The sequence below is a fragment of the Lactuca sativa genome, chromosome 1 (genome assembly GCF_002870075.4).
Source record: "Lactuca sativa cultivar Salinas chromosome 1, Lsat_Salinas_v11, whole genome shotgun sequence".
Classification (NCBI taxonomy): Eukaryota; Viridiplantae; Streptophyta; class Magnoliopsida; order Asterales; family Asteraceae; genus Lactuca; species Lactuca sativa.
Window position 1 is genome coordinate 151,976,247 of NC_056623.2, and position 72,089 is coordinate 152,048,335.

At 39.9% G+C, this 72,089-nt stretch overlaps 1 protein-coding gene and 1 long non-coding RNA gene across 2 annotated transcripts; both read left to right on the top strand.

Annotated features, from left to right (window-relative positions):
* Positions 1-20,982: 20,982 nt before the first annotated feature.
* LOC111916518 (disease resistance protein RUN1) lies at positions 20,983-27,828 on the top strand. Its single transcript, XM_042895402.2, has 7 exons — positions 20,983-21,623; positions 21,728-22,856; positions 23,321-23,644; positions 23,726-24,640; positions 24,730-25,321; positions 25,672-25,737; positions 27,660-27,828. The coding sequence occupies exons 1-6, from the start codon at positions 21,085-21,087 to the stop codon at positions 25,734-25,736; spliced, it is 3,564 nt and encodes a 1,187-aa protein (XP_042751336.1). The 5' UTR covers positions 20,983-21,084; the 3' UTR covers position 25,737; positions 27,660-27,828.
* An 8-nt stretch (positions 27,829-27,836) lies between these two features.
* On the top strand, positions 27,837-34,042 carry LOC122194493 (uncharacterized). The gene is made up of 4 exons (XR_006183168.2): positions 27,837-28,200; positions 31,503-31,637; positions 32,143-32,215; positions 32,304-34,042. It is a non-coding gene; the product is annotated as an uncharacterized LOC122194493 (long non-coding RNA).
* Positions 34,043-72,089: the final 38,047 nt, after the last annotated feature.

Here is a 72,089-nt window from a genome sequence, read left to right on the forward strand (position 1 = left end):
GTACAAGAAGAAAGAATATGTTCTGGATGAGGAAGTCCCTGGGGAATTGAAGAAGATGCTACTGGCGAAGAGAGAGATGATTATGAAAAACATTGTAATCACTCAATTGAAGTCGCTTTGTCTCATGTTTGAGACCATGGTTTCGGAGCTCCAAAAAGAATTTGAGAATCTTAGGGTGTTCAACATAAATGTCCAGCTTAAGGAAATGTTCAAATAGCAAGCTAGGTAAGAGTGATTCAGCGTCATCAAATCTCTTTTAGGATGCAAGCTTCAAAAGGGATCTTCTATTAGTACACATTTTTAAAAAAATTAAGTCACACATTGACATGCTAGAGCAATTTGGTGTTCCATTCCCTTATGAGTTGGCTACTAACATAGTACTTAACTCGCCAACTAGTTCGTATCATCAGTTCATCATGAACTATATTATGAACAACTTGGAATAGATCTTAATGCAGATACATATCATATTGAAAACTACCAAGGAAATCATGGTCAATCCTTATAGCGTCAACTCTATAGGTCCCGTTCTAGCCACTAGGAGGGTGCTGTCAAGAGAAAAAGACTTCTTATCCCACATGTAAGGGAAAATGTAAGGTTTTACAGTCCAACTTGAATCCTAAGAAGGTCAAATTTTTCATAGCAACCACTAGCGATCCTAATGAGGCCATCTATCCAAATTATCCATAGGACTTCAAGAAGAACAAAGACAAAAGATTGGCGCCTCAAGTATTTATATGATTGAACTCAAGAGTGCTTCAACTAACGATTCTAGTATCCTTAACATAGGATCTAGTATTCATATTTTTTTTAATGTGTAGGGACAAACACAAAGTAGAAAGCTAAGGTATGAGGAGCTCAAACAATCATGGGTAATATAAACAAAGTTGTTGTTACTAGGATTAGGGATTATGAGCTTGTGTTATCTAGTGCTCTTTAGTTACATTGTTAGATTATTGGTATTTTCCTAGTATAGAAAGGAACATTATTTCTTCTCATACGTTTGTTGGGTTAGGTGTCTAAGCCCATAACTACAATCTGTATGTACTTGAATTGATAACAGCATAGTCCTTTTAGGTTGCCCACAAGCCTAACAACTGGACAAGGAAATTATGAAAGGAAAGATATTAATTTATTATAAGATTAATAAATTAATATAAATGATATATTAATATGTTAAAAGATTAATATATTAATAAGAAATCATAATTTTTAATTAATAGTTAGCCATAAATTAATTAGAATTGATTTTGGGGTTAACTGTATTAATTATAAGGTGTAGGGACTAGTTTTCAATTATCTAATAGTTGAGTGGAAGGTTCCAGAACCTCCTTGGAAGGGGGTGGACGAAATCTATAGGGGAAATCCTAATGTTTTCATCCAAGCGACTTAGATAAGGCCTTTAGATAAGCTTAGGCCCTAAGCAAAGAAACATTAAGGTTTTCCCTAAACCCTAGCCACCTCAGGTATATAAGGAGGCCTCTTGCTCCCGAAATCAGCCACTCCTTCTTTTGAATAAACCCTAGGACAAAAATTGCATACCCTAGCCTCTCTCCTCATAAGTTTCCTTCTTGCTAGCTCTTGGGTGCGATTCTATTAGAGGCATTGCATTTGTATTGCTAAGCTTCCAATAAGATCAAGATCAAAAGGATTACCAATTGTTTACTACAACAATTGAAATGTATGTAACTCTAAAACCATAATTGGTTAAATTTGAAAATAGCCTACTTTCTTAGGGTTCTTGTTTTGCAATTCAAAGTTATATGTTCAATAGTTAAAACATAGATCCAAAGTAGGTTGCATGTGAACTTAGGAATTGTCTTCTAGTTTATTTGCTTTACCCAAAACCTATTAGTGGTATCAAATCCATTGGTTTTGTTTTAAATTGACTTGTTATAATAGTTGAATTGCAAATTAGGGTTTATAGTTATTAAACCCTAAAGGCCAAGGTTTTCGTTTTTAGGGTTTTGACTTGAAGGGTTTTCGAAAACCCTAGCCTCCATAAACCCTAATAGAAAATTAGGGTTAGGGTTTTGAAAAACTAGCCACCTCCCTTGAATTTTGAAATATCCTTATGTTTTTAGGGTTTCTTCTTTGGATAATTGTTACTTAATTGAATTAATTGGATAATTATCCTTTACCCTAGATTTTCGAAATTTAGAGGGTTTAGGATTAGGATTAAATTAATTGTTTAATGTAATTAGATAATCCTCCCAAGATTTAATAAATTGATTAAAAGTTAATTAATAGATAATTATTTTAACACCTGCAGATCTGAACTGGTTAATTTAGAGACAATGAGCGTCAAAAGTGACTTTTTCATAGAAGAGTGTTTAAAATAAATAATCTTAACCAAGTTGTAGTATATGTCACAAGGTTTCCGTGCATATAAAGAACGCCGAAATCCGAGTTATAACGAAGAGGTTATGAACTGTCAAAGTTTCGCGATAGAAGTGGCACCACACATCGCGACGTAAATAGTGAATTTACAATCGAGCGATATTCAGCCTAAGTGATCTGAAAGTCGTAGAATATATTAAACCGAGAGTGTGCATAAAAAGAACGTCTAAATCTGACTTTGTATGAGGAAGTTATGATTTTTCGAAGTTTCGACTTAGCGGTATGTAACCCAAAGTTCGAATATGAGTTCGACGGATTTCTAGCCGAAACAATCTAAACGAGAATCGAAGATCTCGTCGATAGTAGTTCAACGGTAAAAAGACAGACGAAAACGGACGTCAGATGAAGAAGTTATGAGTTTATAACGGAGTTTTCCTGTCCCGGCCTACTAAAAATAATATAATAAAAATTAAATTCAAAATTAGCCGACGAAGTCTAAACAAAACTTGTAGATCTTGTTTTTACTTACGCGTGGAAAAAAAGAACGTCGAAAACGGAGCTCGTATGCAAAAGTTATGAATTTCTGAAGTTCGGGGTGCGAACCCTAACACTGTGTCAGAGTTCACGACGTGAACACAGTGTTCACGACGTGAACTCAGTATTTATGACTTCTAGATCCTGACAGACGCAACTTGCGATGACACATGAAGTGACAATCAAGCACATGACGTGAAAATACTGTTCACGACGTGAAAATCGAGAAATCAGCCCTATAAACAGATTTGAAGGAGCAACCGGCCAAGGTTGCTAATTCACCCTTCTCTCACCATATTACCTCGATTTACGTGCAAAGAAGTACCCCCAAAGCCACAATATCATCCCGAGACCCGAAGTGAGTCTCGACGCTCCGAAGATCCCGAGAAGAAAAGAGTTTTCTATCTAAAACTCTGTCCGCGAGAAGTCCAGTGTGTGAAGATATCTCAGTTTCACCGAAGAGTTACTACTTGGAGAGCCGTAGTGCTACCCGATAATCGTCTTATCAAGTGAGTGTATAGTCCATTTCATAAACACGATTTTACAAGTATTGGTTGAATGTATTACATCTATGTTATGAGTGAGTGTGTAGTTACTTTCTTCTAACACATAGATATGAAGTATTTGCTATGAAATACGTGTTATGTGTTCATATATTGTTTGTTTATTTGAGATGGATGTTGGATGAATGTTTTATAAAGGTTTGTATATGATTTAAACTATATATGTAATTTATATCTACAAATATGTTGGGTAGAACATGGGTAGATGAAATAGTTGGTGTGTGATGAAAGATTAGTTTAAGGATGAGACAAAAGATGATATAGATCATTAGATGAGGGTGACATGTGAAAAATGAGTGAAACCTTAACCCAAATGATGGCTTCGTCATTCAGCAGAGTAGGGATGACAATCATAGACTATTCTAGATAGTCCTGTGGAACACTAGCAAGCTCACAACTTGTAGGTGTTGTGGAATTGATGTTCACCTGTGTACTCTAAAAACCCTGGCAGCTATAGATTAAGTGCCTTATAATAATACGATGGTAGCTATGGATTTAATACAGTGTAGATGAACCTTGGTAGCTATGAATTTAGTATTGTGTAGATGACCCTTGGTAGCTATGGATTTAGTACTGTGTAAATGAACCTTGGTTTGTTAGTGAATAGAGAGCTCATTGGAGCGAAAGGACATCTTATTGAGTCATAATCGAGCTCTAGAAGCTCAGATCCACTGCCTTTATTGAGTCAAATTCGTATGCAAGCCTAGATCTACACTTTTAATCCATTTAGAGCCCTTTAAACTCTTGTATATGTATGCATGCACGTAAAGTTGGAAACTCTACGTGTAAAAACCACCCTAGGAACCCAGATCTATGAGTTGAAGGCGTTGGAATCGATCAAAATCGTCTGTATGATGTTTGCATGCAAGCGACTCGGCGAGTTGTTCATCAGACTCGACGAGTCGAGTCGCGAGTCCCCGATTTCCCCCTGGCCTTTTTGATTTATTTGAGTGGAACCAGTGAGTTAGAGGTGGACTCAGTGAGTCGGGAGCCGGACTCAGTAATGGAAAGACTCGGCGAGTCCAAGGCAATCTTCTTGCCTCAAGAACAGACTCGACGAGTTGTTCATACAACTCGGCGAGTCTCAAACCAGAGTGTTCTTATGATGAAAGAGAACTCGACAAGTTGTTCATACAACTCGGCGAGTCAGATGAAGATAGACTGATTATTCGCATCGAAGAGGAACTCGTCGAGTCTATGCCAAACTCGACGAGTAGTAGCGGACAAGAATTAGAAATGAGAGCAGCGACTCGACGAGTTGGCGGCCCAACTCGGCGAGTCAGGTCAACTGTATGTTGACTTTGACCATAGTGTTGACTTTGTCCAGGGGTAAGATATTCATTTCGCTCTCAAATTAGTTATCAGTATTTGATTGAGTGTGTTTATGGGAATTATAGCCAGGGAGATACCGGAGCAGCAGCAGGGAGTTCCCGAGTAGATTTTCAGCAGCCAACTTTCAAGGTGAGTTTCCTTCCAATAGGAACGGGTCTACGGGCACAATGCCCGTCCATTTAGTTAGCAGTGGTTCCGGACTTCGGTCCGATGCAGTAGTTCAGGGTGCTTGATGTCTTTGTGATTCAAGCATGTCTTTGTGTTATGTGTTCTGGACTCCGGTCCGATGCAGTATGCAGTATATGTGTTTATGCTATGATATGTTCAGTCAGTTTCAGACTTCGGTCCGATGCAAGAGACAAGGTCCCAGTCAGTTTTGGACCTCGTTCTGATGCAGTTAGTTCCGGACTTCGGTCCGATGCAGTTAGTTCCGGACTTCGGTCCGATGCATGGGACAAGGTCCCAGTTAGTTCCGGACTCCGGTCCGATGTAGTTTCCAGACTTTGGTCCGATGCAGTGGTCAAGGCCCAGTATGTGCTTTATATGTTATTGTATGGTATGTGGTAGTTTGGGGGGAGCTCACTAAGCTTTGTGCTTACAGTTTTCAGTTTTGGTTTCAAGTACTTCAGCTAGTAAAGGGAAGAGCTCAGGATGATGGTATTATACACACCACAACCTCAGTTTTATCCTGGGAGTTTTATTTTGAAGAAGTTATGATTGATACAGTTTTTGTTTAGACACAGTTATTATGACATTTGAGTTAATCATTTTATGGTTTTATTATTTATGATAACTGATGATGTGATTTTTAGTAATATTAAAACAAAAATTTTTGGGTCGTATTTTGGGTCGTTATAGTTGCCCTCAAACCTAGCAACTGGACAAGGAAATTATGAAATGAGAGATATTAATTTATTATAAGATTAAAAAATTAATATAAATGATTTATTAATATGTTAAAAGATTAATATATTAATAAAAAATCATAATGTTTAATTAATAATTAGCCAGAAATTAATTAGAATTGATTTCGGGGTTAATTGTATTAATTATAAAGTGTAGGGACTAGTTTGCAATTATCTAATAGTTGAGTGGAAGGTTCCAAAACCTCCTTGGAAGGGGTGGACGAAATCTATAGGGTAAACCCTAATGATTTCGTCCAAGGGGCTTGGATAAGGCATTTGGATAAGCTTAGGCCTACGCAAAGGAACATTAGGGTTTTCCCTAAACCCTAGCCACCTCAGCTATATAAGGAGGCCTCTAGCTCCCGAAATCGGCCACTCCTTCTTTTAAAGAAACCCTAGGCCGAAATTTGCATACCCTAGCCTTTCTCTTCATAAGTTTCCTTCTTGTTAGCTCTTGGGTGTGATTCCATTAGAGGCATTGCATTTGTGGTGCTAAGCTTCCAAGAAGATCAAGATAAAAGGATTACCAATTGTTTACTGCAACAATTGAAAGGTATGTAACTCTAAAACTCTAATTTGTTAATTTCAAAAATAGCCTCCTCTCTTAGGTTTCTTGTTTTGCAATTCAAAGTTATATGTTCAATAGTTAAAACATATATCCAAAGTAGGTTGCATGTGAACTTAGGAATTGTTTTCTAGTTTATTTGTTTTACCCAAAAGCTATCAACGTTATACCGTGATGGATTTCAGTTTGGATTTGATAATAGAAGTATTATTGTTTTAAAAAATGATAATATTTAATTTAAAGCTAATTCATGCAATGAGATTTATGAGACCATTATTTTTTAAGTGTTGATTCTTGCAAAGATAGTTTAGATAAATCATGTATGTGGCATTATCGAATTGACCTTATAAACAAGAAGTGAATTGTCAAGCTCCATTCAGATGAGATATTGGAATCATTTGACTTAGAGTCAAATGATGTATGTGAATTTTGTTTACATATAAATATGAAAAGGTGCCATTTACGGGTACTATGAAAGAGGCAAAGATCTTTTCAACCTCATCCATACAAATGTATGCAGACCTTTCATATCTACCACAAGACATTGTCATAGATGTAGATTAAAAGGTGCAATCCAAGATCAATTAAACATACTTACATGAAGAATATGATACATTATTATTATTTTTGTTGAGTTTTTATTTACTATTGTATTATTATACTTATATATATATATATATATATATATATATATATATATATATATATTAACAACATTGGTCCACAAATAAGTAGAAAAGGAATTCAAGAATCGCTCAGCAGAACCGCAACACCGGAGATTCTAATGGGTCAACATCAAGGGTTCAAAGCGCACTGCGAGTAGTATATGATTTGACTAGTACCGTATCAACTTAGTAAGTATCATAATTATTAGTTTTATTATTCTTATTTTCTTTTAACACTAACTACATCAATTGTACTTTCTATTTTTTGTAGGAAAAATTAATGGGTAAACCACCTAAACATTATGATGTTTTCATGAAGACGCATGACACTGCTGAGTCGAAGAAAATATATTTTGAGGGAAATCATGAAAACCTCAAATATTTCTCACAAACGGCCAAAGAAGAACAAGAAGCTTATCTTTATCATTTATGTATATTGATTGCCTCAATTTTTTTTTTTTGTATATGACAATGGTGTTGTTTTGGTAATTTGTAGGACGCATATCTACAGGGGTTGGTTAACAAATATGGTGAAGATCTTGCAAACCATAAGGATGATGTAGAGGTATGGGAGGAAAACAAACTTAGGAGAAAAGGAAAGAAGAAGGGTGCTACATATGGGATAAGAGCATTAGATATACATATTTTGGTTTCCTAGTCGGACAGTACACAACAAGAGGTATGTTGATAATATTAATTAGTTTAATAATAAACAAAAGTACATTGCTATTATGGTAAAAAGTTGCGTAGTATGTTAATAATATTGACTAAATTGATAATAAACAAAAGTACATTGCTATTATGGTTAAAAGTTAGGTAGCTTGTTGATAATATTGGTTAAATTGATAATAAACAAAAGTACGTTGCTATTATGGTTAAAAGTTAGGTATTTTGTTGATAATATTGACTAAATTGATAATAAACAAAAGTATGTTACTATTATGGTTAAAAGTTAGGTAGTTTGTTGATAATATTGATTAAATTGATAATAAACAAAAGTATGTTGCTATTATGGTTAAAAGTTAGGTAGCTTATTGGTAATATTGACTAAATTGATAATAAACAGACATAAGTTGCTATTATAGTTCAATGTTAGGTAGTTTGTTGATAATATTGATTAAATCGATAATAAACAAAAGTACGTTGCCATTATGGTTAAAAGTTAGATAGTTTGTTGATAATATTGATTAAATTAATAATAAATAAAAGTATGTTGCTATTATGGTTTAAAAGTTAAGTGTATTGCTATAATTATAAACTAAGATGCATTGTTATAATATACTAAAGTACATTGCTATTATTCTTTAAGTATTGAATTGTGTTACCATTTTTAGGTTGATAGGTTGCGTGCACAGGTTTCTATCATGGAGCAATAATAACAACAAATGAAAGAACAAATGGAAATGGTTATGAGGATGATGGATATTTTTGGAAATCAACCCTATGGTCCCCCTAATAATCCACCCGAGGACAATTGATAAGTATATTGGAACAATTGAATTTGTTAACACTTTGTATAGTTTGTTTGTTTTGTTAGTTCTTAGTTTGTTTGGTATTTAGGGCAATGGAATGGAATGTATCAAAGTTGGTATTAGGAACATTTTTGGTGTATTTTTTATGGTATTTGGGACAATTGGAAATGATATATGCTATTTGACAAAAAAGGAAAATTTTAAAATTTTATTTTTTAATAAAATGAAAGTAGCTATGGAAATGTGACGGGAATCGTCACTAAATATGTTCATAGGTATTCCGCAGGAAAAAATCAATTTTAGTCAAAGTTGAACTCCGTAGCTAATTTGTAGGAAATCTGTAGCTATTCCATAGGAAAAAGTCTATTTTAGTAAAACTTGACTCTCGTCTGTAATACGTAAGAAATCCATAGCTATATACTTTCGTAGCTATTTCAACTTTAGTCAAACTTGACTCCTATCAGTAATCCGTAGGTATTCCGTGGCTATTGGTGTCTGTAGCTATTCCGTATGTATTATACCCGAAGAAACCGTAGGTATTCCGTAGCTAGTCCGTCGCAAATCCATAGGTATAAGTTTCCCACGGGTGCTTATGCTACAAGCTTTTTCAGTAGCAATTGCGTAGGTATGCCTTATACCTACCGAATACCTATGGATTGTGTCATAGGTATTTCCCAAGTTTTCTAGTAGTGTTTATCTGTTTCACAATATTTATCGATGATGTTTTGATCTCTTGACTCACTAGATTTGACAAAATGTGTTTATAGCCTTGAACAAGTTCTTGAGAATCAAAATGTATTCTACATACATACATATGTTATTATAGATAAAAATAAGTCTAGTGACAAAATGTGTTTATAGCCTTACAGATAAAAATAAAGTGGATTGCCCATATTCACATTGAAAATAATTAATTTAAGCAGTTAAAAAGAATTGGAGAAATCATACTAAACATAAATGATTAACTTATTTGGTAGAATTTTGCCAACTGCTCGAAATAACTTTAAAATTTTCACAACACAATAAAAAAGTTAGAGATATCAACAATCAAATTAAGATGGTCCCAACACACTCAAGTTGCAAATTAAGGAGCTTCCCTGTTCTACAGAATTTTGTTCTCCATTTCAATCAAGCTACAAAAGTAGATGATTGTAGGATGTGGCGCAACAATTTGCAGTGCCATCAATTGTATTGCTAAAATAAAGGAAAGATGTGGAAATGGTTATTAGGCCAAATGGTATACATTGCACGAGACGGTCCGTGGTCTAGGTGGCCACAAACCACGACCGTGCACACCACCCTGGTGGTTCGTGGTCGTGGCCTTCCGTGCTCCGGAAAACGAATCCAAACGCCCAATAGTTTCATTTCTTGCCTTAAATCGCGTTTGACTTTTCTTCCCCCTTCCTAACGGCTATTTTTCAATTTCTTCAATATTTACCTATAAATACTACCAAACATCTTATTTTCCATACAATTCTACTCCATTTAGATATATTTTTGTTGTTTGATCCTTTAAAAATCATGCCTCCCAAAAATAAGGAATGGTCAGATGAAGAAGAAGAGAAATTAGCACAAGCTTGGGTGACAGTTTCGGAAGAAGACGTTGGTCAAACTTCCGGTTCTTTTTGGAGAAATGTTGAAAATGTTTTCCATGGTTTAATGGGTGGTGCAATTCGAGATGTTGATGAAATGTGCTTGAAGTGGCGCGATATGAGGGTCAAATGTTTTGAGTTCAATGGAATTTACAACTTTGTTATAAACAACGTTTATGAAGCCGATATCGATCCGGTTAATGTGGCCATGGAGCAATATGAAAACACAAATCAGCAACGTTTTAGACATGTCAAAGCTTGGCAAAAATTGAAGAATTTCCCAAAATGGAATAATCTTGCTTAAAAAACACAAATTAAAAGTTTGGTATTTTTAGCTTTTTAATTATTAATGTATTTTTTATTGTTTTTTTTATTTTACTTAATGTAATTTTTAGTTTTATCGTTATTTTTTTCGTTTCAGTTAATGTAATTTTTAATTAATGTAATTTAGTATTTTAAATTAATGAAAATTAGTATTTAAAAAAACAATTATACGAATTTTGAATTAAATTTAATTAAAATAATGAGGTGGAGTGATGTGTTAGTGGTAGGTATCCCATGTTAGTGGTAGTGGAATGTGGTGGTGATGTGGCATCCACCACATATGTGGTATGTGGTGGGTATAACGGATGGTCTTAGTGCCAAAGATAAACCGGAGCAGAAAATTTTTCTAAATAGAGAAACTCCTATATTTGTAGCTTGATTGTGTTGGGATCTTCTTAATTTTCTTATTGATATCTCTAATGTTTGATTGTGTTGTGAAAATTTTAATGTTATTTTGGGCCGTTGGTATCATAATTGTACCAAATAAGTTAAACATTTGTGTTTATATGATTTCTCCAACGTTTTTTAACTACATAAAATAATTATTTAGTGAATCGGTGCAATATAGACGATGCATTTTACTTTTATCCATAATAGCAATGTGTCCGGATGTAGGAAATCAAAATAATTTGCTATTTATGTTTGAGGAAAATACATGATTAATCAAAACTTAAACAATAAAAGCTATGATCATTTTATATAAATCAGTATTATTTGCAAAAAAAACTTATCAAGTAATGTCTTACATATGTTGTTTAAAATAAGCAATTTCAAACAATTTATATAAAATATTTCATATATTATTGAGTAAATTACTGAAATCGTCCCTACGGTTTGGTCAAAATTTCACGTTTGGTCCCTAACTTTTTTTTTTTGCACTCAGATTGTCCCAATGGTTTAATTTTATTACGTTTTTCATCCCTTACATATATAGAGTTAGAGATCAAACGTGCAATTTTGACCCGACCATAGGAAAGAATAACACAACAAAATCAAAACACAAGGACGATCCAAGTGAAAAAAGAAAAAAAAAAGTTAGGAACCAAACGTATAATTTTAATAAAACCATAGGACGATATTTTACTCTATATTATTTAATTTAAAAAAAGATATTTAAAGTGATCATGTATATATTTATATATTGGTACATGTATTTGATGCTTTGTTGTTTTTAAATGGGAGCTGATCCGTACACAACAAATTTTTTCAATACACAACAATTGATGCTTTAAAATGTTGTATTATACAACTATATAATGCATTAATTGTTGTGTATGACAAAAAGCTGATGTTTTTTAAATCGTACCTATGTTTTGAGTAAAATATACGGACCGTATCCCTTCCTCAAAAGTCAAAAAGGTGAAAAGACCATACTCTCTTCCTCGTTAACTGCCCGGAAAACTCGGCTGTTCCCTCTCTACTTTTCACTCGTTTTCCTTCTCTCTCTATTCGTTTGTGGTTCGTCTTCAATCCTCTCCCCTTCAGGTAAGCACATTGTTACGAATTTGTTTCACATGTTAAAAATTCATCTTTGTAAATCAGAAATCGCATCATAAATCATTTGTTCTTCGGTTATCACGTGATTGAAGTCTGGATTCGTACAATTACTTTACTTGTTTTAATTTGGATAGTACATAGTCCCGCATGCTGTTGCATAAAGTCGAGAATCATGAACAAAAAGTTTTGTGCTCGATCAGTGGGAAATTCTTCAATCCACGAAAATTGCTTTCTTACTTCTTTTATTTTTACAATTTATAAAACGTTTTTTTTTACACTAACATACTTTAATATTTCATCGTAAAAATTCCATTGTCTGTTGATGTTTCCATTGGGAAAAAGTACTTGCGAGATTGTAAGACATCTAGGTTGGTGAAGTACTTTTTGGTGTTATATTCCTTAAAAAATAAAAAAAGCTTTTATCACTCAATCTAAAAGCCAACTTGTAGGAGCCACCAACTTAATTACTTTCAGCTGATGTGGGATAAGCTGCTATTTTTTTTAAGCCACTAGAATTATCAGGGTTGGTTTGAGTTGTGACACTATTAGAAAATTGGTGTAATAGCTACAGCACAATCCGTAGCTATTCTGTAGCTATAACTGGATAGCTACGGAATTGCTACGGAAAAATGTCTGTAGCATAATGGCCCGTGGCTACGGAATAGCTACGGAATATTCCGTAGCTACCATAGCTACGGAAATAAATAGCTACAGATTTCCTACAAAATAGCTACGGAAGTGAATAGCTACGGAATAGCTACGGATCCAAATAGCTACCGAAATCCGTAGCTATTCCGTAGTTAACTTCGACTTATTTAGGGAAGAAATCGAGCAAAGGTGCAAAGAGAGAGGGGAGGGCAATTGAGCCATGGAGTAATAACCTTGGTCGCCTCGATAACAGATGGAGCAGAGGAGTTTGAAAAAAGCATCAATAGTTTGAAGAAGGCATCGAACTGAACCCAAAATCAAAAGACACCCTAAATCAAAACAAATTCTAAATCAAAATCAATCCTAACCCAAAACGAAAACCTAATTGGAATTAAACCAAAAAAAGCTTACTTGAAACAATGATGACAATGGCGATTGCAAGCAGAAGATGGTGATGGCAAGCCGATGACGGCGACGGCAAGCAGACGACCGGAGCTAAAAAGGGCGACGATGAATCAGTGATGAAGATATACGGATTTAGTGATGGCGACGAGAGATAACCGGGGCTAAAAACAATCTCTATGTACAACACTGACAACATCGGCGGTAAGATAGAACTCCGATGATGAAAACGAAGACGAGAGGGGGTGTAAGGGGGAGGTGCGAGTAGGAAACAGTGAGAGAGAAGAGGGAAAACGAATCAGGGAGAGAGATAGAAAGAAGCAGGAGAATAAAAAATTTCGTCAATGCATCCCGCTAAATGGAGGCGGACAAAAGTTTCGATTTTGTGAAACCCTAAAATCAAAAATGCCAAAAAAAAAGAGGGTGGTGGGACTCGAACTCGCGTCTATCATAGATACAACCAAGGGGACTACCAACCTGCCGGGAATGCCACATCCATACCTTCTTCGTCTACAATAGTTTTTTACCACATAGAATTCATTTATTATTATTATTATTATTATTATTGTTATTATTATTATTTTTATAGTTATTATTATTATTATTATTATTTCTATTATTATTGTAATAATAATAATTATTATTTTCATTATTATTATTATTATTATTATTATTATTATTATTATTATTATTATTATTCGAGTCTTAATTTTTTTTGGATAAATTTTCTTACATATTTAAGATATGAACAGTTAATAGAAGTGTGAAAAAATCGAAGAAAAGCGACCTTTGGTCGCCAAAAAATCGAAATTAAAAAAACTTTGTAGCTAATTAACTACGGATTAGCTACAAATTATTTTTATTTTCGATTTTCAGGCACCAAACATCGTTTTATACGCTTTGTTTTTTCACACCTCTATTATACATGATTATCACGGGAAAAGGTTCAACTTTCTAAAATTGGATTTTTGATGAATTTTTTTCACAGCCAGGGGCGTTGCCCCCGGACCCCCGTTCGTTTAGGGGCTTTTCCCCTAAATAACAATGTACTTTGAATCTTGAAAAACTTGAACAAGTGTGTACTCCTACACCATCCTAACTTGTTCATTATTCAATAAGATCACTTTTTGTCAAGAATTTTAATCATATTACACTTAAATAATATTGATGATATAAAATCACCAACAACCTCCCCCATTTAAGTGTAACCCTGATTAAACTTAAAACAAAACATAAACAACAACAAACTGATGCATAAATGATGACGATGACGATGATGATGATGATGATGACGACGATGACTATTGATAGTGTGATGGTGATGGTGATGGTGATGGTGATGGTGATGGTGATGGTGATGATGATAGTGATGGTGATGGTGATGGTGATGGTGATGGTGATGGTGATGGTGATGGTGATGGTGATGGTGATGGTGATGGTGGTGGTGGTGGTGGTTGTGATGGTGATGATGATGGTGATGGTGATGGTGGTGATGGTGATGGTGATGGTGGTGATAGTGATGGTGATGGTGATGGCGGTGGTGGTGGTGGTGGCAGTGGTGGTGATGGTGATGGTGATGGTGGTGGTGGTGATGGTTATGGTGATGGTGATGGTGATGATGATGGTGGTGTGATGATGGTGGTGGTGATGTTGGTGATGGTGATGGTGTCGATGATGATGGTGTGATGATAATGGTGGTGATGATGATGGTTGTGTGATGGTGATGATGATGATGATGATGGTTGTGGTGATGATGATGATGGTGGTGGTGGTGGTGGTGATGGTGATGATGATTATGGTGATATTGATGATTATGATGATGATGGTGGTGGTGATGATGATGGTGGTAGTGTTGGTGGTGTTGATGATGGTGATGGTGGTGATGGTGATGATGATGATGGTGGTGGCGGGGGTAGTGGTGATGGTGACGATGATGATGATGATAGTGGTGTGGTGGTGATGATAATGATGATGATGATGGTTGTGGTGATGATGATGATGATGGTGGTGATGGTGATGATGATGATTGTTGTGGTGATGATGATGACGATGATGGTGTTGTTGTTGATGATGATGATGGTGGTGGTGATGGTGATGGTGGTGATGGTGATGATGATGATGATGATGATGATGTAGGTATACGTGTTTGTGAGATGTATGTGAACGTATTTATAAGCATTATAGTGTTAAACCAGTAAACGAGTAATGGATCCCGTATATACACATGACTTTATGAATGATATTAATAGCTATAAGTTGGTGAAAATATAGATAATCATATATATATAATAGAGGTGTGAAAAAAACGGAGCGAAAAAAACGACGTGTGGTGCCCGAAAAATCGAAAATAAAAAAAAATTTGTAGCTAATCCAGAGCTAATTAGCTACGGATTAGCTACGGATTCTAACGGAAAGCATATTCCGTAGCTATTGCGTAGGTAATTACCTACGGATTAGTTACGGAATATGCATTCCGTTAGAATTCCGTAGCTAATTAGCTACGAATTTTTCTTATTTTGGATTTTTTGGGCACCAAACTTCGTTTTTTTCACTCCGTTTTTTTCACACCTCTATTATACATCATTATCTAAATTTTCACCAATTTATAGCTATTAATATCATTGATAAAGTCGCGTGCACATATAGGATCCATTGTCCGTTTAATGGTTTAACACTATAATGTTTATGAATACGTACACATACATCTCACAAACACGTATACATACACATATACCATAACTCATTCATGTATATAAATATACATATACAAACATAATCCATCACAAGTTGGTGAAAAGTATACATTACAATGTTAAACTATGAAACGAGTACTTGATCCCGAAGGGGCACACGACTTTATGAACGATATTAATAGTTACATGTTAGTGAAAATAAAGATAATCATGTATAGTAGAGGTGTGAAAAAACGAAGCGAAAAAAAACGACGTTTGGTTCCCGAAAAAATGAAAATAAGAAAAATCTGTAGCTAATCCGTAGCTACTTAGCTACGGATTAGCTACAGAATTCTAACGGAAAGCATACTCCATAGCTAATCTGTAGGTAATTAGTATCCGTAGGTATTCCGTAGCTAATTAGCTACGGAATAGCTACGGATTTGCATCTGTAGCTAATTAGCTACAGAATAACTACAGATTTGCATTTGTAGCTATTCTGTAGCTAATTAGCTACGGAATAGCTACAGACCCGCTTCCATAGCTATTCCGTTACTAAACTAGGGCATCCCATTATGTAGCTGATCCGTACGTAGCAATTCCGTAGCTAATTAGCTACAGAAATTTTCCGTAGCTAATTAGCTACAGAAATTTTCCGTAGCTATTATCCATAGGAAAACGCCATTTTTCTAGTAGTGAGTGGATTTTGTATGATCTTGGTTTTGGTGGTAACTTATTATAGCATTCCCTAAAAAGAAAATCTTGATTTTCGGGATGATATTAGCTAGGGATAATATATTACTCTAAGATGCGATTATTATTTTATTTTCCACTTCCTGATTTGTGTGCTTGAGTTCTTACTGTGATAGCCTTTTCATGTAAATGTTGTAGTTACAAGTAGGATTGTGTCTAGAGGGAGTACAAACCAATTGTCGTTCACATTGTTTCTATAGGAAGACGAATGGGTGGAGACAATAGCACTCCCCAAATCCCTTTACTCTTAAGCCTATAATACAATTTCATCACCTAACCCCACCCATCTCCTATGCCCCAATTTCTTTAATTTGACTAATAACACGTCTATTTATATTGTAACAGCCTGGAATTTCAGATATTGCTATAATTATGATTTTGGGTGTTTTAAGAGGGGACTCGGCGAGTTGGAGCTCAGACTCGCCGAGTAGGATCACGGATCTGGTCGCGGGTTCGCGACTGGACTCGACGAGTCCGGATATGGACTCGGCGAGTCCACGCTGTTTAGCGAAACCCTAACCGTTCAGGTTTGGGACGTATATGAGGAACTTTATGGCCGTCATTGTTCACCCTAGCCTTCTGAGAGAAACCCAAATTCGATTGTGAGCATCTGGAGCAAGGCTGAAGACCATTGTTGATTTTGGAAGAGTTGTTGTGCAAGGAAGAGAAGGCTTGGTTAAGGGAAACAACAAGAGAAGTCACGTTCTGAGGATTGGGGACACAGAGAGCACATTATTCAGGTAATAATTCGAGTTACATTCTTCTATGTTGATGTGTATATGGATTTAGGGTTTATTGAACCCTTTTGTGGCTAGATTGAATGTTACCTTAGTCCCCCAAGCGATTGGAACCCTGTATTGGGATCTTTGGAAGTCCAGAATGTCCCATGCCTGAGCATTTCGGGAATCAATGGAGGTTTTGGATTGGAATCCTTATGCCTTAGGTAAAAATGTAATTTATGAGTCATGGAGTGTATTATGAGCACCGAAATGAGGACCTTACGTGATGAATCAGTCTAGGAAGGCCAGGCCTATGAATGGTCGGAGCAGTTCTGACCTTAGAAGGCAGTTTGAGCGGTTGCATGACATGGACTCGCCGAGTCCGATGAACAGACTCGGCGAGTAGCTTGAAGATTAACTGGGACTCGTCGAGTTGTTCTTCAGACTCGGCGAGTTGAGTCGGGGTGGCCCCGCGATTCATCCAGGAGGAACTCGTCGAGTCAAAAGGGGATACTCGACGTGTAGAAAGGGAATCTTAAAGAATCGGTGAGTTGAGGGCGAGTGGACTCAGAGTCGTTGAACTCGGCGAGTCTTGGGGTGACTCGGCGAGTTAGATCGCGGGTTGAGTGAAGTTCTGAGTATGGGGACTCGGCGAGTCATAGGGTTGACTCGGCGAGTAGGGTCAGTCAGGGGTTGACTTTGACCTTGTCTTTGACCAAGGATTGACCAGTGGTTCCAGGGGTATTTTGGTAATTGTTGTTTATTGTTTGAGTTCAGTGCATTGGTGGCTGTCCAGAGGTGGAGATCGTATCAGTGATCGGAGCAGCTTGAGCTATCTGTTCAGTTGGCAGTTTCGAGGTGAGTTATCCTCACTATATCGCTAGGGTTTATGGCACCAAGGCCGACCCTTTTTATCGGATGGAAATCCGGGTAGTTGTCATTGTTATGATATAGGCCGGAAGGCATTGCTATGTGGACCGGAAGGTCATGGCATGGAAAGGCGTATGTATGCATTTAGTATGTTGACTGATTCATAGGGTAATGTTATGCTAGTGACCGGCTAGACCGGTATCTTGTTTAGAGTAATGCTATGATATGTGATCTGTTGATCGATTGTTGTCTATGAACTGCTATATGATTATTTGTTATGTTATATATGCATTTTATGCTTATGGGCCGGAAGGCAATATGTTGTGTTGTGGACCGGAAGGTCGGCGTGGGTAGGACCGGAAGGTTTACCCAGCAGGGACGGAAGTCCCCTGAGACACATGGACCGGAAGGTCAGGGCCTGGAAAGGCGTATATGTGGTTGGTATTCTGGGGGTATCTCACTAAGCTTTCGGGCTTACAGTTGTGGTTTTATGTTTCAGGTTCTCAAGAGTCTGTGGCAAGGCAAATGCATGATCGTACCGTTCCTCGCGTTGGTGTTTTATGATATGAACCTGGGAAATTACTCTGTTAAATAATGTATTGAAAACCTTTTTGTAACAACGTTAATAAAATGGGTGATTTTGAAAAGTTTTAATTGTTTTGAAATTTTGGATGTTACATATATATTTTAATATTAGTTGTGAGATCCCTGTATTACATGGGTTAATATATATATATATATATATATATATATATATATATATATATATATATATATATATAATGGTCTAAATATTTGAGAACTTTTAATTTATAAGAAAATAAAAAAAATAATGAATTATTATAATAAAAATACTTTTTAATCTCTTAAATTTAAATAAATAAACAAAATAAACTAATAAGTTTTAATTTCAGGAATTGTGAAATTAAAATGTAAGTTATTAATGAAATTGATAAATTACATGAGTTAATTAAAAAAATTAAATATAAAATTCTAAATATTTAAGAACTTTGAATTTATAAGAAAATAAGAAAAATAATGAATTATTAAAATTGATTTTTTTTTATCTTTTAAATTTAAATAAATAAACAAAATAAACTAATGAGCTTTAATTTGGCTATTTTGAAATAAGAATGTAAATCCATTAATGAAATTGATATTCATTTATTACTATTGTAATGATTACATTAAAGTATTATGTGAAATTTATTAAAATAAAAAAAAACCATAAAATGACATGTGAAAAAAAATTAATTCAAAATAACAATAAAACGACATTTGGCAAATTGAATGAATGTATGACATGTGGCAAAAAAAAAACCTTCATTTATTAGAGTAGATTTGTTAAGAACAAGTTGGACCTAGCCCAATTAGCTAACATAAGTTTCTAATCTAACAACTAACTAGAAGGTTTCAATCACAAACATATTTAAATAATTTGCCATTTCAAAATTTTGTTATTAAGATACCTGTTGATGTTTGCCATCTCCTATGCCCTCTGATTTTACCCCGTGTTCGATGGTTCCTAGAGGATTATAGAGATCCACAGAGATGCAATGGATCTATAGAGCTACCTCTACGGAACCATTATAGCCACAAATTTTTTTTTTTTGTCATTTAGTGGTGTCACGTCATTTTTTTAGTATTGTGCATCGTTGAGGATTAAAAGGATCCGCAGAGCCCTCTTTGCGAATCTCGTGGCCATTTTCCAAAACTCAAAATTTCATAGTTAACTCCTTAAAATATCCCCTAACTTTTGGTTATTTCATGAATTTTCTCTTATGTTACTTTTTAAGATACCTGTTGATGTTTGCCAAACATGCCCTAATTTTGAATAGTGCATAAATTTGTTTGATTTTTAATTGTGGTTGAAAACTAGAGATAACGATTTGTTATTAAAAATCAGATATTGGAGCAAACAATTATAAAATATTCTTGTTAATTGCCGATGAGAGATCACTATTAATCGTACTTAATTGTTTATATAGAAAAAATATAATTATATAATATATTTATATGTGTAATGTTTTGAGGTCGTTCCGTTTGAAACTTTTTTTGATTTTCGTCCTAATTAAACAAAACAGTGCGCATGCGGCATGCCTAGCTTATTTTATTTACCATCGAGGTACATGCATGTATTGTTTTTTAGACACTTAAAATTTCAATTTTAATATATATATATATATATATATATATATATATATATATATATATATATATATATATATATATATATATATATATATATATATATATATATATATATATATATAGGGTTAGGTTCATTTGAGACCACTTATATTTTGTGAGACCGTGAGACGCATTTGTTTATTTTTTTTTTATTTTTTTTAGTTAATTCATGTTCCGAAAATAATATTTAAAAAAAGAATTTTTTGATTTTTCCATTTATTTTGCATTTTAAAATTATTTTTAGAATATGTACAGTGTAATATTCTATTTAGAATATTTCACGTATTTTTAAAAAAAAATAGAATTTTTTTTTTATTTTTTTTAATTTTATTTTTATTTATTTTAGTTAATTCAAGTTCCGAAAATAATATTTAAAAAAAGAATTTTTAGATTTTTCTATTTATTTTGCATTTTAAAATTATTTTTTAGAATATGTCAATATTTCACGTATTTTTCAAAAAAAAAACGGAATTTTTTTTATTTTTTTTTATTTTTTTTATATTTTTTTATATTTTTTTTAGTTAATTCAAGTTCCGAAAATAACATTTAAAAAAAGAATTTTTGGATTTTTCCATTTATTTTGCATTTTAAAATTATTTTTAGATTTGGTCTCACGGTCTCACAAAATTAGAATGGTCTCAAATGAACCTGAACCTATATATATATATATATATATATATATATATATATATATATATATATATATATATATATATATATATGGTTTGATTGTTAAGGTTTAAACTGTTTGATGAGACTCGAGTTGCATATATAAGGTATTAATAATTTCAGTCTTTTATAAAGATGTTATTTATGGGATCTCCAGATTGAGGCATAAGTGAGGAAATCATGTGATTCAAAAGCTTCAGAACACAATGCTTACTTTCTGAGGGACAAAAGAGCTAAACGTTGAAAACAACATTCGGATATGTATGGAAGACAAGTTTCTGAGCTTACTGGGATTCAGCAACATATAAGGAGTAACCAGAAGTAAATATACAAAATCTTGGGAAGGTAAGGGATCATCAACCAGAACTCATAATGATTGTTCTCTCTGAACTTTCTGAAGGATCTTCATCTTCATCTTCATCATCAACTCATGGTTATACATATGATGTGTTTTTAAGTTTTAGAGGCGTTGACACTCGTAATAGTTTCACCGCTTACCTTCATAAGGCCCTCATGGATGCCAATATCACTACTTTCTTGGATGATGAAGATATTGAAACAGGGGAAGATCTAAAACCAGAATTGGAGAGTGCTATTAAAGCATCCAGAGCTTCCGTTATTGTGCTGTCCAAGAATTATGCTACTTCCACATGGTGCCTTGATGAATTGGTGTTAATCCTTGAGCAGCGTATGACATCCAACCATATTGTTGTCCCCATATTTTATCATGTTGAGTCCACCTATGTGAGGAAGCAACAAAGTAGCTTTGGAGATGCAATGGCTAAGCATAGACAGAAGATGGAGGCGGAGACAAATGCAAATAAAAGAATTAAGTGGGCTCAAAAGATGGAGAGGTGGAATAAAGCGCTTATTGAAGTTGCTGGATTAAAAGGGAAGGATGTAAATGGCAGGTAGCCACATTTTACTCATATTTCCATGGCCTGTTAAAAGTCCAAATCTGGTTTGTTACTTTTGTGGATTGCGTTTTGTAACTTTTATTGAAATCAAGTTTCAGGCTAGAGCCGGAGTTTATTGAAGAAATTGTTAAGGACATCTACCGTAGATTGCATGTACCCTTAAGAAGTCCTCTACCACTGCTCATTGGGATGGAGTCTTCAATTAAATTTGTCTCTTCATGGTTGAAAGATGCATCCTCACATAAGGCAAATATACTCACTATTTTCGGCATGGGGGGGATCGGGAAGACATCTTTAGCCAAATATGTATATGGGTTACATTGTCCCGAATTCAACTCAAGTAGCTACATCAGAGATATTAGTAGGAGATGTGATGAAAATTTTCATGGATTGCTCCATTTACAAAAACAACTTTGTGATGACATTTCAAAAGCACGTTCAATTCAAGTTCAAGATATTTCTATATACACCTCAATGATAGAGAATACAGTAGCTTGTAAAGAGGTGTTTCTAGTTCTTGATGATATCAATAGTGTCAACCAGTTGGATGCACTACTTGGAAGCAAAGTTTTTCATCCAAGAAGCAAGATTATAATAACAACAAAGGACACATGGTTGACAGAGAGTTGTGCACTATTCAAAACAAATGTTAAACCCAAACATATAAAACACGAGCTTAAAGGCTTATCTGAAATTGAATCACAAAAACTTTTGTGTTTTCATGCGTTCGTGTCCAACGATCCCAATGCAGGTTATGAAGACGTGTCGAGAAAATTTGTGATGTATTGTGAAGGACATCCACTTGCTCTTGAAGTTTTGGGCAAGTCTCTACATAATCGAGATGTAGCTTATTGGGAAGATCGCATAGAACAACTAAAGAAAGAAATTGGGTCCCCTATAAATAATATCTTGAGAACGAGCGTTGACTCTTTACCATCAAATAATGATAAAGAGTTGTTCAAACATATTGCTTGTTTTTTTGTTGGATTTGATAGAAATGTAGTCGAGACAATATTAAATGCATGTGATATAAGCACGAGATCAGGGATCACAAATCTCATTCATAGATGCCTTCTTAGTATCGGATGGAATAACGAACTAATGATGCATCAGTTACTTCAAAGGATGGGAAGGTCTATTGTACATGAAGAATCACCAGATAAGCCGTGGAAGCGAAGTCGATTATGGTGTCATGTTGAGTCGTTCAAAGTATTGAAACATAAAAAGGTAGGAGCCTATGTATACTTGTTAGTAGTGGTATTAGATGCTAGAAATAGCATTAAACTTCCGTTGATTTCTTTATTATAATATTTTCCAATGATTTCTTACTATTATAGTATTATACTTTAGAAAATCTACCCAAATATAGTAATGTCACATCATCAAAGTAAAAAAAAATGCAAATTACAATGTATAGTTTGGTAGATTGTTTCAAGTATAATGTCCTAAATACTAATAAGAAAAACATCAACAATACAATACTATAATTGGGTAGATTTATCGAAGTTCAATTTCTTAATCAACAAAAAATTAAAAGTACTGTGTTGTAGTAGAAAGAAATGAAGGTAGGTTGCTATAATAGATAAATAAATGAAAGTGCGTGACTATTTCTTGCATTTAATCCTTACTCTTATGCATGTTTAAGTTTTATGTTTTCTATATAACAATTTTGTCATTCCATTTCTTCTTAGGGTAAGGGTAATCTTTTAGGCTTGGCCCTCGACATGCGAATGCTTGAGAAAAAGAAGTTGCATGCATCATTTGAGCTAAAAACAGATACATTGAGTAACATGTATAATCTAATGTTACTACAACTTAATTATGTGCAACTTAAAGGGTCTTATGAGAACTTTCCAGAAGAATTAAGATGGTTGTGTATGCATGGGTTTCCTTTAAAGTCTATACCTTTAGATGTACCAATGGAGAATTTAGTTGCTCTTGACATGTCATATAGCAATATTGAATCATTTGACATTTGTTATAGCAATTCACAACAAATCCAGAGTAGGCAAAAGGTAACTTATCTTCATCTATTCTTCTTCCTATGTTCAGTTGATTAAATACATTGATATCCTATCTTAAATCCATTTCAACAGTTTATTGGATGGTGCTCAAAACGCAAAAAGTTGCTTGGATCGCTGAAGATTCTAGATTTGGGTTTTTGTGAACAACTTCATAGTATAAGTGGCTTTGACGAATTCTCCGCACTTGAGATGTTAATAGTTAGGAATTGCACTAATCTGCTTGAGGTTTGTGACTCAATTAAGCAATGCGTTGAACTTGTCCTCGTTGATCTAAGCTATTGCATCAAGCTTGAAAAACTTCCAAGAATCATCGGCATGATAAACAAAGTTGAAACACTATTGCTAGATGGTTGTTATCTCGGTAAATCTCAATTCGATAGTAAAGATATGGATTCAACAAAAATGGTCAAGGATGGCGACATTGGCACAAACACAATAAGCTCTTCCTCCACAATTCTGGAGGTTGTACCATGTGATTCTAAGCTCTTTGCGATTTCTTTACCGAGTAAATTAGTAAGGTTGTCACTTGTGAATAATAATTTGTCCACCACATCCTTTCCCATGGATTTTCGTTGCCTATCTTTGTTACGGGAATTGTACTTAGATGACAATCCTATCGTCTCGATGCCTAATTGTGTGAGAAGCCTTCCTAGGCTTGAGACACTTGGCATGTCAAATTGTAAAATGATGACATCAGTAGAGAATCCTCCACATACACTAAGAGAGTTTATCCTATATTATGATTGTAAGCCTTTGCTACGAAAAGTTACATTTGATCCAGGGATGTCCACACTTGAGTTATCAATTGGGTGGAAGATGTTAGCACCTTCGTCTTTTGAAATTGATGGAGTGCTCAAAATCCAACCTATGACAAGTGTTGAAGAAAAGGTACTTTGTAGTTTGGGTTGGAGTGATCTAGACTTCCTTGCTGAAAGGCGCTTGGGAACTTTATTTGTAAATAGAGGAAGAGAGGAATCTGAAATCCAGGTTTTCTCTAGTTAATTATATGTCTTTATGTGATTATCTATGTATGTATAATTAATGCATTGACTAATAAAGGTTGTTGTATTTGGCAGATATATTATGAATTTGGAATATTCAGCACAATATATGGAGGCAGAGAGATGCCGGATTGGATTACAGAGAGAAACACGGGGCCATCAATATCATTTACCATCCCATCATCTCCTAACAAACTAACTGGATTGAATTTCTGCCTTGTGCAGTTGCCATTGGATGTTGAGTTCGTTCATTTGCCAAAGATCATAATTAGTAATATAACAAAGAACCACACTTGGATATATGAACATTTTATTGGAAACGCCAATGTAGATGGAGGGTGTTTGACGTTTTTAAGCCATTGGATGTTTGTGACAAATGAGATGGAAGCTGGTGACCATGTTACTATTACCCTGCCTATATCGATTAATTTTGCTTATCCAGTTACAAAGGAGTGTGGAGTGAGTTTCGTGTATGATGATGGAGAAAAGAATGAAGAAGAAGATGCATTGCGTTATTACAAGTCATGGAATCATATCATTGGCAGAGATCTCATGGGATTTCAGCTAACAAATGGAAAATACCTCCTATACATAGCGCGGTTTTTGGCGCTAGATCATGAAGTGCCATTGTGGCATTACCTTGATGGAGAATATGCCCGCTTTAAAGGTATATGTCATTGTTATGTATTACTTTCTTATCTAGTATTTGTGAGACAAGAATCGTAAGAGAGATCACACAAGCAATTCTTACACCACCAACATATATGCTACAACTAGGCCTTTAATTTCCATGGATCGGATTTGAACTGGATCAACAAATATCTCGATATCAACCATGACCTGACTAGATGTGTAATCATCCATCACATTAACAAATGTATCATAAACTGACCCATGACCCATGACCCATGACCCAACTTGTTAAAATAGATGGACCAGGATAGTGTTTTAATGATAAATAATTCATGTTTCGATTTTCAATCATTGTCAAATCTCTAATCTATTTCTTTTCATTAGATAAACAAGTAAGCTTTAGAGCTTTCTCTGAAAGGATGTCTGGCATACTTGAGGATGGCTCCTAAGGTACTATTATATCCTGAAAACCCTTTTCTAGTCACATGATCAAAGACAGACACACACACACACAAACCAACTGTCACTAGCTTTTTTCAAATAGATTTTCATGCAAGCTTAGGATGGAAAGAAATATAAAAGTTTCAACCTTGCATTGAATATATGGAGCTTAGAATTTATGATTCTCAACTCAAAAACTTCAAAATCTCCCTGGGGCCAATTTCATTGGGTCCGATGTCTTATTATTACTATGCAAGTGTTTTCTTGCAACGCTATTCAATTCTAAGCAGCTTTCTTTGGTTTGTTTTATATATGTTTGCTAATGGCAATGAATATGCCTTTTTTTGTTGTTTTGTTGTCGCAAAGAGTTGGATCTTCCAGACTTATACATGCTCAGAATTTATCCAATACTTGGCTAGATCTGTTCTATGTTACATATTTAGTAAACAGATTTTTATGCTCATAGTTTACTAATATATACTTGTTTCTTTAGAAGGAAAGAACAAGTTACACATCTTCCTCTCCTATAAAGTTTTATCCAAAATCAAGTAGAATATTCCCTCTCAAACTATGGTTTAAGTGATCCTTAATCTATTTTGATTACAGATAGATTTTATTTGATGATAGATTTTTCAGTTCTCAACATTTTAGTGCTCTAATTTCTCAATTTTATCTTTTCCAGACCGATAGGTTATTTCTGTAATGGTGAATAATGATCTTGTCATCGTAGTAAATAAATAATCAAGCCACTAATATCTGGGAAATAAACTCCTGTTCTTCTCTGCAATACTTGTTTTTAATTATTAGGACATAATCCTTTAAATTGACCAATTGTAGGATTATTTCTAGTTTTTAATTATTAGGACATAATCCTTAAAAGTGTTACACAATTTGGGCTGTTATTCTAAGAGAAAAAACCATTTAAGAATTTTATCATTTAATTCAGGAAATGATGAAACTATTTCCACGCTGGAATTTGTTTGTGGTCAACAACAGATTCATTCTAACTTAACCAACGTTTGTTATAGTCTGTTAAACCGGGTAAAATGACTATTTTACCCTTCAATGATATTGTTAACAATATTATAAATATCTGTTTATGAGCATAAATAGGAAACCTGAAATCCCTGGCCACACCTAGTTCAATCAAATTCACCCTAAAACAATCTTCTACAAATTCTTCAAACTAGGGGGTGTTTGGCTTAGCGTTTTAGAAAGCAAAAGTCCTTTTTGAAAAAGTTGCAAAAAGTAGGTTTTCGTGACTTTTTCAAAAAGTTGATTTTCCTTTTATCCAAAATCAAAAGTAGCTTTTAAAAGTCTTTTTGTCAAACATCTTTTGCTTTGATCTTTTTCTAAAAGGATTTTTGCCCTCTAAAAGCTAAGCTAAAAACCCCCCTTAGTGCTGATTGTCATGACAATATTCAAATTTCAAACCCTACTTTCAGCTGGAAGGGATGAATTTTTCAGTTGACTTGAATAATTATGGTATTTGACTGGTTAGCCTCACGTAAGATGTCGAGACAAATGTAAATTATTTCGCAAATTGAACTGGCTTCCTATTTTATTTTATGGGTTAAGAGTAACTTAGGCTGTTGTATTATTGTTTATTCATCATGAAATTCATTAATTTCACGACTTTCTTTTTAGAACATCTTTTTAGAATTTGAAAAAGTAAAAAAGACCGACATATAATACGGGATCAGATTTGGGAAGTCGTGGATGTGTTCTTCAACCTCCAGATATGGAACGAAATCAAAAGCCAAAAATCACTTCACCACAATTTCAAGACTTTGAATTGCTTCCTTTGTTGTTATTACTTTAATGCATTTCATTTTCATATGGGAAACTTTTCATTTACTTGATGCTTAAAATAAAACACAAACATCAAAAAGATTTATAATCTTCGATTATCCCAATTTTTTTGTCTGCAGATCCACTAAAAAGTATATTCCCTTGTTCAAAAAGTGCAAAACATGTTACAGCCTTCTTGTGCTCATTTATATCTGATACAAGAGTCGTTGTCGGCTCCTTCATCTCGAGGACAGAGGAGGCCATAGAAGACGAAGGGGCCTGTAATGTTGGCAGGGCCGGCCCTCCCTCTAGGGCGACCGCCCCGGGCCTCGCCAAATCTTGGGGCCCCTAAAAGTTTTGTTTAATATATATATGTTTAGATAATATAAAAAAGAATATGGAGAAAACCACCAAACACACTTGTAGTTGAGATGGGTGAGACGCAGGATGCAAGTAGGAGGGTTGTATGTTCGAATCTTTCTATATGCATTTTTGGCATTTTTTAATTCTCTTAAATCCAAGCAACTTCTTCGTAAATGAATCACCTTTTTTTCCGCATCTTTTGATGGAAGCGATTTTTTTTGTGTCTCGTCATGGAAGCGGGAAAATCAAGTCTCTCAATTCTCCCAAAAGACTTCTTCTGTTTCCCAAAGCGACCTCTCAGAATCGACTTCATAAACAGTAAGCAATAGTCACTTGTAATTTGTAAACCCCTTTCTAATATCTGAATGTGTATCGTATCTCTGAATCTTTGTAATATATACTAGTTCCGATTTTGAATCCTCCAGTTTTTGGTTTTAAATCTCTAATTTCAAAGGTCTGATCTAGACCTGAGTTTGAAACATATTCCATTGTCAAGTTCTATGTTTTGATTGTGAACTTCTGATTTGGGACTCGATGAACTCTAAAATTTATGATTTATGATTTTGCATCCACAATTTTAGAGAGGGACAGTAAATTGAACGGTTGATTGTGAAAAGCCTTAAACGAAGTGTAGGTATCGAGAAAATGTGGTAAAGTTAATGTTATTAACAACCACACTTTCACTGCCCACCAAGTGTTTGATGATATTCTGAGTTCGATGGAACTATTGGTTTTACATGCTTTGTTCTCTTTTGATTATATTCGAGATTTCGTTGTTAGTTAATTGGATGTGGATACATACCACATACTTTAATGCAAAAAACCTTAATCTTATCTTTCGGCAAGCATTCTCTTGAAATTATGTAATTGATGGTGATTCACTTGACAGTTAGTTGAACATTACATCATGCTATATCATTGAGTAATTCACATACTCTTTTAATAAAGATTATTATGGAAAACCGATATATGATCAATAGATATACTATTTTATTATGTGTTACATGTGCTTGTTAAAGATTGATTGTGTGATTTGTAGTGTTCATTCAGAATTATTTATTTCTGTATTTTTTTGTTGGATCCCATTGTCACATGTTTTTTTGTTGTCAATTTCCTGAGTATAGTCTTGATGCTATGTCGAACTTGGTTTCTTTTTTTCATTATTAAACTTGTTTGCCGTTAAAAAATTTATTAAGGGCCTCATATCTTTTATTTTGCCCCGGGCCTCAAATTGGGTTGGACCGGCCCTGAATGTTGGAGGTTTTATCCGGCTCAAAGGATCAGTAGGTGTCTCTGGTGGAAGTTAGTGGATAGTGAGGGCAGAACCAGATATGGTGAGAGTTAAACATTGCAGAACACAAAGCAACAGCTGTCGCCGACACGAGTGGGTTTTGTCGTCGGAAAAAGAATGGGTGGGGCCTTGGGGGAGGGACCGAGGGAGACGACATGGGGAAGAAGAGAGTATCATGGGGCGACGGATGGGTTTTAACTTTTAAGTTTCCTTTTTCATTATAGTTTGTTTTTATTTCGGTATTAGTCTCGAAATATCTTTAAAATTACCATTATACCATTAAATTGAATAATCTAATCTTTATAAACAACCATTTTAATAAAAATAACCAATAATTTTTTTGGAAAAATAACCACTTGATCTGGAATACCATATTCCGGAGCATGAAGTTTTGTTCCGAATGTGTGATCCGAAATACGATACTCCAGTGTATTTATGATCTTATTCCCGAGTGGTTGCCGGTTGGTGGGGATGAGGTCCGGAATCTGACACTCCGTACCTTCCGGAACATAAAAGTGTATTCCAAACTAAAGTCCGGAACGGTCATACATTCCATAGTGTTATTCTGGAGAGCTAGAATTAGGGTTTTTGTATGTTTTTGTTCCATATATGTAATACATTTGTGTGTTTAATATATTTGTGTGTTTGATACTTTTCATAAATGTTCCGGAATAAGTACATATACAGGTTTTTTTTTCGAGTTCCAGTTTGTAGTGGAGGGCAATGGCAGCGTATCAACGGATGTATGCAGTATCTTGCTCTGAATTGCATATGTTTTGGTATAGATATAAGCAATGATATCAACTTCATTGGGTTGGTTACGTTGGTTTGCTTCCAAGTCCAGGTTACACACTAATCAAATTTGTCTATCTTTTCAATGTCATGGATCAATATAGTAATGTAGATTCTTGACGATAGTGATGTTAGATATTTTCTTAGTTTTGTTACTATTATGCCTCCCAACACAGTACAATTGTTTGTTGCTAATAATGTTATGGAAAGTGGTACTAATCGATTTCCCAGGGAAAATTGTTATGGAAATGGTTCTTCTGGCATTGGAAGTGACCAAATTTGTAATTTATTATGCCCATGTTCCTTCTTACAATGACCCTACATGGGGGTGATTATATGTCTAAAGGTAAGGTTTTTGTTCACGCTGACCTTACTGTTGATGTTGATGAATCTGTGAATGATGAGGCAAAACTAATGATGTTGGTTGATGATGGTAATATAATTCCACATGGAGAGCTAGTTGAACATTTTTAGAGTTACACTGAATTTGATGAGGATGATGATCATGAAGATGGAGAGAAGGAAACTGATCCCTTACAACCCAAAAACACACAACAGGAAAAGTTTCCTTTTTATTTTTTCGATTCTGAAGAAACACAATCCACCCATTGGGATATGTGTAACGCCCGCAGATTCAGGCTAGTCAATTTAGAGATAATAAGCGTTAAAAATGATTGTTTGATAGAAGATTATTTAGAATAAATAATTTTAACCAAAGTTATAGTATATATCACAAGGATTCCATACATATAATGTAACATTCAAACCGTCGGGTATCATTATTATTCCTTTTAGATTTCATTTTTAAGGTCTAGTCGACGAGTTGGCGCTGTGACTCGTCAGAGTAGCAACGGGCCAGGGCATCTCATTTAATGAGTGACTCGTCGAGTCGGCATGGGGGACTCGACGAGTAGGAGCTGACAGGGCCGGTCCAGACGGTGGGCGACCTGGCGACCGTCCAAGGCCTTCAACTCGAGGGGGCCCAAAAATTCTAGAATATATATATATATATATATATATATATATATATATATATATATATATATATATATATATATATATATATATATATATATAAAACTTTTTTTATCTATATATTTAATTAGGGTCCCAAAAGGTTAGTCCAAAGTCACATATTCACATTAACCCAATTACACAAACAATTTGATAAAATGGGCCGTTAAATCTCGATGTCGCTTAAGTGTTGAACGTGATTCCATCATTCCAATTTCAGCGAATATCAATTATCAAATAGGAACGAGAAGGTAGCGGCCTAGCGGGGAATGTGGGAAATCGAGATTAGCATATAACCGACATCTCAAGAGGTCACGCCTTGATAATGAATCGTCGATTTTTTTCTCTCACAATCTTTAGTCTGTAACGGCTAATCGTATGGAATCTATAGATATAATACATCTCGTTTTCGGTTTCACAATTCTCAAATATCAATTCTTATTTTGTCGCTCACAGTCTCTCTCTAGTCTTTACTCTCTCGGATAATCATAAACTGACAATCGGTAGAATTTCACATCTTCAGCTGCTACAATGCAACATGCGAGAGTTCATTGCAAAAGGCTGAAATTGACAATTAGATTCAATTTCTAATTGACTTCAGTTGTAGAAGGGCAAGGGTGAAAGCGGAAGGCTGAAAATAAACCGATATTGACACCAGGTAATCATCGATTTCAGTTTCTTAATTGGCATTCAATCAGTTTGTTTCATTAGATTCAAGTAAAAGGAATATGAAGTATTAGGGAAGCAGATATTTGTTTCACTAATTTAGGAAAATTTTGTTTCTGTATCAAATTGATTCAATTCAATTGAATATATAGTTTTTCATTTTAATTTCTAGCATTTTGCTTAGTAATTCAGTTTCAATTGTCAAATCTAACATTTATTCTTTTTGGATGCTTTAGCAATTTACTAGATTTTTTATATTGAGTAGTGCCTTAATTTCCCAAATCTCATATTATACTCTGTATTTTTATTATTGTTTTGTCAGAAAACTAACAAACATATATATGAAATCCATGATATTATTATTTGTTTTGGATATTTGGATATTTGCTTTGGCAATTTATTCTAATCTTTTACTGTATCATATTTCTGAATTAGTGAAAATAAATGTTTCTACCTTCAAAATTTCTAATGTTTTGCTTGTGACTTTATTCTTTCAGAATTTCAGCTTCAAAGTTCAAACCTTCAAAGTATTTCTACACTATTAGATATCTTACTTGAGTAATTGACAAGGTAACATTGTAATATGATGTATTGGTTATTTGATTTTTCATATTATTTTAGTTATTGTATTAATGTTTTTTGTTATTGATTTTTACAGTTTGTTTTGATATTAGGCTTCAATAGTTCAACATATTTCACAAAGAAATCCAAGAAATCAGGTGTATTCTTTTCTTAAAGTAGTTTTTACTTTATTGTCAATCATAAAATGTTTTCTATAAAACACTTATCCGGTAGTGAAAAACGAAAAATTGTTAAGGCTTCTTTACAAAAAGAAAAAGGGTCTATGGTTAAATTTTTAAAACCAATGAGTTCTAACGAAGATAATATTAATTTGAATGTACATGATACTAATTTAAATGAAAATGTGGCTAGTGTTAATGAAGAAAACATTACTTTAAATGAACATGATAATAATTTGAATGAAGAAAATATTAATTTCAATGGACAAGATAAAAACATAAAGGAAAATGTTGCTAGTTTGAATGAAAAAAAATTAATTTAAATGAACATGATACTAATATAAATGTAGAAAATACTAATGTAAATGAATCTATAAATATTTTTGACCCTAGAAATTGGGATACTCTTCATATTAAATCAAGAGATATTCTCATTGAAAAATGGCCAATAAGAGAAATGAATATTGTGTTTCCTAAAGATAAATTTTCTAGACATTTTTCTTATGCATTTTATACTAGAAAGTTAAATAATGGTTTGTCACGTGATCGAAAATGGTTAGCATACTATAAAAATTTAGATAAAGTTTTTTGTTTTTGTTGTAAAATATTTAAATCTACTAATCAAAAACGTTTTTTTACAAATGAAGGATATAATGATTAGAAGAATCTTAGCGAGAGACATAAAGAACATGAAAATAGTAATGAACATTTTGTTTATATGAGTAATTGGAATGAAGCAAAACTAAGATTAGATAAAAACCCTACAATTGATAACGAATTACAACAAGAAATGATAAAAGAAAAAGAACGTTGGAGACAAGTATTAAGAAAAGCTAGGAGAAATATTTTTATTATATCTAGAAAGGCTAGGAGAAATATTTTCCTATAAATTAGTTGTTTTTGTAATGTTGTGACCATATTTGTGTTTTTTAATATTAATAGTGAATTTTATAGTATTCTATTTCGAACTAATTTTTATTTTATTTACGTCTATGGGGGCCCATTTTTTCTTTTCGCCCTGGGCCTACCATAGCTTTGGACCGGCCCTGGGAGCTAGCAATGGAAACCCTAAATTTCAGGGTTTTGCACCCTATATATATTGGATCATTAGCGCATCCCACTGTCCTCTATCACCCCTTGAGAGCCAAAGACCCTAATTTTCATGAGTGTGAGCTTGGAGAGTGTTTGGAGCTTTGAGAAGTGAACTTTGTAAAGGAAAACTATAAATCAAGAGGCTAGCATCAAGGATTTCGTGTGGAGGTATTAAGCTGTTACCTTAACCTTTTTTCTTCTAGAATCATTCATATGTGGAGGCTAGGGCTTTCTTTGGTTATTCGTTAAGGGATTTTGTTATGGGAGCTAGATCTGAAGTTGAAACTTCAGATCTGAACCTCTTTTGAGTCCTAAGTCCATAAAGTTTCCAGCTCTTGCAAGGATGAGACTCTCCTAAGGTGTAAAGCTCCATTAGAAACTTAGATTGGTCATTTAGAGCCCCTAGGGCCTTGTATGCACGTAAAGTTTGCAACTTTACATGATAAACATGCCCTAGAAGCTTGGATCTACAATATGGAGCCGCTGCATGGCTTAAAAAGTGTCTGTATAGAGGATGGACTGAAGGGACTCGGCGAGTCGCAAGGTCGACTCAACGAGTCGCATGAAGATGACTATGTACTCGACAAGTTTGATGAACAACTCGACGAGTCGTTCGAAGACTTGGTGAGTCGGCTAGGGTTTCTCCCAATCCCCGACACGTATGGACTCGACAAGTTAAAGGGGAACTCGACGAGCCAATCAAGGATTTCACGACTTCTCGAGTTCAGGGAGGACTCGACGAGTCGGTAAGCTACACTCGACGAGTAGAGTCAACATGCACTGTTGACTTTGACTTTGACCTAGAGTTGACCAGTTGACTTCTGAGGGTATTATGGTAATTTGGAGATTTATGAACAAGGGGTTTTATGGTAATTATAGGTGGTGAAGTTTGTGTTGGTGATTCGGGAGTTGAGCTTTCTAGTTCATTCGACAGTTGCAAGGTGAGTTATCCTCACTATACTAAGGGGTCTAACGCACCAAGGCTGGCCTATTGGATATGTTATCCTAGTAGTGTTAAATGTTGAGTATGAGTTAGTAGTGCATGCTAGTGGTTATGCCAGTTAGGTAGACTTGTAGGACTACCTGTGATGTTATATGATTATTACATGCTTAGTAGTTATGTTATATGTTATGTGGGTTGGATTGAGGTTGTACTACTCCATGCAGTAGCCAATAACCCCTAGAGTATTCCAGATATGAGTTGAGGGTCCAATAGGCATTCCAAACTCATACTGAGGACTCGGGAGCATTCCAGATACGAGCTGAGGGCCCGGTAGGCATTCCAGACTCATACTGAGGGCTCGATGGCATTCCAGATATGAGCTGAGGGCCCAGTAGGCATTCCAGACACGTACCGAGGGCCCAGGGGTAGTCCAGCTTGTAAAGCTGTGGACCATTACATGCCGTTTCAGATTGTTATGATATGTTATTGTTGATATGGCTATGTGGACTGTATGTGTATCGGTATTTTGGGGGTAACTCACTAAGCTCTTCGGGCTTACAGTTTTAGTTTATTATTTCAGGTATATCAGGGGATCACGGCAAGGCGAAGGCGTAATCGTACAGCTCCTCTTATTATGTTTATGTTTCTGGGAAAAACTCTGATAATTAATATTTTGAAAACGAAGTTGCAATGTTTTGATGAACATGACATGTTTTTTTAAAGTTTAAATTGGTTTGAAATTTTGGGTGTTACGTATAAAGAACGTTGAAATCCGACTTATAATGAAAAAGTTAGGACCCGTTGAAGTTTCGCGATTAAACCGGCACGGCTCCGCATATCATAAAAAATAAATTATTTACAAAATACTTTATAGCCTTAGCAATCAAGATGAAGGTCATAGTAAACGTTAAACCGAGAGTGTGCATATAGAGAACGTCCAAACCTGACTTCGTTAGAGGAAGTTATGATTTTTCTAAGATTCAGCGTAGCAGTATACAACTCAGAAATCGAATTTTAGATTTATCAATTATTAGCCGACACAATTTAAACAAGAAGTGAAGATCTCGTTAATAGGAGCTCAACAATATAAAGACAGTCGAAAATGGAAGTCGGACGACAAAGTGATGAATTTTTAATGGATTTTAACTGTCTAAGCTTATTAAAATATAACTTTAAAAATAAATTCAAAATTAGCCGATAGAGTCTAAATGAAAGTTGTAGATCTTGTCAATACTTATGCGTGGATATAAAGAACATCAAAAACAAAGTTCGTATGAAAAAGTTATGAATTTTTTAAGATTTGTTGTTTTACTTACGTCATGCGCCATGTGTCAGCACCAAGCGAAGCCTTGGTGCCTACGCAAGCTCACAACGCGAAGGCCATGAGTCATGTCGCGAAGATCCCCTAGACAACCTATAAATAGAGCTCAAAAATCGCTCTTTTCGTCGCACATTTCTATCCAATTCTCTCCCAAACACCCCCCAATGCCTCTAAGCTTTTATCTAGCACCTCATATGTAACACCTGTTCCAGGTATTATTTGGTTTATTAATTTCAGGGTTTTGGTGCGTGGAATCGGCGAGTAAGGAATCCAACTCGTCGAGTAGAGTAATTAGATCATGGATGCAGAACGGGACCAACTCGGCGAGTTGGAAGGCCCGACTCGGCGAGTTGGAGTTGTAAGGAGAAAACCCTAATTTCAGGTTTTGCATCCTATAAAAGGGTCATAATATGCCCTTGTGGCCTCCCTTAGCACCTTTATCATCCCTAAGAAGATAGTTTTCGGCTGTAAACCCCCTTGAGTGAGAGTAAGATTTTTTGGTGAGTGATTTTGGGGCATTTGTGAAGGATCCAAGAACTTGAAGGAAGGAGAAGCTTAGGAACCAACATTTTCGGGCAATGAGCTTTCATCTAGAGGTAAAAAGTTACCACCTTGATCTCTAGTTGCTTAGATCTCTTTTATTGAAAGTATATGGCTATTCTTGGTGCAAAGTAAATGCAAACTTCGATCTGGACTTATCACAAGGATAAGGTTCCAGATCTGGACCTCCTTAGGTCCTCAATGTCATAAAATGCTTCCTTTATGTAGTTAAGTCACTTTCCATGCACAAAAACCTTGTAAGAAGCTTAGTTTTGGAGATTTAGCCTTGAAGGGCCTTGCATGCACGTAAAGTTTGCAACTTTACGTGGTATCTATACTAGGGAAGCTTAGATGTAACGACCCAAAATACGACCCAAAAATTTTTGTTTTAATATTACTAAAAATCACATCATCGGTTATCATAAATAATAAAACCATAAAATGATTAACTCAAATGTCATAATAACCGTGTCTAAACAAAAACTGTATCAATCATAACTTCTTCCAAATAAAACTCCCAGGATAAAACTGAGGCTATGGTGTGTGCGATGTCATCATCCCGAGCTCTTCCCTTTACTAGCTGAAGTACCGAAAACCAAAACTGAAAACTGTAAGCACAAAGCTTATTGAGTTCCCCCAAACTACCACATACTATATAATAACATATAAAGCACATACTAGGCCTTGCCCACTGCATTGGACCGACGTCCGGAAGCTGCATTGGATCGAAGTCCGGAAACTAATCAGGGCCTTGCCCTCTGCATCGGATCGAAGTCCGAAAACTGCATCGGACCGAAGTCCGAAACTAACCGGGACCTTGTCCCCTGCATCGGACAGAATTGTGGAACTAACTGCATTCGATCGAAGTCCGGAACTGATTAGGACCTTGTTCCCTGCATCGGACCGAAGTCCGGAACTGACTGAACATAGCATAACATAAACACATATCAACTAGCATAAACACATATACTGCATACTGCATCGGACTGGAGTCCGGAACACATAATACAAAGACATGCTTGAATCACAAAAACATCAAGCACCCTGAACTACTGCATCAGATCGAAGCCCGGAACCACTGCTAACTAAACAGGCCGACATTATGGTCGTAGACCCGTTCCTACTGGAAGGAAACTCACCTCGAAAGCTGGCTACTGAAAATCTACTCGGGAACTCTCTGTTGCTGCTCCGGTATCTCCCCGGCTACAATTCCCATAAACACACACAATCAAATACTAATAACTAATCTGAGGGTAAAATGACTATCTTACCCCTAGATAAAGTCAACACTATGGTCAAAGTCAACATACAGTTGACCCGACTCACCGAGTTGGGCCACCAACTCGTCGAGTCCCTGCTCTCATTTCTAATTCCTGTTTGCTACTATTCGTCGAGTTTGGCATAGATTCGACGAGTTCCTCTTCGATGCGAATAATCAGTCTATCTTCATTTGACTCTCCGAGTTGTATGAACGAATCGTCGAGTTCTCCTTCATCATAAGAACACTCTGGTCTGAGACTCGCCGAGTTGTATGAACAACTCATCGAGTCTGTTCTTGAGGCAAGAGTATTGCCTTGGACTCGCCGAGTCAGGGCATTGACTCGCCGAGTCTTTCCATTACTGAGTCCGGCTCCCGACTCACCGAGTCCACCTCTAACTCACTGGTTCCACTCGAATAAATCAAAAAGGGGGGAAATCGGGGACTCGCGACTCGACTCGTCGAGTCTGATGAACAACTCGTCGAGTCGCTTGCATGCGAACACCATATAGATGATTTTGATCGATTCCAACGCATTCAACTCATGGATCTGGGTTCCTAGGGTGGTTTTTACACATAAACTTTCCAACTTTATGTGCATGCATGCATATATAAGAGTTTAAAGGGCTCTAAATGGATTAAAAGTGTAGATCTAGGCTTGCATACGAATTTGACTCAATAAAGGTAGTGGATCTGAGATTCTAGAGCTCGATTATGACTAGATCTGATGTCCTTTCGCTCCAATGAGTTCTCTATTCACTAGCAAACCAAGAAATGTCCTAAAATGATTCTATTGGGGTTTTAATGGAGAATTAAGCATGGAAACAGTAAATGTTCGAGTTGTACCTATCAAGGCTCTGAAATGGACTTAGGATCTTGGATCTTCTTCTTCTCCTTTGGATCTACCTTCCTTCTTCTCTCCAAATCCTCAAAGAATCACAAAATACACTCAAAAAGCTAAAAGGGATGCTAGGGTTTCGAGAGGAGTGTTCTGAAAGTGATGGGGACTGACTTGAGCCCCAAAAAGTTGTTTAAATAGGGTGAAAACCCCTGAAATTAGGGTTTCTTCCAGACAGGCGGACTCGCCAAGTCCAGGAATACGGACTCGTCGAGTTGCCTACTTAAACGTGCTCAAAATACCGTCTCTACTCGACGAGTCGGGATACTGACTCGTCGAGTTCCTCTTGAAAACTGAAAATACATATTTAAATTACATACCAGAAATGGGGCGTTACAACTCTCCCCCACTTATCTTAGACTTCGTCCTCGAAGTCTGTTGCTGCTGAATCTGAAAATAACTTCGTATAATGCTCCCTCATCTCCCCCTCGGCCTCCCATGTCCACTCTGAACCCTTCCGGTGCTGCCACTGCACCTTCACTAACTGTACCACCTTATTCCTCAAGGTCTTCATCCTCCAATGGTACAACTGCTGACTCGTCCACCAAACACTTTCGCAACTGAGAAACATGAAACGTGTTGTGGATTTGGCTGAGCTCTGCCGAAAGATCTAACCGGTAAGCAACCCGGCCCACCCGGGCCAAAACCCTAAACAGACCAATGAATTTGGGGCCCAACTTGCCCTTCTTCCGGAACCTGATAACACCCTTCCAGGGTGATACCTTCAAGAGGACCATATCGCCCACCCGAAACTCCAAGTCTGAACGCCTCCTATCGGCGTAACTCTTCTGTCGACTCTGTGCAGTCTGCAGTCTGCTACAAACCTGCTGAATCAACTCTGTGGTCTTGAGCACCACCTCGGTACTCCTGATGACTCGCTGATCGACCACGCCCCAACAAATCGGAGTCCTGCACTTCCTCCCATAGAGCATCTCAAAAGGAGGGTGGTCAATACTAGCATGGTAACTGTTGTTATACGAAAATTATGCTAATGGAAGATACGTATCCCAACTACCACCGAAATCTAAGACACATGCCCGAAGCATGTCCTCGAGAGTCTGAATAGTCCTCTCGCTCTGCCAGTTCTTCTGGGGGTGGAAAGCGGTACTGAAATGAAGATGAGTCCCCATCTCGTCATGAAACCGCTTCCAAAATCTGGAAGTAAAACAGACGCTCGGTCTGACACTACCAAAACAGGTACTCCGTGTCATGCCACTACCTCGCGCACATAGATGTTGGCTAGCTTCTCAGCCGATATACTCTCCTAGATAGGTATAAAGTGCGTGCTCTTAGTCAACCGATCCACTATGACCCAAATTGAATCCACTCCCTGTACGGTCCTGGGAAGCTTAGTGATAAAATCCATGGTAATGTCCTCCCATTTCCATATAGGAATGTCTAATAGCTACATCTTGCTGTGGGGCCTCTAGTGCTCTGCCTTAACCTTCCTGCAGGTCAGGTATCTCTCCACATACCAGGCGACATCCCGCTTCATGCAGGGCCACCAATATTCGGGTCGAAGATCTCTGTACATCTTCGTCGCCCCTAGGTGGATGGAAAATCAAGACTTATGGGCCTCGTCCATCAACACCTGTCGTACTCCTCCCTAGTACAGTAACCAAACTCTCCCATGAAGGGTCAACAATCCCCGACTGTCATAATCAAAAGAAGCTACTCGGTCCACGATCCTCTCACACTTCTGCCTCTCCTCCTTGAGGCCCTCGACCTATGTCTCCCTGATCTGCTCCAACAATGGAGTAATCACTGTCATCCTCAAGCTTATATCCCTGATCAGGGTCACTGCCGTCTTGCGGCTCAGGGCTTCGGCCACTACGTTGGCCTTCCCCGAGTGATAAAGGATCTCACAATCGTAATCCTTCACCACATCTAACCACCGATGTTGACTCATGTTAAGATTCGACTAGTCCATGAGGTATCTCAGATTCTTGTGAACCGTGTAGATGGTACAAAGGACCCCATAGAGGTAGTGTCTCCAAATCTCGAAGGCGAACACCACTGCCCCCAACTCTAAATCGTGTGTCGAATAGTTAGCCTCGTGAGGCTTCAACTGTCTAGAGGCGTAAGCTATCACATGCCCCCACTGCATCATCACTGCTCACATGCCTGTGATCGAGGCATCACAGTAGACTACAAAATCATCCACTCCTTCTGGTAGGGTAAGAATCGGTGCCTCACACAATCGCTGTCTGAGGGTCTTAAATGCCGCTTGCTGCTCAGGCTCCCAATGAAACACCACCGACTTCTTAGTCACTCGGGTGAGTGGTACTGATATCTTGGATAAATCTTTGATGAATCTCCTGTAGTACCCTGCCAAACCTAGGAAGCTCCGAATCTCTTATGGAGACCTCGGGACCTGCCACTGCATCACGACCTCAATCTTGGCCAGATGCACAAGAATACCCTTTTGGTTGATGAGGTGACCAATGAACTGCACCTCGTGCAACCAAAACTCGCACTTGGAGAACTTCGCAAAAAGTCTCTCCCTCCTCAGCGTCTCCAACACTTCTATCAAGTGCTCCTCATGCTGCTCCTGAGTCTTGGAATAAACCAAGATTTCATCAATGAATACTATCACAGACTGATCCAACATCGGCCTGCATACACGGTTCATGAGGTCCATGAACACGATTGGAGCATTGGTGAGCCCAAATGGCATCACCACAAACTCATAATGACCATAGCGGGTCCTGATAGCTATCTTCTGCACATCCTCATCCCTAACTCGCTTCTAATGATACCAGGAGCACAAATCAATCTTGGAAAACCAAGATGCCCCCTGAAGTTGATCGAACAAGTCATCTATCCTCAGGAGTGGGTAATGGTTCTTCACCATTACCTTGTTCAACTCCCGGTAATCTATGCACATACGGTGTGACCCATCCTTCGTGTTCATGAACAGGATCGGGGCTCCCCATGGTGAACTACTCGGTCTGATGAAACCCTTATCTAGCAGCTCCTGCAGCTGCATAGACAACTCCTGCATCACTGGAGGAGCCAACCGATATGGTGCCTTGGCTATCGGAGCCGCACCAGGAACCAGATCAATTCTGAACTCAACCTGTCTCTCCGGAGGTATCCCAGGCAGCTCCTCCGAGAATACGTCCGAGTAGTCTCGCACTACCGGTACATCGTCGACTATCGCCTTGCCCTTCTCCCGAGCATCCAAAACGTAGGCAAAGAACCCTGCGCAAACCTGATGGAAGTAGTGCCTCGCTCTCGCTGCTGAACAAAGAATCGGTCCGCGTTGTGGCCTCTCGCCCTGAATCACTAACTCTCCCCTACTGGGAGTGCGAACCCTCACTAGCTGCAACTCGCAATCAATCACCGCCCCGTTGGGGTCAGCCAATCCATGCCTACTATGACCTTGTTACCTCACAAAGGAAAAGGGACCAGGTCTACCGAAAACTGCTCATCGAATAACTTCAGCGAGCATGCCTTATGCACTCTTGCGACCCTGACGGTCCTATCATCGGCTATCTCCACCTCGAGTGGACAATCCAACTCCCTTGGAGCTCTGCTAAACCTCTTGCTAAGCGCAAGAGAGACAAACGATCGGGTAGCCCCCGAATCAAATAACATTGTAGCTAAAATGTCGTTCACTAAGAACGACCCTATATGCAAACATATAACATTAGAAACAATCAATAATAAATGCAAAGATAAAAAGGAAAATACATACCCGTCACCACGTCAGGAGTCGCTCGCGCCTCCTATGCTGTCATCTGAAAAGCTCTACTCTTCGCCACTGGCGCCTCGACCCGGCCCTAATGACCGTCTGTAATCCTCAATGTAGCAGGGGCAGGTGCCGACACCTTCCCTACTGTTGCTAAGCTCGAGCACTGGGACTTTTTATGTCCCCTCTGATTGCAATGGAAGCAAATCAGATCAGATGTTGCGGTAACGGTGTGAGTAGCTATACAATCTCTGTTCATATGCCCTGTCCGGCCGCACTTGTAGCAACCGGGACTCCCTGCCTTGCATGCCCCATCATGCAATATCCCACACTTGCCAGACCAACTGTGGCTCTGCTGTCCTCTAGATCTGTGATCTGATACCTTGGGCTTTTTGCCCGAACTCCCTGTGCCAGATAATGTCTCTGGCTTCCTCTTCCTCTCCATCTCTAAATCAATATCTCTCTCACGAGCTCTAGCAATCATGTCATCCAGCATTTTACAGCTGGACCGACTCACAAACTGGCGGATATCACTCCGCAACATCTCATGATATCGGGCCTTCTTCATTTCCTCATCAGCTGCATACTGAGGAACAAGAAGAGCCCTCTCCCTGAACTTGGCGGTAATCTCCGCCACTGTCTATGTAGTCTGAGTAAGATCCTAGAAATCTATGGCTAACTGTTGCACCTCAATCACCGGTGCGAACTCGGCTCTGAACCTGGTAGTAAAATTAGCCCAAGTCATGGCATCAAGTACTGCGTCATCCCCGATGACATGCCCATCTTCTTCCCACCAGTCACGTGCCTTGTCCTTCAGAAGACGGGATGCTAATCTGACCTTGTCCCCATCGGGACATCTGCTCGTGCGAAAAGCGTTGGCAACATCTGCCAACCACCTGGTACTCGCAATGGGGTCCCGCGCCCCATGATAGTCTGGAGCTCCATAAGCCCGAAACTCCCTGAAGGTGAGTGTGCGCGACCCCATCATGGCCGCCATCTCAACACAGAACGTGCTCAACTTCTCATCCATCAACTCTAAGATACCCTCCTTGATCGAACCAAAGATCACCGGAGTCTGCTCAAGTATGATATGGGTAACCTATGAAGTGAAAAACTCCCTAGTCTGCTCATCCAACTGCTCGGCCCCCGAGCCTGATCCTGATCCCTCCCCGACACCTGAACTGCTGCCTGCTGGTCTTGGGCGTAAAACCACCATTCTGAAAACACATTACGATAAACGTCAGAAACACTGATATATCTCGAGGGATCGCTACTATTACAGGTTTCCCGGTCTCATCTCAGCCTTCCTTGATTCAAGTACAGATCCTCTGCTTCCAGTAGTATGGGTCCCTACTACCTTCCACATCTATCCGTACTTTCTTCAAGAACTGCCTTGACTCCACCAAGTCACTACTACTACTACTGATCTCTGCTACTCTCATCCTAGGCTTGCCCTAGGGAAATCTCTGACTCAACCAAAACCATTCCTCAGTCGCTGAAGGCCTTATTGTAATTCCAATTAGTCATTACCTGAATACCATCACATTTGACGAGGCTCAGATAATCCTTCGAGTAAAAGACTCATCCCTACAATGGTTAGATTCAAACGAGAGTTGCACAGTAGGGCCAAATCCAGCACTCTGAGATTATTCAACCCTGATTACATGCGATGTGATGTATTCACCTAATGGCTAACTCCCATTACTCGGAGTCCCATTAAGCACAAAGCAAGCGAAATTCCAACACAGGGCACTACTCAAGAAATTCTATCCTCATAATGGAAACTGTACTAGAATACAATGCTAAGCTCATACTATCAGGTGTAACCTAAACAGGCTATCCTCTTGTTGTTTACTCAATACTAGCATGCAATTCTCATAAAACAGAAACACATATAGCAGGCACATAAGGCATCTCCCTAGATCCTTAGTCCTATTCTAGCATGCTGTTCTACTGAAACTGAAACAGAAAATCATAATGTAATCTTGTATGGGTAATTTGGGAGTACGTACTTCAGCTCGGCTGATCGCATGCACCACACCCTTTTTCGTTTTCAAAACTCTATTCTTTTTAAGTCTCTTTTTCAAAAATTCTTTTTGAAAACATTTTTCTTTCAAAAATATTTTACTATTTCCTTAGTTTGAGTTCAGTCATACCCGTAAGTGTGCCTGAATCCCTCAAACCAAGGCTCTGATACCAACATGTAACGACCCAAAATACGACCCAAAATTTTTTGTCTTAATATTACTAAAAATCACATCATCGGTTATCATAAATAATAAAACCATAAAATGATTAACTCAAATGTCATAATAACTATGTCTAAACAAAAACTGTATCAATCATAACTTCTTCCAAATAAAACTCCCAGGATAAAACTGAGGTTGTGGTGTGTGCGATGTCATCATCCCGAGCTCTTCCCTTTACTAGCTGAAGTACCTAAAACCAAAACTGAAAACTATAAGCACAAAGCTTACTGAGCTCCCCCAAACTACCACGTACCATACAATAACATATAAAGCACATACTGGGCCTTGCTCACTGCATCGGAACGAAGTCCGAAAACTGCATCGGACCGAAGTCCGGAAACTAACCAGAGCCTTTCCCTCTGCATCGGACCGAAGTCTAGAAACTGCATCAGACCGAAGTCCGGAACTAACTAGGACCTTGTCCCTGGATCAGACCGAAGTCCGAAACTAACTGCATCGGACCGAAGTCCGGAACTCACTGGTACCTTGTCCCCTGCATCAGACCGAAGTCCGGAACTGACTGAACATAGCATAACGTAAACACATATCAACTAGCATAAACACATATACTGCATACTGCATCGGACCGGAGTCCGGAACATATAACACAAAGACATGCTTGAATCACAAAGACATCAAGCACCCTGAACTAATGCATTAGACCGAAGCCCGAAACCACTGCTAACTAAATGGGTCAGCATTGTTGCCGTAGACCCTATCCTACTGGAAGGAAACTCACCTCGAAAGCTGGCTACTGAAAACCTACTCGGGAACTCTCTGTTGCTGCTCCGGTATCTCCCCGGCTACAATTCCCATAAACACACTCAATCAAATACTGATAACTAATCTGAGGGTAAAATGACTATCTTACCCCTAGATAAAGTCAACACTATGGTCAAAGTCAACATACAATTGACCCGACTCGCCGAGTTGGGCCACCAACTCGTCGAGTCCCTGCTCTCATTTCTAATTCCTATCCGCTACTATTCGTCGATTTTGGCATAGACTCGACAAGTTCCTCTTCGATGTGAATAATCAGTCTATCTTCATCTGAATCGCCGAGTTGTATGAACAAATCGTCGAGTTCTCCTTCATCATAAGAACACTCTTGTCTGAGACTCGTCGAGCTGTATGAATAACTCGTCGATTCTATTCTTGAGGCAAGAAGATTGCCTTGGACTTTAGGGCATTGACTCGCCGAGTCTTTCCATTACTGAGTCCAGCTCCCGACTCACTGAGTCCACCTCTAACTCACTGGTTCCACTCGAATAAATCAAAAAGGGGGAAAATCGGGGACTCGCGACTCGACTCGTCGAGTCTGATGAACAACTCGCCGAGTCGCTTGCATGCAAACACCATACAGATGATTTTGATCAATTCCAACGCATTCAACTCATAGATCTGGGTTCCTAGGGTGGTTTTTACACATAAAGTTTCCAACTTTACGTGCATGCATGCATATACAAGAGTTTAAAGGGCTCTAAATGGATTAAAATTTAGATATAGGCTTGCATACGAATTTGACTCAATAAAGCAGTGGATCTGAGCTTCTAGAGCTCGATTATGACTAGATATGATGTCCTTTCGCTCCAATGATCTCTCTATTCACTAACAAACCAAGAAATGTCCTAAAAATGATTCGATTGGGGTTTTAATGGATATTTAAGCATGGAAACAGTAAATGTTTGAGTTGTACCTCTCAAGGCTCTGAAATGGACTCAGGATCTTGGATCTTCTTCTTCTCCTTTGGATCTACCTTCCTTATTCTCCCCAAATCTCAAAGAATCACAAAATACACTCAAAAAGCTAAAAGGAATGCTAGGGTTTCGAGAGGAGCGTTCTGGAAGTGATGGGGGCTGACCTGAGCCCCAAAAAGTTGTTTAAATAGAGTGCAAACCCCTAAAATTAGGGTTTCTTCTAGACAGGCAGACTCGCCGAGTCTAGGATTATGGACTCATCGAGTTGCCTACTTAAAAGTGCTCAAAATACCGTCTCCACTCGACGAGTCTGGATACTGACTCGTCGAGTTCCTCTTGAAAATTGAAAATACATATTTAAATTACATACCAGAAATGGGGCGTTACATTAGGTCTGGAATTTGGGACCTTAGATCCTACTAAAAAGGGCCGAACTTGGAAAGGACTGAACGAAACCGTTGAGTCCCTAGGCCGACTCGACGAGTCATGCAGGGTTTACTCGTTTTCGGTTGGCATAAGTTTACGTTTGGCATAAGTTTACGGTTGTCATGAGTTTTCGGTCTCATGGATTTTCGGAAGGACTCGGCGATTTACACGGGTAACTCAGCGAGTGCATGAGTCACAAAAAGAACTCGGTGAGTCACTGGATGCATAAGTTTACGTTTGGCATAAGTTTAGAGGTCAACATGGATTGTTGACCTTGACTGTTGACCAGGGTTGACTTTGAGGGTATTTATGGGTTTGTGACAAGTTAATCATATGTTGATTATAGGCAGTTGAGGAGGAGCAGGGCGTGGAATATATCTGATTTTAGTTTGTCAAGTCAGCATCTGAGAGGCGAGTCTTCTCACCATACCAATGGGTCTAAGGCACCAAGGCCGTCCCATTTTATGATATTTGTGATTATCGGTGTACTATGTGTGCTATGTTAGTGTAATATTATCTGGAAGAACATATGGGGGTTCCCATGGCAGGAAGACCATGTGGGGGTTCCCATGGCATGTGATAAGACCACGTGGGGGTTCTAGTGGCACTAGGTGTAAGACCTTGGAGGGTTTCCATGGCCTCCTTATATGTTGTATGCATGACTTATGTGGTAGTGATAGCTTTTATAGTTGTTATGATATGTGATATGTGGTTTGTGGGTGTGGGGTATGCTCTGGGGGGACTCACTAAGCATTAGCTTACAGTTTGTGGATTTGTTTCAGGTACATCTGAGCCCAGGGGCAAGGGAAAGGCTTGATGGTGCTGCTGCACTCTCTCAAGCATTCGATGGGACATTTTGATGTTTTAAATAATGTTATTATGGATTTTTAATTTGAAAACAATTGTATTGAGATTTCATGGTTTATGGAAAAGTACTTTGACTATTTTAAAAACAAAAAGTTTCTTTGAAAATTTGAGTTGTTACATCCTAGGTGTTAGTAGTGAAGCCCGAAGCACCGAAAAGCCCCGAGAAGAAGAGCTTTCGGCTCAAAAGTTCTGCCCGTACAGAGCCTGGTTCCTCTCTAAACCCCCTGTAAGTGAGTTATGCTTACCATACTTTAAGTATAACTTATGTTTAAGTTCATTATCGTTATTATGAACCTATAAACAAGATTTATCAGTGATTCAAAGTCGTTATACCGATTGATCTACTTACGGGATAGGTGTCTAGAATGGTAGCATTGTCTTTGTTGTTGGATTACAGAAAAGCTATATGCCGAAATGGTCCTGCCTCCCAACTGTCCTGCCTAGTTGATCCTTACTCGATAGATCTTGAAGTATACCTTCAGTTAATGATGAATCTAGACTAATAATTAGTCGTAATAAATATTAGACTACAACTTAGTGATAATGTTACTAGGTTTCGTCAAAGGAAAAGACAATTGTTAGAAGCGAAGCGTTGACCGCATTTCGAGTCATCACTTTATCAAGTGAGTGCTTAGTCCCTTTCATGAACATGATTTTAATACAAGTATTAATTAAAGTATTAAATATAAGTTTATATGTGAGATACTTGATATTTCTTGACATACGTGTTAAGAGCATACCTGATAATATATGATGATTTAGGATACATAATAAACCTAAATTAATTAAAATGAATATCGGGTAGTATCTTCTTATGAGAATGGGTGAAATATATACGGAGGGTAGAACTTTAAAATTTGTCATTGATCCGAGAGCATGGATTAGACATAGTCATTCGTCTCTAGTCGTAGAGTACGGAGGGGGCATAATCATTTTTCATTAATCCAAGAGCATAGATTAGACATTGTCACCTGATCCGAGAGTATGGATTAGGTAAAGTCATTCATTTTAGATCCGATAGTATGAATCGTGTCATTTTGGATCAATGGGGTGGGGTAAAATTGCTTATATGAGGTGAAATTATATATTGTGAGTTCTAATATATATATATATATATATATATATATATATATATATATATATATATATGCGTGTGTGTGTGTTATAACATTGTAGGATTGAAATCTCTATGTACTCACCAGGTTTTCCAACCTGACCCACTCAATTTATTGCATCACAGGTAGCAATATTAAAGATACATTCTGCTGAGATATTCAAAAATTATTAAGCCACTAGTTTAATTACTGTAAGGCTTGTAATATTTCGTTATGCTTATGTTTATGTATCGACGATGACATCCCAATGTCTTAAAATAAATAAAATACATTTCTTCGGAAATGCTTTAATAATATCATTATCATGTTTTCTGGAAACAAATTCCGCAATATTATTCTTCAAAAAGGATACGCTAATTTTTAAATAAACATAAACAAATTGGTCTTTTCTGGCCGTGAAACTGGTGACGTCACAGTTGGTATCAAAGCATTAGTTTAAGCGAACTAGGAATTTGCAGGATTTCTATATTTAAACTTAGAATGCTAAGAGATGATTGTGAGATGAGTTTATGCTATATTTAGGAAGTATGCCTGAATAGACACGAGCACTAGTTTATTTACGGAAGATTTCTGAATTGTTTTTATATGCTAAATGATTTATGTTATAAAATGCCTTATATGCTTTATGATGCTATCGTTTGATCGGATCTATGGCCTATTGCCGACCGGATCTGGAAAATTTATATGTTCAGATTTCTAAACGTTTAATTAAGATACTAGAACCGGCATGTAACTTTTCGGAGTGATAAGGAGATTTATATGTCTATCGTAAATAAATATTTCCTGTCTTAATTCTCTTCATTGTACTCTGAGCTTTTGATTTGGCGTATAGATCGACATGGTGAGAACTCAAAGTGGATTAGGAAATGGTTATCGATAGCCTGAGCCACAAGTGATTGAGCGCACACCAGAGGTAGCAGCTGCACCCGAGCCAATCACGGTGGCAGGAGTCCAAGAAATGATTCGGGCTATAATGGCCTTATAAAGGGAGGAGATGAGGCAAATGTTGCTTAATGATATGGATGAAACTACTATGCCTATTATGCAACTTGAACTAAATGAAGAACTACCGTAGGAGGGAAATTACCATCATACAGTGAGTCAAGTTGAACCCCGAGTGGTAAGGAGGAACAACCCGGACAGAGGGATTGACAGGGATGGGCGTATGTATAAGAATTTCTTCATGCAAGAAATTCTAAAAAGAAGCTTCCTTCGCATGAAATATATTCTAGTAAATAGAAAACTCACCATTCATTCATGAATTGTCTTACCCGTGCCATCAAGAGCTAGAGCTATATCTCTCAAAGGTGTCTTAGCTCCACCGATAGGAACTACCCACCTATCCAGGTAACCTCACCCGTGGACCAGAACTTTTTGGGTGCCAAGCCACCAAGTCTTTCTGGAAGCCCGAAGCCAGCAAAGATCATGGACTGGATCTCCGAGATGGAGATGGTATTTGAAAGTTACAATTACAGCAACAAGCAGAAAACTGTCTTTGCAGTCAGACAACTAAAGACTAGAATTTTAAGTTGGTGGAAGTTGTTGGAAAATACAATTCCATGGGGAGAAGCCCTGAGGATATCTTGGGAAGCATTCAGGGAGCAGTTGAAAATGCAATACTGCTCAGAGATAGATATGATAGACTTAAACAACGAGTTTCAGAACCTGAAGAAAGGGAAGATGAGTGTTGATGAGTATGTCACCGCATTCACCAAGAAGATGAAGTTATTCCCCTACTTGGTGCCTAAATGAGATAATGACCCCACCCACACTCGAATAATGGGCCCCGCCCAAAATATATATATCCAACACATACAAGTATCACACATACAACAAGTATACTAACACAACCAATCAAGGGTTGCCCTTGGTGCCTTAGACCAGTTAAACCCAATGAGGAAACTCACCTCGAAAAGCTGAATCTTACAGAAAGAAATCTCTAGCTGCTGCCCTGACGGCCCACCCCGAGCTATCAGAGCCAAAAATAGCATTCAATCAAAATTCAATAATCCATCTCAAGGTAAAATGACTACTTTACCCCTGATCTAATTTGGTTAAAGACTAAGGCCTAACACCATAACATAAAAGGTCCATCACTATATAATCTTCTAAAGCCCACTAATGGCCCACTTAGGGCCCAATTTTCTAGATTGGGCCCAAAATCCACTAATGGGCTCCATTCTAAAGCCCAAGCATAAAACATATCCCAAAAGTCTGATTTCCGAAGGTCACTTAAGCCCAATACAAAAAGGCCCAAGAGAATGGCCCAAAGAAGCCCATTGGTGGATCGAACGATGGGTGTTCCCTTGTGGAACATTGGACATTCATCACCAGTCAATTGTTCACGAGCCTTAGCACAAACGTTAGGTGTTCCGTGACCCAATGTTGGGCGCGAATCCCAAAAGTGCTTATTAAGCACTTAATGCCTAAAGCATATAACACTCTAAATCAGGTAAACCGTTCTAACCCTTGAATTATTCTATTTTGGAAAAAATGGTCCCTTTGGTACGCTAGGCGTACCTAAGTGTATGCTTAGCGTACTATGGAAGAAGGATCACGAAGGAATAATGAGTACATGGGGCGTACATAAATAGATCACGAAGGAATAATGAGTACGTGGGGCGTACATATAGGTACGCGGGTCGTACGTGTCAGAGGGCCAAAACCCTAAAACCTGGACTTGAGACATATTTATTCATCCTTAAGTCACTTGGACCAAACCCTAATCAGCCTCTAGAGTCTCATTTCGTCCCTTTACCTCAGATTTCCCTTGAGAGTGTGATTTTGGAGCATAGAAAGGTGTGGGTGGCCATTATGGAGCTTATTCAAGAAGAAGAAGTTAGTGAGCAAGCTTGGTGTGGCTTTGGGCTTCAAGAATCTGCATCTAGTTCACCTTGAGGAGCTTCTGGAGGTATAAAGTCTTAATCTTGCCATCTAATTCATTAGATTGAGTTAGGGTTTTCCATATTGTCCCTTTTGTTGGTTCTTGGATCTTCTCTTGAGAGTTGAGCAACTCCAGAGATTGAAATGGTTAGATTTGCGCTTTGTGAGCATTCTAGATGCATAAAGGTGCTAGATTGAGGGTTATCTAGACTACATGCATAAGTTTGAAGCCTTATATGAGGTCCTTATGTGAAGAATGAAGTTTTGAAGTCCCATATACCCTGCAAGGGCATAAAGTTGCCAACTTTATGCCCTAGGACGTCTTAAAGATCTCATATTTGGTTTTGGACGTTGGAACATCAAGTATTAAGCACTTAATGGAAGTGGTGCTTAATCTGTTTGTACGCTAGGTGTAATTTAGAGTACGCAGCACGTCAAGGTGTAACGACCAAAAACTTCAACATAATTTAAACTTTTCAAAACAATTCATTTTAATAACGTCATTACAAAAAGGTTTTCAATACATTATTTATCAGAGTATTTCCCAGGTCCATTTCATAAAACACCAACGCGAGGAACGGTACGATCACGCCTTTGCCTTGCCACAGACTCCTGAGAACCTGAAAACATAAAACCACAACTGTAAGCCCGAAAGCTTAGTGAGATACCTCCAAAATACCAACCACATATACGCCCTTCCAGGCCACGACCTTTCGGTCCAAAACATATTGCCTTCCGGCCCATAACATATTGCCTTCCGGCCATAACATAAAAAGCATACATAACATAACAGAACATAGAACAACCATGCATATCGGGTCAAACCCCAGTCCAAACAACCCTGCGTACATAACATTCAATCATATAAAAGTTCACAGTCAACAAGTCGATCAAACAGATCACATAACATATCATCACCCTAACCAGGTTACCGACCTAACCGATCACGAACATAACATCACCCTACGTCTCAGCCAAAATACTACTTACGCACATACGCCTTTCCAGGCCATGACCTTCCGGTCCACATAATATATAATGCCTTCCGGCCCATATCATAATGCCTTCCGGCCCATATCAAGCAATACCATAACAGACAACTATCCGGATTTCCATCCGATAAAGGGTCGGCCTTGGTGCCGTAGACCCTGTCGATATAGTGAGGATAACTCACCTCGCGATTGCCGACACTCTGAACCGAAGAAGCAGACTCTCGAATCACCAACTCACCGCAAATCCCGAACTAACCACCATCACAAAAATAAACATAAGGTCAATCATACTTTCACTTATCGGGCCAAGACCAAAGTCCCAATCTCACACAAAGTCCCACATTGGCCCAATTTACCAAATTGGGCCCACCTCACCAAATGGGCCTAGATCCAATATCCATAATATTAATTGGGCCCAAAATACTCTATTCATACTTTCCAGACTTGGCCCAAACAGCAACAACCCACAATTGGCCCAACACAAAAGCCCAAAAAGGAAGTCCACAGGAGGAGTACGCTGGGCGTACTCTCCTTTGTATGCTGGGCGTACTGCAAAGATCGCCAAAAGAAAACGGGACACTGGCCCGCTATGCGGGGCGTAACTGCGAGATCCATTAAGCCCTTTCTAACCTCTTAATGGCTTAAGCTCTTAAGCCCAAACTTCAAATCCAAAGGTCAAATATGATTAGAATTCATAAAGTCTCAGACTTTATCACTTGGGATGTCCTTAAGCCCTTAATCCAAGGTCTTAATCCATTAAGACCTATATAACTCATACATGGAATAACTACAGCCCTTGGGACCTCATTTTTATCACTCAAGACCTCTCCAAAGGTCTGAAAGGACAGGTAATCTTGGCCAAATCGAGCTATACAACAAGGAGAGGACTTTTGGGACAAGAATGGAGACAAAGCTTCAAAATACATAGATCTATGCCATAAGAAGGTCAAGCAAGAAACTTTATACCTTAAACCAGCTCCAAAGGGTGGTATTTCTTCAGATCCACAAGCTCCACACGTTCTTCTTCTTTGACAACTTCCCTTTTCTCCTTCAAGCCTTTCTTTTGCCAACAAGAGCTTCCCAAGGTCAAACAGACTCAAATATGGAGGGAATACGAGATCCAGGGTTTCTCTGGGGTTGAAGATAAGCTTATGGAGGCTGAGGGGTGAACCATCATGTTCCTTATATAGTGGCTGACCCTAAAAATAGGGTTTGGGGTTTTTGAGAGTACGCTGGGCGTACCTCCCTGGTACGCTGGGCGTACCTCCCTAGTACGCTGGGCATACTCACCCGGCTACCCTCAAACATTCATTCCATTACGCTGGGCGTACCCAGCCACCTTTCAAAACACAAAAGCATGCATGCATGCCATGCATGCATGGGACCGTTTCCTTCGTATTCCACAAGGAACTATAAACAATGGTCAACTTCGAGGCACCGCAACTCCTCTAATCAACTCCCACTCTCAAATAACTTTACATTCATACGAGGGTGACTAGAAGCCCAAAACTTCTAACACATACACCCGTCTGAAACCTACTCGGATGAAGCTCATTTCTCGAAAGGGACCAGAATTACCCTTCCTCTTAAATCTCAGGGACTTATAATTGAACACTCGAAGAACGGGGTGTTACAATTCTCCCCACTTAAATTAGGCTTCGTCCTCGAAGCCTGCAGCAACTCTAATTCAGAACTTCCCCTGCGACGCACTACCTGGCACTAACCAAACCAGGTAGCTCAAGGTACAACCATCGAAACCCGAAACTCACTTCCTCCTTTCTTGCGGTGTCCTGACCACCGTCTCAAGTCGGTCACCGACTTTACCCTCCGATAGTCACACTCAACAATCGGGTACTACCCATGATGCAATACTGCTCCAGATCACAATAATCACTCGACCCATATGAGCTAGAAATAACCATGAACCACCGGATTCCCGATCCGAATCCAACTATATCCACTCCGAGCTGAGAGAAGGACACATTCTTCAGTCACAGAGAAACTCCCACGAGTTCTCTTCTTGCAATCACACGCACACGCTGAACCAGCCCTAACACTCTCGGGTTGGGAAAAACCCGCCACACTGACGACATCTCTAACATCCCCAGGAGGAATCACCACTACATACACAACTCCTTGATCAGAATCAAGCTGGGAGTCCCAGACTCCATCCCAGTATCCCTCTTGAGACTCTTGGCTCTACCCCCGCGGAATCCCTCCCGCGTCCTCAGCAGACATCCCATCATGATGTCATTCCATACCATCATCGCAATCACGCTGCTCAATGACCACCGCCGGACCACTCTGATCATAACTCTACATTGCCGCTTTCACTTTCGTGAATTTACTCTTCCTCTCGGAGCTACACTCCTCTCTCTCTCTCTCTCTCTTTCCTCACCAAGGAGATCCACTTGGCTGCCTTGTCACCACGACAAGTGCCACGGTGCTCACCCAACGCTGCACCACCCCTTTATAGCATAACCCCTATCCATGCAACACACATGCTCTGAATCTGCTCGCAAGGACTCTCGTGTCCATGCACCCTCTCCACTAATCGAGATCAATACTCGGGGCCAGACCTTCTAGTGCTAACACATCACGACGTACTCAATCCATTTCCCCGAACCGGACTAGCAACACCTGTAGAGTCTTCAGCATGATTGGACCGCCCTCCAAGGCCTTCAGCCTGACTGATACGCCTTCCGGCCTTCAGTCTATCCGGACCGCTCAACTAGCATTCATTATTCCGGGCTATCTCTCCGGGAATCCTCCTATGCATACTGTTCTAGCCCCCTAAGGGTTCTGAACTCTATCTCCAACATACATACTCAATCCCGGCTTGATCCCAGGCCCTCCACACTCAAATGCCCCAGGTCTGTAATCCGCCCCGTACGCCTGCTACTCACCCATACCAGTCCGCTCTCGGCTGAAAGAAATACCGCCGAAATCTCAAGCAGTTAAACAACCTCTCAAGTTTATCAATCATCCGGAGACTTTCCAATTCTCCCCCACTTAGGGCACTGCCTATCAACCACCGGCCGCTAACACCGACCTCCCAAAACAACCTTGCACAAAACCCATTTTCACACTGATCAATCTGTTCAAAAGGAACCCGATCTCCAATTATCCACTCCTCAGACTGCAAATGCTACCCGACATTCAAATCAATGTCGCATCTCCACTAATAACCCTCACGAATGATAACCAACGATAGCACGAAACACCAAACTATAATCATACCAACCTCCAAGGAACAACGGATACCAAAACGAAAACCATCCAACGAGACTAGCAGATAAACGATACTCCACAATAATCATAAATCAACAAGACAACAAGAAAGAAACATACCCGCAGCTGCAAGCTGAAAAGCACGACTCTAAGCCCTTGGGGGCTCCGCTCCAGTCTGACCTCCACTCGTGATCCTCAACGTGGCCGGTGCTGGAGCCTGCACTGGTCTTGCAGCAAACTGTGGACAGTTGACCCTCAAGTGTCCAACTTGATGACGATGATAACATAACCTCAAATCCCGCACCGACACTGACTGCCGGCAATCCCTCGCATAGTGCACCTCCTTTCCGCACTTGCGGCATGCACCACCGGACCGACAAACTCCGGCGTGATCCCTCCCACATTTTCCACAAACGTGGCTGCCCTGATCTCCTATCCTGGAATCAACGGTCTTAGACCGTTTCGTCACCGGCTGCGACTGAACCGAAGCTTGCCTCAGCTCACGCAACTGCAACTCAATCTCTAACTCACGCCGCCTGGCGGCCTCCTGCAACTCCAACAAGGTCTCGCACCTCTGCGCGACCACCAACTGTATGATATCTCTATATAGCATACTCAGATATTAGGACATCTGAGCCTGCTCCTAAGCGAACTCAGGGCAAAACATCGCCCTCTCAGCAAACATCCTGGTGATTTCCTTCACCGACTCCGTATCCTGCTTCAGCTCAAGGAACTCCTGATCCAACCTCTCCCTCTCGACCTGCGGAACATAACGAGTGTTGAACATCTCACTGAACTGATCCCATGATATCGCAGCCCTCTGCGCATCCGAGTATGACCCCGTGGTCAATCTCCACCAATCCTTTGCCCCAAGCCTTAACAGGTTCAGAGCACACCTCACCCTCCGATCAGCAGGGCATGAACACGTGAAGAAGCAACCCTCCACGTCTGATAACCATCTCGTAGCAACAATCGGATCCTGAACTCCATCAAGGTGGGAGGCTTCGTATTATCTAAGTCCCGATACTGAAAACCCCTACTAGCTCCTCCCCCTGCCGCTGTAGCCGCCGCGGCAGCCGTCTCCGTGAGAACCGCATAGTGCTCATCAAAATACTCCACCATGACGGTCTTGATCGACCCAAACAGTTCCGGCAGCTCGGCCCAGAACAAAGCAGCAACCTCATCATGCAGGATCTCACGAATCCTCGCATCCAACCCGCGCGTACTCATCTGACCGATAACCTCGGGCGGTACTGACCCGTCCGCAACTCCTTCTCCTGCACCCGATCCTGACCCGGATCCACTCCCATCATGCCTCGAAATCACCATACTGAAATAACCACAAAACCTCAGGCACTTCCCACTATCCCAGGAACCAACTCTCAACCCAACCCTAGAGGTCATGGTTTCCCTGATACGCGTATGGGTCCTGTGCTTTCAGTAGTACGGGCCCATACTACCTTCCACACCTACCCATATTTGTATGAAGTACTACCACAACACCCTAGCGACAAATATACATAGCAAGCGCTCGACCCTCACTCCTAGAGGAACACTGGAAATCTCAACAGAGGAAAACCCTAGGCTAGCAGGCATCACATAACAGGCAACATCATCATGAAATCCTGAAGATCCCTAGCCTACCACTAGCATGCTGTTCTATCAAGCTCAATAAGACAAATATCATGTATGGTATCTTGGGGTTACTTACTGGCTCCGGCTGATCGTACCTCCGCGTCCTCCTTTTACTTAATTTGAAAAACATTTTAATTTCTCTTTTTAAAACCCTCCTCGATTTGAGACTGGAGTCACACGAGTGTTCCTCCAATTCACTCAAACCAAGGCTCTGATACCAACTTGTAACGACCAAAAACTTCAACATAATTTAAACTTTTCAAAACAATTCATTTTAATAACGTCATTACAAAAAGGTTTTCAATACATTATTTATCATAGTATTTCCCAAGTCCATTTCATAAAACACCAACGCGAGGAACGGTACGATCATGCCTTTGCCTTGCCACAGACTCCTGAGAACCTGAAAACATAAAACCACAACTGTAAGCCCGAAAGCTTAGTGAGATACCCCCAAAATACCAACCACATATACGGCCTTCCAGGCCACGACCTTCCGGTCCAAAACATATTGCCTTCCGGCCCATAACATATTGCCTTCCGACCCATAACATAAAAAGCATACATAACATAACAGAACATCGAACAGCGATGCATATCGGGACAAACCCTAGTCCAAACAACCCTGCGTACATAACATTCAATCATATAACAGTTCACAGTCAACAAGTCGATCAAACAGATCACATAACATATCATCACCCTAACCAGGTTACCGACCTAACCGATCACGAACATAACATCACCCTACGTCTCAGCCAAAATACTACTTACGCACATACGCCTTTCCAGGCCATGACCTTCCGGTCCACATAATATATAATGCCTTCCGGCCCATATCAAGCAATACCATAACAGACAACTATCTGGATTTCCATCCGATAAAGGGTCGGCCTTGGTGCCGTAGACCCTGTCGATATAGTGAGGATAACTCACCTCGCGATTGCCGACACTCTGAACTGAAGAAGCAGACTCTCGAATCACCAACTCACCGCAAATCCCAAACTAACCACCATCACAAAAATAAACATAAGGTCAATCATACTTTCACTTATCGGGCCAAGACCAAAGTCCCAATCTCACACAAAGCCCCACATTGGCCCAATTTACCAAATTGGGCCCACCTCACCAAATGGGCCTAGATCCAATATCCATAATATTAATTGGGCCCAAAATACTCTATTCATACTTTCCAGAGTTGGCCCAAACACCAACAACCCACAATTGGCCCAACACAAAAGCCCAAAAAGGAAGTCCACAGGAGGAGTACGCTGGGCGTACTCTCCTTGGTACGCTGGGCGTACTGCAAAGATCGCCAAAAGAAAACGGGACACTGGCCTGCTACGCGGGGCGTAACTGCGAGATCCATTAAGCCCTTTCTAACCTCTTAATGGCTTAAGCTCTTAATCCCAAACTTCAGATCCAAAGGTCAAATATGATTAGAATTCATAAAGTCTCAGACTTTATCACTTGGGACGTCCTTAAGCCCTTAATCCAAGGTCTTAATCCATTAAGACCTATATAACTCATACATGGAATAACTACAGCCCTTGGGACCTCATTTTTATCACTCAAGACCTCTCCAAAGGTCTGAAAGGATAGGTAATCTTGGCCAAATCGAGCTATACAACAAGGAGAGGACTTTTGGGACAAGAATGGAGACAAAGCTTCAAAATACATAGATCTATGCCATAAGAAGGTCAAGCAAGAAACTTTATACCTTAAACCAGCTCCAAAGGGTGGTATTTCTTCAGATCCACAAGCTCCACACGTTCTTCTTCTTCTTTGACAACTTCCCTTTTCTCCTTCAAGCCTTTCTTTTGCCAACAAGAGCTTCCCAAGGTCAAACACACTCAAATATGGAGGGAATACGAGATCTAGGGTTTCTCTGGGGTTGAAGATAAGCTTATGGAGGCTGAGGGGTGAACCATCATGTTCCTTATATAGTGGCTGACCCTAAAAATAGGGTTTGGGGTTTCTAAGAGTACGCTGGGCGTACCTCCCTGGTACGCTGGGCGTACTCACCCGGCTCCCCGCAAACATTCATTCCATTACGCTGGGCGTACGTCCAGCTTACGCTAGGCGTACCTAGCCATCTTTCAAAACACAAAAGCATGCATGCATGCATGGGACCATTTCCTTCGTATTCCACAAGGAACTATAAACAATGGTCAACTTCGAGGCACTGCAACTCCTCTAATCAACTCCCACTCTCAAATAACTTTACATTCATACGAGGTTGACTAGAAGCCCAAAACTTCTAACACATACACCCGTCCGAAACCTACTCGGATGAAGCTCATTTCTCGAAAGGGATCAGAATTACCCTTCCTCTTAAATCTCAGGGACTTATAATTGAACACTCGAAGAACGGGGTGTTATACAAGGACTTGGTGCGCTAAGTGTACTGAAGTGGTACACTTGGCGTACGCACCCCGGTGGGTTTTTGGGCTTCGTGTGGGCTTGAGGACTCTTTGGGCCTAGGATAGTTTTGGGCCTAGTCGTATTTTGGGCTAGTAGTATGATGAATCTCTTTTGGGCCATGGTTTTTTTTATCAGGCCATATTGGGTCACGTGGCCCATTAATAGTTTAGACATGGACTTTGGGCCCATTAGCATGAGAAGACTCTTAGGCATTATGAAAGGACCTGGGCTTGGATACTTGGGTTCTTTAATTAGATTATATTCAATCCTAATTTTGGGTTAATGGTATTATTGCTCAGCGGGTGGTTTCAGATTGTTAGACGGGCAGCTTTTGTGTTCAGCAGACTAAGGTGAGTCTCCTCACCATACCAATAGGTCGGAGGCACCAAGGCCGGCCCATTATATGTTATGTGATATACTATTTGATTATGTGACATATGAAATGTTAGTTGCTTTTAATACTTGCATGGAAGACCTCGAGGGGTTCCCGAAGCAATTGAATATAAGACCATGTGGGGGTTCCCATGGCATTCCAGTAGGCTAAGAGCATGTGGGGGTTCCCATGGCACCCAGTGTAAGACCTTGGAGGGTTTCCATGGCATCCTTAGTTAAGACCATGTGGGGGTTCCCATGGCATTGGGCTAAGACCATGTGGGGTTTCCCATGGCACCCGGTGTAAGACACTGGAGGGTTTCTTAGGCATCTATGTATGTTTAAATGTATGACTTATGTGATTGATATGATTTATGTGACTATGTGGATTATGTGGGGTATACTTTGGGGAACTCACGAAACGTTCACTTACAGTTTGTTGGTTGTTTCGGGTACTTCAGGATCTACGGGCAAGGGTCCGGCTTGATGGTGCGACATGCACTCTCTGACATTTTATTTAGGGACACTCTGATGTTTTGAATAAACGGTTGATGTTATGTATTTTGAAACAATTATGTTCAGAATTTTATAATTAATACAAATGGTTTTATTTTTAAATGAAATTTTTTATTGAAAAAATTTGGGTTGTTACAAAGCCACACGACCAGAACATAGATCCAAGCCCTAAAGAGCATCTAGAACCATAAAGTCACAGATTTGTCGACTTTGCATGCCCCAAAAGGTCCCAACTTCAAGATATAACATTCAACTTCCATAAAGAGGGCTTAATCTCATGCATGGGGCTTATACAACTCTAAAGATGCAAACTTTATGAATCTACAACATCAAAAACGCCAAGAGAAGTAACTCAAAGATTCTGGAGTGATCATAACTACAAAATCTCAACCATGGGACCAAAAAGGGACAAAAATCCATAAAACTTAGATCTAAGCTTCTAATGAGCAAGGTAAGAGCTTTATACTTCAATGTGCCGGAAATGAAGCAGAGAACCAAGATCCAAAAGCTCCAACTTGAACCACCACCTTACACCAAGCTTCTCTTCCTTGAATGAGCTTCAAACACACACTAAAACAAACACAATGAGCTCACAACTCTCAAGGAAGCTCTATGGTTTCGAGATTAGGTTTTGAGGCTATGGAGGCTGGAAATGAGGCCAACACTTGGGACTTAAGGTGTTTAAATATGTCTTAAACCCTAAAAAAATGGGTTTGAGATGCACGCGTGAACGCCCCGCGTTCGAGCTCTGCCTCCAGAAATCCAATCTTGGCAAGAATGGTCCCTCCTCCCACGAAAACTTGCAAAACAAGGTCAAAAAGCAATAACTTAATATATGAGGGACCAAAAGGAATAATACATGGATCGGATGTTACATGATATGGATATTTGATGTTTTTGAATGAATTAAAAATGAAAATTTTTATCTAAAAATTTTGGATGTTACATCATCCATCTGTTTGACGAGAAACTTCCAATACATTTGATAATTGGGGACCATCATTTTAGATTGCCCATCTTTTCCACATAATTTCCCCTCTGTATAAGGAACTACTTGATCTTAACTTATGTAAATATGAGCATATCACTCGAATCGAGAAAACCCTAACTCTAATAGTTTCTCAAGCAAGCAAAGAGACTCCAGCTCATTCAAAAAAATAGGTATTGAAATATAAAGGTAAAGATACACTTAATTCAAAGATCATGTAAATTGGCATGTAAATTTCTAAGGTGGCAAGCTTATTAATGGAAAAAACATACTATTGTTGACGATGTGAATGATAATATGGAAAAGATTAGAGAATTTTTAACAGGAAATAGAAGATCCATGATATAGTACCACTATTTTGCTTTGTAGGTAAAGCATCAGACTTAGGAAAAGTTTGGTTGCGTCTTAATTTGATTGGTGTATGACATGGATTAGGAATTAGGTGTAAAACCCGTGTAATACACGGGTTTATTAAAAATAAATGTTTAATATAAAATTATAAGCATTATGTAATTTTTAAAGCAATTGTAACGTCCCAAAATTCAAGACTAAAATTTTCTTTTATAAAACATTACTTAAAACATAATTATCAATCCATAACATAATCAAAGTATTAATGTCCAAACTTATGTTCATTATCAGAGTAAAACATCCCAGACTATCTAATCTATGGTGTGTGCCATGCGATCACCCCGAGCTCTTCCCTCTGCTACTGGAAGTACCAGAAACCAAAACTGAAAACCGTAAGCACGAAGCTTAGTGAGTTCCCCAACCTACCACATACCATGAATAACCACATACTGCACATACTAGGCCACGCCCGCTATTCTGGGCCTCGCCCCCTACCTTGGGCCTTGCCCGCTACAACGGCCCCACCACTCCAGGCCTCGTCAGGCTTCGAGCCCCGCTCGGATACAGATCTGTTTCGCTTAGGCCTCGCCTGTCATTGGGCCTCGCCCACCAACAATACTACCACATAAACATATCGCAACACATACACTAAACATATACTACCGAATACTGTTCTAAAGGCCTCACCTATCTTGGGCCTCGCCCATGTCCTGCAACTGATGATTCATGGAACCCCGTCCACACTCCTACTGATAGTGAGATACGAGCTCGGCCCACACTCACTCTTTCCCTAACGTGGGCCTCGCCCCTACTCTGTTGCTAATGAGACATGGAACACTGTCCATACTCTACTGCTGGTGAGATACGGGACCTCACCCACACTCACCTTCCTACCAGGCACATACATGTATCACATAGACAACAAGTATAACTATCATGCAAACCATTCCTTGGGCACCCGCCCGCTACACTGGACCTCGTCCTGAATATCATACTAGCATATTGTGCCTAGGGCTAACCCCCGGGTCTTCCTATTCATAACTACATGGGCCGGCATTGTGGTCGTAGACCCATTCACACAAGGGGAAACTCACCTGCACTTGATGAAGTTGTTGAAACCCCTCTGCCGTTGCCCGACAACTCTTCTGAACTGCGGCTCCACTAGCTCCCCGAGCTATCAATATCAATATAACACTTAGTCTAACTATTCTCCGAAAGTCAACTAAGTCAACTCTGGTCAAATTCAACCTTCCAGGTCAACCCTACTCGCCGAGTCTGCCTACTGACTCACCGAGTTCATATGCTTAGAGTCCTTCCATTCGCGACACGAGTTGCCGAGTCAGCCCATGACTCGCCGAGTCCACCGATTTCCGAGTCCTGTCCTGTCCAACTCACTGAGTCTCCACATGACTCACTGATTCAAGTCTTAACTTGAAGGGTTCGGGGTTTCGTGACCTGACTCGCCGAGTCCAAGGAAAACTTCAACAGACTCGCCGAGTTGTTCATCGAACTCATCGAGTTCCTCCTAATCTTCATACTACTCGTCGAGTCCACTCGAAGGACTCGCCGAGTCTATTAAGTCCTTTATACATTCATAAGCTTTTTGATTCATGCGGGGACTCCAAACTGTAGATCCACTCTTCCAAAGCTTATTCCTTATGTAAAGTTGCAAACTTTACATATAACTAAGGAGATCTAGGCTCAAAACACTCTAGGGCTAGGTTTTATGACAAAAGGGCTTCACCAACCACTCAATAACTGATGCTTTACGACATTTTGAACCATCCCAACACTAGATCTAAAGTGGCAACCTCAAATCTAAGCCCTAAACCCGAAATAGATCTCAAACAACCATGAAACCCCCAAATATCATAACAAAAATAGATCTAGATGCAAAGGAGGGAAGATAACAGCTTAATACGTCCAAGATGAGAACAAACTTAAGTAGATCTCATATCTACACATCTCCTTTGAAGCAACCCTCTTGATCTTCAAGTTCCTTTCAAAGATTCCCTCCTCCAAAGCTATTTTCTCTCAAATGATGGAAGCTCCCACAAAATCTAGGGTTTACAGGCGCTCTAGGATGTTATGGAGGCTGAGGAAGGGACATAACACCCTTTATATAGGGTACAACCCCTGGGATTAGGGTTTTCTCCTTCCAGCACCAACTCGTCGAGCCCAAGATTCCGACTCGGTGAGTTGATCACTTAATTTGCGACCTAACCCCGCTCCGACTCGGCGAGTAAGCGAGCCTACTCATCGAGTCCCTTCTTCAAATTGCACTTTCATTCCTTAAATCATACTTCTGAAATTTGAGATGTTACAATCTCCCCCACTTAAACTAAACTTCGTACTCGAAGTTCTCCACGGTTAACCGACCTGCAATCTCTTTCCAATCATCCTGCTTGATGGGTCTAACACCTGCTGACTACTTCCGTTGGCTTTCCGCCTGATCATGCAGACTGACCCTATTCCTTGTGATAACAATCCTCAAGCATTTTAATAACACTTCCTTCACCACTGGTAATCCTTCCAGTGCTCCCCAAGTACTTATGCTAGACTCCCTAGGGTTCACTCCCCTTTGACTTACGCGATACCCGACCTTCCCAAGGCAACCTTCCATAACCACTGCCCCCTTATCACCGTGAATGACATACCTTTCACGATATCCAGTACTCCAGTCACTCCAGTGCTGGTCTCTGCTGCCGATACACACTGAATACTCTTTAATACTACCAATCCATAGATCTTTCATCATTCCAGCCACTCACTGGAAACGATGTTGCTCCTTATCCACCTTCCGGATGAACTGAGACTATCCCAGGTCCCAGCTAATCTGTTCATAACTAGGTTAACGGACTCCCACCGGTCACTATACCCAACCCAATCTTCTAGCCGCTCCCAGTGACTTCTGAAGAAACCTCAGCTATCTATTACCGCTCTATCTACTCTTCCACTTTGGCGTTACTAGTCCTGGGATCCTCGATCTCCTGCCTTGACCCTACGGTCCCTACCAGGTCCCACCTGTGCTACTATAAACTCACGGGCCTCGCACATGGGTCTCACCCGACTATACTACTGAGCAACCCTGCTCTCAGGTCTCACCTATACTGCTACTCTCATACGGGCCTCGCCCATGGGTCTCACCCAACTACATCCTGGAGCGGCCTCTCCCAAGGTCTCACCTCTCTAGGGCTATGCAGGCAAGCTCCATACTGTACTTATCTACTACCCAATCCTGATTCCTACCTGGATCGCTAGGAGGTAAGGGCCTCACCCCAACTCCGCTAACTAGGAGATACGGGCCTCCGCCTATACTTCGCTAACTAGCTGCTAGGGAATGCTACGGATTAACCGTAGTCTTACAACACCTTCCACCACTGACTGCTAGTGACTGCTACGGCTGCCCCATAGTCTTACAACACTCCTACCACTAACTGCTGCTGGAGAAAGCTGCGGCTCTCCCGCCGCTCTACCATGCTCTACATGCTGCCTCTGCCACTGTCTACTAACACGAAAGCATCCCATGCTATCTGTCTTCAAGATCTTCATTCCGACTCACTCGAGTCCTACATGCGATCCTCCATCCGGAATTCCCAACCAGGCTTTAACCATCACTATTACACGTACTAACTGGTGGGGAGTTCCTCAAACTCCCAATCCGGAATTCTTTAGTCCATCAAATGTTGTGCTACTTCTGTTCCTTCTTAGAGATCGTTCACTCATCCTGGATTTGCGTGCTCTTGCCTTTGTACACTCGGAGGGTTCTCCCCAACTTCAATCCTGCTTACACCTCACTGCTCAATGCTCGAAAAGAATCCCCGATCCTTGCTGACATTCCAAAATCAATCTGCTGAGGGACCCAAGCTTACCATAGCTAGGGATCTAACCAGTCCATCTCTAAAACTATACAACTCCGAACTAGCGAGACGTACCGAGTCCCTCCCAGGCATGCTACAGTTACTGCATCCTAAGTAACCTTCTCCAATAGAGCACATCCCCTAACTACCATTCAAATATCCAAGGTATGCAGATGGCATATAACTCAATCACAAGCAAGCCGCAAAAAATTAAAATACTCATACCGATAATGATGCAGAACCATAACAATATAATCATGCATAAATAAAACAGAAACGGAAGTCGCGTACCTACAACGTACGACACTGCTCGCATCTCCAAGGTAGTCATCTGAAAAGCCCTACCTCCTACCGCAGGCGCCTCTGCACGGCCTTGACGGCCGTCTGTGATCCTCAAAGTTGCAGGGGCGGGTGCCATCACCCGTCCTGCCGGAAGCAAACTGGGGCACTGGGCCTTCTTGTGGCCCTGCTGATTGTAGTGAAAACATATCAAGTCTGATCCCTGTGTGGTGGTAACAGTACAATCCCTGCTAAAATGACCAGTCCAACAGCACCTGAAGCAGCCAGACTCACCACCACTACCACTCATGCACGCGCCCACGTGCGCCCTGCTACACTTCCCGCACCGGCTGTGGTCCTGATAATCCCTTGATCTCGAATCTGATCCCTTGGGCCTTTTGCTCGAACCTGTGGCTACCTGAACCTCATCCGACTTCCTCTTCCGGATCTGCTCCAAATCAGTTTCCCTCTCTCTAGCCAGAGAAATCATATCTTCCAGCGTCTTACAGTCGGACCTGCTCACGAACTCCCTGATGTTAGCCCTCAACATCTCGTGATATCGGGCCTTCTTCATCTCCTCATCCGCGACATACTGCAGTACAAGAAGAGCCCTCTCCCTGAACTTGGCGGTGATCTCCACCACCGTCTCAGTGGTCTGTGTCAAATCCTGAAACTCCCGTGCCAACTGCTGCACCTCAATAATCGGTGAAAACTCATCCCTGAACCTGGCTGAAAAATCACTCCATGTCATCGCGTCCAATGCGACATCATCCCCCAAAGCATGACCAATCTCTTCCCACCAATCCCTTGCTCTGTCCTTCAGTAGACAGGAGGCGAGTCTGACCTTGTCCCCATCGGGACACCGGCTTGTACGGAAAGCGTTGGCAACATCATCCAACCATCTGCTACTAGCAATGGGGTCCCTAGCCCCATGATAATCTGGTGCCCCGGAAGCCCTGAACTCTCGGAATGTCAAAGTACGCACTCCCATCAAAGCCATCATCTCGGTACAGAAGGCTCCCAGCCTCTCATCCAAGATCTCCAGTATACCCTCCTTGACCGTGCCGAAGATCACAGGAGTTTGGTCTAGTATGTTGCGCGTAACCTCAACTGATATCAACTCCCTCATCCGCTCCTCGAGCTGCTCAGTTCCCGAACCCGAGCCTGATCCCTCTCCGACGCCTGGTTCGCCCACTGGCCTCTCTCGCAATGTCACCATGCTGACAAACATAACACACAACTATGAAAATACACATCAATACTGAGGGATCATACACGTTCACACTACAAGTTCCCTGGTCTCGTCTCGGCCTTTCCTGAATCGAGTACGAATCCTCTACTTTCAGTAGTACGAGCCTATACTACCTTCCACATCTATCCGTACTTTCCTCCGGAACTGCTTCGACTCTACCAGGTCCCTTTTCTACTACTACTGCTCCCAGCACTACCTCATCCTAGGCTTACCCTAGGGAAACCTCTGACTCAAACCAAAACAATCCTCAGCCGCTGAAGGCCTCCTTGTGATGCCAATTAGCCATCACCTGGATATCAACACATGTGACGAGGCTTAGATAATCCTTCAAGTAAAAGACTCGTCCCTACAACGGTTGGACTCAAACAAGAGCTGCCCAATAGGGCCAAATCCCAGCACTCTGAGATTATTCAACCCTGATCACATGTGACGTGACGCATCCACCTAATGGCTAACTCCCATCACTCAGAATCCCACAATGCACAAAGCAAGTAGCATTCAGACAAGGGAAAATCTAACCATAACATACTCAATCAATCATATTCTCATATCAAGGATCTGTATTAGCATGCAACACAAGCTCATAAACTCAGGCATAACCTAAACAGGCCACCCTACTACTGTCTAGCCCGTACTATCATGTAGCTCAAAAGCACATATAACAGGCACATAAGGCATGCTCCCTAGATCCTTAGTCCTAATCTAGCATGCTGTTCTGATAATCATAACATGAACTTGTATGGGTATTTTGAGCTCGGCTGATTGCATGCACCACACCCCTTTTTCTCTTTTCAAAATTCTTTTCTTTCGGAATTCTTTTTGCTTTTCTAAACCTGTATTCTTTCTCAAAACTCTCTTTTTACAAAACTGTCATTTCATTTTGAAAACTTCTATACCAATTCCTCAGTTTGAGTTCAGACACACCCGAGAGCATGTCCGAATCCCTCAAACCAAGGCTCTGATACCAACTTGTAAAGTTCCAAAATTCAAGACTAAAATTTTCTTTTATAAAACATTACTTAAAACATAATTATCAATCCATAACATAATCAGAGTATTAATTTCCAAACTTATGTTCATTATTAGAGTAAAACATCTCAGGCTGTCTAATCTATGGTGTGTGCCATGCGATCACCCCGAGCTCTTCCCTCCACTACCGGAAGTACTTGAAACCAAAACTGAAAACCGTAAGCACGAAGCTTATTGAGTTCCCCAACCTACCACATACCATGCATAACCACATACTGCACATACTAGGCCACGCCCGCTATTCTGGGCCTCGCCTGCTACAACGGCCCCGCCGCTCCAGGCCTCGCCTGGCTTCAAGCCCTGCTCGGATACAGATCTGTTTCGCTTAGGCCTCGTCTGTCATTGGACCTCGCCCACCAACAATACTACCACATAAACATATCGCAACACATACACTAAACTTATACTACCGAATCCTATTCTAAAGGGCTCGCCTATCTTGGGCCTCGCCCATGTCTTGCAACTGATGAGTCATGGAACCCCGTCCACACTCCTACTGATAGTGAGATACGGGCCCGACCCACACTCACTCTTTTCCTAACCTGGGCCTCGCCCCTACTCTGCTGCTAATGAGACATGGAACACCATCCATACTCTGCTGCTGGTGAGATACGGGACCTCTCCCACACTCACCTTCCTACCAGGCACATACATGTATCACATAGACAACAAGTATAACTATCATGCAAACCATTCCTTGGGCACCCGCCCGCTACACTGGACCTCGTCCTGAATATCATACTAGCATACTGTGCCTAGGGCTAACCCCTGTCCTGTTCAACTCACCGAGTCTCCACCCGACTCACTGATTCGAGTCTTAACTCGAAGGGTTCGGGGTTTCGCGACCTGACTCGCCGAGTCCAAGGAAAACTTCAACAGACTTGCCGAGTTGTTCATCTAACTCGTCGAGTTCCTCCTAATCTTCATACTACTCGCCGAGTCCACTCGAAGGAATCGCCGAGTCTATTCAGTCCTTCATACATTCAGAAGCTTTTTGAGTCATGCAGGGACTCCAAACTGTAGATCCACTCTTCCAAAGCTTATTCTTTACATAAAGTTGCAAACTTTACGTATAACTAAGGAGATTCAGGCTCAAAACACTCTAGGGCTAGGTTTTAAGAAAAAAGGGCTTCACCAACCACTTAATAACTGATGCTTTACGACATTTTGGACCATCCCAACACTAGATCTGAAGTGGCAACCTCAAATCTAAGCCCCAAACCCGAAATAGATCTCAAACAACCATGAAACCCCCAAATCTCATAACAAAAATAGATCTAGATGCAAAGGAGGGAAGATAACAGCTTAATACCTCCAAGATGAGCACAAACTGAAGTAGATCTCGGATCTACACCTCTCCTTTGAAGCAACCCTCTTGATCTTCAAGTTCCTTTCAAAGATTCCCTCCTCCAAAGCTATTTTCTCTCAAATGATGGAAGCTCCCACGAAATCTAAGGTTTACAGGCCCTCTAGGATGATATGGAGGCTGAGGAAGGGACATAACACCCTTTATATGTAACGACCGAAAAATAAAACCAATTTTTTTTATTTTTCAAAAACATCTCGATTCCATTAAATCTTTACAAAAAGGTTTTCAATACAAAACATTTCACGTGTTCCCAGAATCACAATACTACGAAATCATGAGGAGTGGTACGATCACGCCTTCGCCTTGCCACAGTCTCCTGAAGAACCTGAAAAACATGAAACCACAACTGTAAGCCCGAAAGCTTGGTGAGATATCCCCAAAATACCAACCATAAATACCATACACGCATAACATGCCAACATATCCGATCACAGAACAGCCATGCACTTCGGGTCTACTGTGTGACTGGTCCGCCGCACCGGGCTACAGTCCACCTGGTCCACCCTCTGAGTCTATCCACATACATCGAGTCTACAGTGTGATTGGTCTGCTCGGTCCTGGGCCTTCAATCCACCTGGTCCACTCTCTGAGTCTACAGTATGACTGGTCCGCCCGCACCGGGCCTTCAGTCTCCCTGGTCCACTCTCCGAGCCTTCGGCACGTCTGGTCCGCCCTTTCGGGGCCTACAGCCTATTCGGGCCGCTCGCTGGGCCTTCGGGACAACCGGTCCGCCCTGGGTATCTTGGCCTACCGCACACAGCAGGACCCGCCTCAACCCAACTCCAATCCAAACAACCATGTGCACATATACATACAATCCTATAGCTATTCACAGTCAACAAGCAGATCAAACAGATCACATAGCATATCATCCCCCTAACCAGGATACCGACCTAACAGGTCACTAGCATAGCATCACCCTATCTCTCAGGATACAGATCTCAAACAGGTCTCTATATACCATCCTAGCTCTCAGGATGCAAACATAACATAGCAACAACATAACAACAACTACCCGGATCTCAATCCGATAAGGGCCGGCCTTGGTGTCTTAGACCCTGTTGATATAGTGAGGATAACTCACCTTGCGAATACCGATACTCTAAACTGATGAAGCAGACTCTCGAACCACCAACTCACCGCAAATCCCAAACTACCCATCATAACAATAAAACATTAGGTCAAACATACATCCACATATCGGACCAAGACCAAAATCCAAACCTCATACAAAGTCCAACATTGGCCCAATTTACCAAATTGGGCCCACTTCACCAAATGGGCCTAGAACCAAAGTCCATAACAATAATTGGGCCCAAAACACTCTGTCCATAAATTCCCAGACTTGGCCCAACACCCAACTGTCCACCAGCGGCCCAAACTCAAAGCCCAAACATGAAGGTCCAACAGGAGGAGTAAGCTGGGCGTACCCTCCTTGGTACGCGGCGCGTACAGCAATGACTCGCAAGGGAAACGGGACACTGGCCCGCTACGCGGGGCGTACCACCATGTTACGCGGGGCGTAACTGCGAATTTTATTAAGTCCTTCTTACAGCTTAATGGCTTGATCCCTTAAGCCCAAACTTTAGATCCATAGGCCAAATATGATTAGAAATCATAAAGTCTCAGACTTTATCACTTGGGACGTCCTTAAGCTCTTAATCCAAGGTCTTAATCCATTAAGACCCACATAACTCATACGTGGAATAACTACAGCCCTTGGGACCTCATTTTTATCACTCAAGACCTCTCCAAAGGTTTGAAAGGACAGCTACACATGACCAAATCGGACTATGCAACAAGTTGCGGACTTTTGGGACAAGATTGGGGACAAAGCTTCAAAATACACAGATCTATACAATATGAAGGTCAAGCAAGAAGCTTTATACCTCAAACAAGCTCCAAAGGATGGTATCTCTTCAGATCTACAAGCTCCAATCGTCCCTCTTCTTTCTTGACAACTTCCCTTTTCTCCTTGAAGCCTTTCTTTTGCCAACAAGAGCTTTCCAAGGTCAAACACACTCAAATATGGAGGAAATACGAGATTTAGGGTTTCTCTGAGGTTGAAGATGAGTGTAAGGAGGCTAAGGGGTGAACCATCTTATTCCTTATATAGCAGCTGACTCTAAAAATAGGGTTTGGGATTCCTGTGAGTACGCGGGGCGTACCTTCCTGGTACGCGGGGCGTACTCACCCGGCCAACGCGTATCACTCATGCACTTACGCTGGGCGTACGTCCAGCTTACGCTGGGCGTACCCAGCCACCTTCCAAAACCAAAATCATGCATGCATGGGACCATCTCCTTCTCATTACACAAAGGGCTATGAACAACGTTCAACTTCAAAACACCTCAACTCCTCTAATCTAAACCCGCTCCCAAATAACTTCACATTCATGAGAGGGCAACGAGAAGCCCAATACC

What these genes read in the sequence shown, in the direction of transcription:
- LOC111916518 (XM_042895402.2), top strand. Translation starts at nt 21,085, where the DNA reads ATGATTGTTCTCTCTGAACTTTCTGAAGGATCTTCATCTTCATCTTCA. An exon ending in AAGTATTGAAACATAAAAAG is followed by an intron (nt 22,857 to 23,320) that starts GTAGGAGCCTAT and finishes ATTTCTTCTTAG; the next exon opens with GGTAAGGGTAATCTTTTAGG. An exon ending in AGAATATGCCCGCTTTAAAG is followed by an intron (nt 25,322 to 25,671) that starts GTATATGTCATT and finishes TCTTTTCATTAG; the next exon opens with ATAAACAAGTAAGCTTTAGA.